General features: G+C 34.3%; 4 protein-coding genes, 1 non-coding gene and 1 pseudogene across 6 annotated transcripts; 3 read left to right on the top strand and 3 right to left on the bottom strand.

Moving 5' to 3' along the window:
• Nucleotides 1–1920: 1920 nt before the first annotated feature.
• Nucleotides 1921–3809, top strand: LOC17883667 (basic leucine zipper 63). 2 transcript variants are annotated; one of them, XM_006288150.2, is made up of 6 exons: nucleotides 1921–2300; nucleotides 2611–2689; nucleotides 2800–2911; nucleotides 2983–3058; nucleotides 3132–3257; nucleotides 3340–3809. In XM_006288150.2, the coding sequence occupies exons 1-6, from the start codon at nucleotides 2004–2006 to the stop codon at nucleotides 3610–3612; spliced, it is 963 nt and encodes a 320-aa protein (XP_006288212.1). In that variant the 5' UTR covers nucleotides 1921–2003; the 3' UTR covers nucleotides 3613–3809. The 2 variants fall into 2 exon arrangements, with proteins under 2 accessions (XP_006288212.1, XP_023636533.1); XM_023780765.1 differs by having other exon boundaries at nucleotides 1922–2300; nucleotides 2590–2689.
• Nucleotides 3810–18301: 14492 nt separating this feature from the next.
• On the bottom strand, nucleotides 18302–18976 carry LOC17883351 (putative defensin-like protein 234). Its single transcript, XM_006289073.2, has 2 exons — nucleotides 18764–18976; nucleotides 18302–18616 (listed from the first exon to the last, which is right to left on the bottom strand). The coding sequence occupies exons 1-2, from the start codon at nucleotides 18828–18830 to the stop codon at nucleotides 18462–18464; spliced, it is 222 nt and encodes a 73-aa protein (XP_006289135.1). The 5' UTR covers nucleotides 18831–18976; the 3' UTR covers nucleotides 18302–18461.
• Nucleotides 18977–22862: 3886 nt separating this feature from the next.
• LOC111830281 lies at nucleotides 22863–22969 on the top strand. The gene has a single exon (XR_002833665.1). It is a non-coding gene; the product is annotated as a small nucleolar RNA R71 (small nucleolar RNA).
• Nucleotides 22970–30836: 7867 nt separating this feature from the next.
• Nucleotides 30837–32539, bottom strand: LOC17883637 (annotated as a pseudogene).
• Nucleotides 32540–37086: 4547 nt separating this feature from the next.
• LOC17881191 (sec-independent protein translocase protein TATA, chloroplastic) lies at nucleotides 37087–38736 on the top strand. Its single transcript, XM_006288792.2, has 2 exons — nucleotides 37087–37428; nucleotides 38464–38736. Exons 1-2 carry the CDS (start codon nucleotides 37123–37125, stop codon nucleotides 38596–38598), a joined length of 441 nt encoding a protein of 146 aa, XP_006288854.1. The 5' UTR covers nucleotides 37087–37122; the 3' UTR covers nucleotides 38599–38736.
• Nucleotides 38737–38755: 19 nt separating this feature from the next.
• On the bottom strand, nucleotides 38756–42182 carry LOC17883101 (pre-mRNA-splicing factor SYF1). Its single transcript, XM_023780113.1, has 4 exons — nucleotides 42067–42182; nucleotides 40120–41977; nucleotides 39487–39939; nucleotides 38756–39371 (listed from the first exon to the last, which is right to left on the bottom strand). Exons 2-4 carry the CDS (start codon nucleotides 41968–41970, stop codon nucleotides 38919–38921), a joined length of 2757 nt encoding a protein of 918 aa, XP_023635881.1. The 5' UTR covers nucleotides 41971–41977; nucleotides 42067–42182; the 3' UTR covers nucleotides 38756–38918.
• Nucleotides 42183–72089: the final 29907 nt, after the last annotated feature.

The raw sequence follows: 72089 nt of genomic DNA, 5'->3' as shown, positions 1-72089 counted from the left end.
TACATAATTAAACCAAGGCCATTTAATTAAATAATAAAAGTTTAGAGTAAATTTTGTAATTAAATCATAATAAAATTACAAAATTAGAAATTAGTATTTATTACATTTAACAAAATTTCCTAAAATATCTCCCTAATAAACTGAAAATTTCTTAAATATCTTTAAATGATCTTAGTTGTTTTTAAAATTTATATTCTTACATATAACATATGTATCATAATAATACAAATTGTTTTTCCGCAGATGTTGAAATATGAACTTTTGAAAACAAATGTATATTAATCGATACAGAAAATGTATCTATTAAAGTATTATTGGTAATTGTGTAGTACGGATCATGTGATAGAACAAGTTATAAATTACATAATTATGATTATGGATAATTATGATTATGGATATTTTTACGGGTTGTCTACTATAGTATAACCAACAAATATTTTAATAAGAAACTATACTATTTAAACGAAAATGTTATGTCAACATCATTTCATTATTTTAAATATTATACTTATTTAATTAAGATGATCAAATTATGATTATATAAAAGATAAATTATCATACAATATTTTACGGGTTATATGAAAGAATTAACAATCAAAATACAGTAATACACTCTTATATATCAAACAATATTAATAAAAATACAGTTCAGAATATTGTCCCGCGGTGTACTACGGGTTAAAATCTAGTTTTCCTTAAAAAAGCTAACCGATAAAACAAAATACAATGTGTTTACGTATCTATCTTGTGCATACATAGTATCATTTTGTGCTAGTGTTAGAGTTTTACATTATGTGCATTAGGTAATATCTTACAAATAGTTGACGGTCATAATAGTTATAAATCAGTAAATCACACAAGTGGTAGAAATCAACAATACCATAAACAGTAGTAATAAACTGTAGTATACCGAGAAGACTAAGATGATGTGTAGAGTGATGTTTGGATCATGTATCGTCTTCCGGAGACCCTTAATGTTGTCCAAATCAAGGGGGCTTATAAGGATTCAGTTTTCGTACTTATTGTTATGGATGGTTGTGAAGGTGGTGAGATTTTATGCTCGGATTTTTTCTAAGGGAATTTTAGTGAGCGTGAGGCTGTAGTTGTAGATCATTTATATTCTTGTGGTGTTTAAAACCGATCCCCCGTATGTATGCACATTCCATATAATCATATTTGGCAAATATACCTACAAAGCCAAAATCAAAATGTAATTAACAAAAATTGTTGCTCCTTTGTGCTTCAGGTTCTCAATCAAGATGAGACACCTATGCTTTACAGTCTTTTGTTCGGAAAAGGCGTTGTGAACAATAATACTACATCTGTTGTGCTCTTCAATGCAATTCAAAGCTTTGACCTCACCATGAAGCAGCTTTTAAATTGCAAATTTCTTGTATCTGTTTCACTTGAGCACCTTGCTTGGACTTCTTTGATATGTTTCTCTTGAGCACCTTGCTTGGTGTCACACTTAGCCCAGTTTCTTTTCTATATTACTATTTCTTTTCGGTATTACATTTTGTTAAAGTAATTTTGTATAGCATTTTTTTTTGTGTTTTTCTATCCATGCCATAAATTATCAAATATGTGATTTTTAAGAATCTCTAACAAAGTTCTACTATTGGGATAAAATTAAGAACTTCTAATAAGTTTTTAAATTTTTGAATTTGTAAAATTTAAATTATAAGACGGTAATAAAATAGAGAAAAGTACGTATGACCTAAACAGAATAAATCAAAAACTTTTGGTCTGAATGGGAACACACTATTCTTGTCGGGGCCATTGTGTGTAATAACCTGATAATTAAATATCTAAAAGAAATATTAAAAAGAACATATTTTTTTTTTTTGACCATATTAAAAGAAATATTAAAAGAAATATTAAAAAGAACATATTATTATAGGAAAAAGACTGCCCAATCGGATAAGAAGAAACTGTAATGTGAAGTTGAAACCCAAAAAAAGAAAAAAAAGCTAAATAAAGAAAAGACAACAAACTCCAAAAACATGGAAAAAGTTTTCTCCGGCGAAGACATCTCCGGTAACATTAACTGGTCGGCGGTAGATGGAACTACGACGACGGCGATGAATCGCAGTGCCTCTGAATGGGCATTCCATCGTTTCATTCAAGAAACCTCCGCCGCCGCCGCAGACGACGACGCTAATGCCGGAGACTCCACGACCACGACGGTTTGTGGTGTTTCAGTCTCTTCTCCTCCGAATGTTCCGGTAGATTCAGAGGAATACAGAGCTTTTCTGAAAAGTAAACTCAATCTTGCTTGTGCTGCTGTCGCCATGAAAAGGGTACAATAAACTATACTCTCTCTGCTTAAAGAACTCAAACTTTTATAATTTGTAGATTCTGAAAAATCAAATCTTTTTGTTTTGTAGATTATAAAAATCAAACCTTTTTGATCTTTAGATTTGACCTATTAAGTTTATGAGTCTTTGAAACTGAGAACTAAACTTGTTTTGTCCTTTTTGAGTTTGTGAATCTTATTATAGGATATAACATTATCTTGTTTAGGATTATACTTTTTAATAGTTGCTTAGTTGAATTGATTTTGTGGTGTTAATATTGAAAACTTGATAGGGATCTTTCATCAAACCTCAGGATACTTCTGGTAGATCTGACAATGGAGGAGTATATACAACTAATACATCAGAACAAGGCTCTCTAGCTTCTTCCAAAGGTCTTTACTTATGCTCTTGATGGTTTTTGTATTTTTAGAAGATGTTAAGTGTGTTGTGTTTGTTTCCAAGATTCTTGTAGCTCATGCTAGTTGACCGTTCTTTTGTCTAGCTTCACCAATGATGAGCAGTGCTATAACAAGTGGGTCTGAGCTCTCTGGTGATGAAGAAGAAGCTGATGGTGAAACTAATATGAACCCAACTAATGTCAAACGCGTTAAAAGGTAATAAAATATACTCTGACAAGACAAAATCTTGATTTGAAAAATGAACATGAATATGTGTTTTGTTACAGGATGCTTTCTAATAGAGAATCAGCTAGAAGGTCTAGAAGAAGAAAGCAAGCACACTTGAGTGAGCTAGAGACACAAGTATGTTGATCGCGCCGCATTCTTATCCTTTCTCCTTTATCTTTCTTTAGCTCACTTGTTACAATCTCCATAGGTTTCACAGCTGCGTGTAGAGAATTCAAAGCTCATGAAAGGTCTCACTGATGTAACTCAAACATTCAATGACGCAGCTGTAGAAAACAGAGTTTTGAAAGCCAATATCGAGACCTTACGAGCAAAGGTAGCATTCGTTTTCTTCTCTCTACTGAAACTTCGGTTAGCAAAGCGATATAAGGCTTTTGAAAACATGTTTATTTTCTTAGGTGAAAATGGCTGAGGAGACAGTGAAGAGACTCACAGGTTTCAACCCAATGTTCCACACTATTCCTCAAATTGGTACAACTGTTTCTCTTCCTACAGAGACATCAAATTCTCTAGACACAACAAGCAGCCATGTGACCACACCAGAGCCAGTCAGCTCTGGCAACAAAAGCAAGGGCTTGATTGGTTGCAAGATGAACAGAACAGCTTCGATGCGTAGAGTTGAGAGCTTGGAACATCTGCAGAAACGTATTCGAAGCGTTGGTGATCAGTAGCTAGCTGCTAAGAAGAATCTTGATTTGTAACATTATCAAGAGAGACGTTGAGACAAAATGTCATGTTGTATGTTTTGTAAAGAATTGTTTTTCAGATTATTTAACTTTCATGTTTTAACCAATTTCTTCTTTGATTGTTTGTGTTGAAACTTCTAATTTTCATTCATATCCAACGCTTGCAAGTGGTTTACTTTGTATATATCTTTGTAAATTTAAGAAGCTCTTTTAATTTTCTGTACAATCTTAAAACAGAAAAATATATTTCAATAATCTCTATAAGTTCTGCAAAACTGTTGACATTTAAATTGCATTAACAAAACTTTCAAACTTAATCGGAAAATCTTCACCCAAAAAACAAAAAAAAATAAATTGTGATCACAACCCGTAATTTCTTTTAAGCTCAAACAAATTAACAATCTGAAACAGCGAAATCTATTTGATTTGATAATGGTAGATTAGTTTCAGAAAATGGATGAAAATATTTTCTTCATAACTAATAAATAATACTCCCTCCATTTTTATATTATACTAGGGAGAGTCCCACGCGATGCGTGGGTGAAATTTAAGATTATAAATTATGCAATCTTTTATGATTAGATATACATTAAAAATGACAAACTACTTTTAAAATAAATGTAAAATGTTACCTAAGACCATTTTTTTGTAAAAAATGATGATTATAAGAGATAGACAAAAGATATATGAATAGTGATATGTATTTATAATTAGAGAATTTTTGATAAATACCCTTTGTCTATCCATTTTCAAAAATACCATTTTTTGTCTATCCATATTTTTGATAAATATTCTTTGTCTATCCATTTTCAAAAATACCATTTTTTAAATATGAAAAATATAAAGAGTTATATGGTTTATAAGGTACTTTTAGATAATAACTACTACTGAGAGATTCTATCCAAATAATTTATAAGGTTTTAAATCGTTTTTACAAAGTTTTTAAAGGGTTTGCAGGGTTTTTAAAGGGTTTTTAAAGGGTTTTCTATAAGGTATTTATGAAATATACAAAAATATTACACTCATATAAAAGTTATTCGTGTATATATTTATAAGATTATACACATATTTGGATAAATTTGAATATTTTGGTGGCTTTTTGATAAAGTTTGAAAGAAGGGGTATTTTTGAAAATTGGTACTTGCAATGGGGTATTTTTGAAATTCCTTATAACTATGTCACTTTCTTTTGTGTTATAAGCATAGTGGCTAATTCTAAGACAATATAAGACACCTTTCTTAATTTTTCTTAATTCTAAGACAATTGATATTGTATAAGTTGGAAGAAATGTTACAAAACAAAGTTGAATGGAAGAAGTAGAAAGTCATTTATATTGATAATAAATTTAAATTGGAAATGTTTGACATATTACAAAACAAAACTGAATAGTGAGGAATATGAAGTCTAAATGTTAAATTCATGACACACATGTTGTGAATTATTATTGTTATCCTTTAATACAATTTAATTTTTGTTAAAAGAAAAGATGTCAATTGGACCAATTAAAGGAGAGTTAAATTCCTATATATGTTATGCAAATGGGTTGTTGAATAAATAGGAAGGAAGACACTTACAAATAAATTTTCAAATAACACTATATAGTTGATGCTCTCCACCACACAAATATTATAATATCTTAATTCTCCATCACAAAAATAATTATATAAAAATATCTTACTAGCCTAGGTTAATATCATTTCATAACCATAATAATACTTTGATATGCTCCACCACTCGCATTTATTAAAATGCTCTAACATAGCTAAATTCACTTACAAACATATATATAATTAAATCATTTAATTAAACTGATTATAAGTGTTGATAATTTGAAATGCTTCACTATTTCCACTATTGAATTCTTGCATTAAATAAATATGTAAATAAGATTAAGATTTTAATTAGGAAGATGTGTAGTGGCCTAGAAAACATAAAAAATGAAATTCAAATTTGACATAATAATATATATTGTACTGAAATTTAGTTAACTCATTTCTAAACTAAAAAACTTTAGTATTGAATGTTATAATTTTTATATTGAAACCATATAACAAACTCCATTCAATTATACAATTGTTTTTATAAAACTCTTCACATACTGAAATTGTGAAATCAAAATAGTATATAATCATTTCTAATAATGTAATAATCCTATAAAAACTAAAATAATAGAAAATAAGACAACTAAATTATGTATAAATAAATAATTATATATATATATATATATATACGAATTGAATGGACATATTATGAATGTAACAACATATGTATTAAATTTAAATAAGGTTTGAAAACCTACAAAGTTGAAAATATATATTTTTAAATATATTATTATACGTATGTATTATACATTTAAAAATATAAGAAAAAGAAAAAATAAATTGGAAAAGTAAGATGTATTTAAACCAAATATATAATCAAGCCCTTACAATGATATCTTAATTGAGTTTTTAACCCATGCAAAAAAATTAAAAAACAAAGAATTTATTTAGGACATGAGATATGGTGGAGAATGTGAGAATGATTATTTATAGGATAAGAAGTGATGCAAGTTACATTTCTAAAATAATTAAATTAGAGGAGTTATAATTGGAATTTTATAATGTGTTAAATGGAAATTGAATGGAGAAAACAAATATTCAAATTTTTAATTTATGTAATTTCAGTTTACATAAGAAAGGGTAAATATATGTCATATCATACCTTATGAATGCTATGTTATACTAAATTAGTAAAATGTGTGTTATTTATATGTAATCAATTAAATAGTGTTTATGTAATTTCAGTTACTTTAGTAGTAAAGTATAGACTTAAAGTATGAATTAATGTATATGATTAAATGTGTTACATTTTTTTTTGTCAACTACATTTTTTGTTTTTTTTATAAATAAATATTATATTTAAAAAAAAATACCAAATGGACCAAAAATTAAATACTTTTATATATATATATATGATTTCAAACAATATAGTTTTCATATACATAATTAAAATATTAGAAAAATAAGACAACTAAAAAGTATGAAATTAAATATGCTATTTTATTTATCGAATAGACCAAAACATAAGAAAGGGTAAATATATGTCTTATCATACCTTATGAATGCTAAGAGAAAATTGTTCTTTATGCCATGTACAGTGTCAAAACTCTTAAGGAATGCCATTTACAAAAACCTCTTCTCCCGCCTGCCACAAGAGACATGTAAAAAGACCAATGTACCCCTAAACGAATTGGCTTCTCTGTTTTTGTGTCGTGACTTTTTTTTTTTGCATTATCTCTTTCTCTTCTTCATCTTCTTTTTCTTCTTCCAACAACAAACAATTTCAGCAGACCAGATCCAACGGACGAACTCCGGCGGACCAAATCCTGCGGACAAACTTCGACGGTCCAGATCCGACAGACCAGATCCGGCGGACCATAGTCAATTCTGGTCCAAATTTGGGAGACCAGAATCAACGGACCAGATTCGACGGACCAGTTCCGACAGATCATAACTCCAGCGGACGAGTTCTGGCAGACCACAGTCAGTTCTGGCAGACCACAGTCAGTTCTGATGAACTATAACCAGTTCAAGCAGACCATATTCGGCGGACCAGTTTCGACCAACCAGAAATACGAGTTCCGATAGAACAGATCTGGCGGACGAGTTCAGGCGGACCATAGTCAGTTCCTACGAACTTAAACCAGCTCCGGCAGAGCAGATTCAGCGAACCAGATAGACCAATTACGATAGACTAGTTGTGGCAAACCAGATCCGGCAAATATGTGGCAGGCGGACAAAAACTAGTTATGATAGACTTGTTCTAGGTGACAAAAACCGGCGGACCAGTTCTGGTGACATGATTTGGTGGACCAACCAGACGATGAAACAAGTGATGCGGTTATTACACTATAGACAATACATTTTTCTGTAGATGGACAAGATTCGGCGAACCAATGTAGTGGACCAGATCTTGTTGTGGCGGCTCAGATGTAGTGGACCAGATCTCTTCTTGTGGACGAGATCTCTTTTTTTGTTTTTTGATTTTGTCTATCGTTTTTTTGTCTCTGCTCTTTCACCACCCACAATTTCCACAAAATCTCTCTACTTATTCTCCATTAGCAGCCTCCAATTTATACAGATCTGGTTTACATTGTGCCCCTAAATAAATCAAAACTTTATTTGTGTCCTTCTATAGAACGTTTGTGGTGGAGGACCAAACTCCTGGTCTTGGTACCCAAACAAGAGTTGTCTCTCAAAACTTCTCAATTTAAGTTTTGATAGACCAGATCTACTGCATCCAATATGTCCATCAACACAGTTGTCCATATTTTCTTCTAACTCATATTTTTGTGTTTGTCTTTCACCGGTTTAAGAAAGCATAGACAAACCTTGTTGGACTACAAATTTTACTAACGACATGTCAGAGGACACACATCGGAGTTGTCTCTTGAAATCTGTCAAGTGAGTTTTCGATGGACCACATCTACTTTATATATTTTGTCCATCATATATTACTTACTCGTCCGCTATTTTTGACATATATGGTCTATTATCCACAAGATATTAGGTTACATCCCAGCAATTAATGGCTACTGCTGCCAACAGAAAAAACAAAATTTCTCTCTCCAATGTCCAGGGCAAAATCGTCCAAGTTTTATGCTTTGTGGCATGATTTGAAAGACATTTTCAATAATGGCAGTTTCACAAAATTGAGTTTCCAAAATGGCATACCCAATAAATTTCCCTTATACTAAATTAGTAAAATGTGTGTTATTTATATGTAATCAATTAAATAGTGTTTAATGGTTAAGTAATTCATTGTAAAGTCTATTAATTTTTTGAACTTATAAAAATAGATGTTGAAATATTTGATTTTAAAAGAGATGACACATGTCACAAGTAGAGATGACACGTGTCAGCTCCTTAAAGCATGAGTTTGGAGGAACCCTACTTTATTATATAAGATTAGGATTTACCACGTGTCCATTTTCTTTTAGTTTTTATATGTAATATTTGTGGTTTTGTGTTAAAAAATAATTGAGTTTCTTTAGTGATTAATATAAATGTTATAGTGTTATAATACGAAGGCTCCTACTGGTAACCTATGGAGGAATAAAAAGAATGAAGAGAAACAAGAAAAAAAAGGAACATAAGAAAAAAAAAGGAACAAAAAAAAAAGGAATGGACGCAGGGAAAAAATAGAACAAATGATATGGTAAATGTTAACCAAAAAACAGAACAAACTATACCAACTTGAAAGACCCCCACCCTAGATGTCTCGACATCCGACAATCAAGGGTACCGGTTCCGCCTCATTTCCGGCCGAAGAACCAAGATTTGTCTTGTTTACTTAAGTTCGGCTCACGGCCTTGCTTTGTAAACCCATGTACGCAGCGGAATAGTTTACCTTGACCCATCTCTTGTGACTTAGCCATACAACCAACCAACCCCATTGGCTTAGTACACATTAGAGACGGGAACTTATAGCTCCCACCGATGCACGGTGATAGTCTATCATTCCCTCCTTCGACTTATCGGACTTGGTATAGAATGATTACATCGATAGATTAGATCCCCCTATCAAAGCATCGATCATCCAATGACCCAATCGATACAACAACGATTCATTAATCTCACGATCGATTGATCTGGCCTACCGACCCAATCATCGGTCATTCTTTCCTTAAGGTCGAACTATCGACCATCTTCCAACCGGTCCAATCTATGATCACAAACCGTCGATCATTTCCTCGCACCGTCGATAGAGAGGTAGCGTGCGTATCAGTTCGGTCGAGTCTCTTGTACTCACCGAGCCGCACCCCCTTTTCTACTTAGGTGTTGATGGAAAAATGATGATCCCCAAGTGTGTGGGCGTTCATCCTTTATATAGGATGCCAATGGGTGTTCCATAAAAGGACACGCCCATTCTTTGCACTTTTCCGAAAGGTTGCATCCCTTCGGAGAGCTGCACCCCTTCCGATCACAACCCTACATGCTACCGAGCTACCACAGTTTACCAGCTCGACTGTCAGTTGCCCAGTCCATCCAGCTGGGTCAGTACTCAATCAGCTCACTGAGCTCGGTTGAGCTATCGGCCAGCTCACGCAGCTGAGCTAGCTAGTCCTCCAGCTAGTGTAACTCACCTCAGCTGACCTAGCTGGCTTATCGTGCTTCCTAGCTCGGTTAACTTGCCTTCTAGCTGTTTGAGCTAGTAGTTTAGCTACTTAAATAAAAAAACTTATTTAAAAGAGTCTACGTTATCAACAACTTTTGCATGATTTTGTTTTTTTTTTTTAATTTGTTATCCTATTTGTTCCACATCAAATTTGAAGAGGAACAATTTTCTTCTATGATTCCTAAAAAAAACAGGAACGTATAAGAATAGTCTGGGGTCCATGTGTCAAAATTTGGAATATATATTACTGCTAAATGGTAAATAAAATGAGGAAAAAGGAGGAATAACTTATTCTTTTTCATTCCTTATAAAAAAATTGGTCACCAGTTGGACCCTTAGTAAAAAATCATTTTTAGAAACGAAAAAAGGAAGAAAAATAATTTCAACTAATATTTTATATATCGTTTACTAACGGATTTTAGATAAAAAGAATAATAAATTTAAGTTTGGTAAGCATTTAATTAATTGAAACTAAATTTTTAAATTTTAAAATAGCATTATTTTGAAAGATATTCGGGTCATCTCTTAAAACAGGTCTTTTAATCAGGTCCTGCAATTAAATCTTATTTTCTAATATCTAAAAGATTTTAGGAGGAATTTCAAAAATACCCCTTTTCATATACCTCTTTTTAAAAATACTCTCTTTTCAAACTTTATCAAAAAACGATTAAAAATGTTGACATTTATCCAAATATGTATGTAAGCTTATAAAGATATACACAAATTACCTTTATATGTGTATAAAAATTTATATAACTTTCATATATAGCAGGAAAATAAATTATAAAAACCATATAAAAACCTTATAAAAACTGTATAAACCCTTTTAAAAACCTTATAAAACTTATAAAAACGATTTAAAACTATTTAAAACATTTTTAAATATTTTTATCGAATCTCCTAGTAGTAGTTATTATATAGAAGTACCTTATAAACTATATAAAACTTTATAATTTTTTATATTTAAATAAGGGTATTTTTGAAAATGGATAGATAAAGGTGGCATTTTTAAAAAGGGGTACACCAAAAGGGGTATTTCTCAAAAATTCTCAAGATTTTATAGTTATTATAATTTTCAGTTAAGGAAATATTTTAGGTGAAAAATCTCAGTATATTATACTTTTAATTAATATTCCTAAATTAAATATTTCCTACATTATTAAACTTAAAACATTTAATTTACCTTATTTTAAACTAGATTAAAGATTTAATTTTATATTAAAATTGTTTACAATTACAATATTTATCACATTTTTCTTTCAAGTTTACATTTTAGCAGATTACTTTATCATATATTTTTGCCAATAATTAAATTCTATTCACAAGGAATTCATAAATAGATTATCCAAATTTATGAAATTGTTATATATCACTTATGTTATCTTTTAACCAATATACAATTTCAGTAAACTATATTAAAAGATTGCATTTTCTTATACATTGTTGAGGTAATGTCTGTGATCGAAAAATTTAACAGTTTTACGGAAAATACAATATATGCGTGCTTATATAAAAACCAGACCTAATTACTACTGTACATGCTATTTACTTTCTATACAATTTAAATATACAAATCAACACACGATTTCACTCTATAGAATTAAAATTAAAATATACAAGACTATTCCGTTTATCATATACTATTGAATACCAAATATTAATACAAACCCAATTATTTTTTTAGTTTAAAAAATATCATCCGTGCGGAAGCACGGGCTATCCTCTAGTTTTCAATATAATGAACCTCAAAATTTTCTCTAAAAAAATGAATACATTTTTATTTGTACATTTTAATTGAATATATTTCATTTAAATTTGAAATAAATGTAAGTATTTGGATTTTTATATAAAGTTAGCATTGATGGTATAAAAAAATTAAAAAAAAGATGATTCAACCAGAGATCTATGATCTTTCAAACTTACCCTAATAATATGTCCCACCATATTACCCCATTCTATGATAGTTTAAACTTTTTATACACATAATTATTTTTTAATGTTTAAGGTAAGTCAGTTTCTTTGATTTTTTATTTAAATGTTACAGTAGTACAATGATTTAAATTATAAAGAACCCAAAAGTAAGGGTTATTTATGTTCATATTAACAGTATATATGTGCATGGACGGTAAGTATGTATATATTCTAGTATCTATATTATTATTATTTAGGCCAGTTTTATGAAAAATTAATATATTTAAAATACATATTTTAAGTTACTACCCTACACTACAAATAACAATAAGATTTTTTTTAACTAAGTGTTTTCACTAATTACCCCATATGTGGTATCATTACTAAATTTGAAGGTTTATATTACGGGAAATAACTCACAAAAATTTTAAATTCCCAACCTAAACTATATAAAACTAGCCAAAATCAACATATACCAAAACGGTGTCAGTTAACAGCGATGAGTCAGCCGAGACCGTGATAATGACGGGACATCAAAGTTGAGTAAAACGACGTCATTTCGTGAGTTTAGGGTTCTCAAATTGAAGATTCGATGAGTGTTTGCTTTAGCAATTCTTTGATTAGGGAACCTTAAAACTCACGAAACGACGCCATATTACTCAACTGTGATGTTCCGTCATTTCCACTTCTCAATCTACGCTTCCTAATCAGTTTTGTAATAACATAACACAATATCAAATGTCTGGAGAACAATTACAGTTAAGATAATCTATATTATTAAAGCTGAAGTACCCATCAAATTTACACTAAAGTTTTCAATTGAAATAAAATACACATAATTAGTTATATCGTTTTTGGATTTTTGGGTATGGATAATGAATCGGATATTTCTCCAACAGATTATATCATTTCTATATTTAGTTTTGATTTTCCTAAAATATCTCTTCCTATTTAATATAATATATATAAAATAATTATTATTCTCCTTTCACATTCTTATGATCATGTTTATATTTTATTTATTTTATTACATTAAAAAGATGAATAAATAAAAATAGAAAATATTTTCCGCATATGTTGTAATTTGAATTATTTAAAACGGACATATAAATCTCAATCGATAAAACAAAAGGTTATGTAAAACGTCCCACATCGGCTAGAAAATTTTAGAAAATGGTTCACAATCATGATAAATAGGATTGATATATTCAACCTACAAATAAACCAGAAGTTTGATTTCTCAACTGTCCAAAATTTAAAAATTTTATTCGGTTTAATTCGGTTCTTTATTTGAGCAAATTAAAACTTTCAAAAAGTTTCAAAATATTGTAATACTTAATTTTTTAAAAATTTCAAAGTATTATAAATATTGAAACTTTAGAGTATTTAGATTTAAATATTTTAGGTGAAATATCAAATAATATTCTACTAAATTTTTTAGAAGATATTTGTTTTTTAAAAAAGTTTATTCAATTACGCAATAACATACAAACAAATTATACCTGTCAAATTCAGAAACATATATGTAATGCTTTTGAACTCAAATAGGATTTTAAACCGGATTACCTACCGGGTCATCGGGTCACTAGGCTAACCGAATTGCACCAAAGTCAATTGATTAAAAGTTTTATTTTTATTTTTATATAGATTATGCAGTTTTATAAATAGAAAAATAAAAATAACTATATCATGTTAAAAAAAATATGTAGTCTAACAATAATAATAAATTTCTGAAATTTTTAAAATTCAAATAAAACCAAAAGAACACCAATAATACATCAAGAGTTTACGGTAACCAATTTTAATCGTATGTATTATCGTTTGAGAAAGAATAAAAATATTATAACTTATAAAATATGGCCGGTACAATTGGTTCATATAGTCGTGGGTTAACGACAATGTTTATGGTTTTTTCAGTCATAAGATTACTGGTTATTTGCACTAGACTGAAAACGGAAAAATATCCAGTTTCTGGGTCACAGATTAACCAGTCAAACCGGCCAGTACAGTTCGAAACTGAAAACATCTGATTTATCAAACACTTACAATATAAAAAATAAACACAATCTAAGATAAATATATATTTTTAAAATAAATATAATTATAATTTATATATTAACTTTTCGAACAGATGTCATCCGTTCAGTAGCACGGGTTATACTCTAGTTAATGAATTACTAGATTTTAACCCGCGGTACACCGCGGGATAAACATTTTTTTGTAATTCATATTTTTAAAATTCGATAGGTTTAGTTGGAGTTGGTTTTATATTTATCAAGATTGCATAATATCAAACTTATATATATATATATATATAATAATATCATACTTTACTAAATCAGTTTTATTATACATGTTTTATATCGGTGTTGTTAAAAAAAAGTAAAATGACCCGTATTGAAATATGAGATTAATAATATTATATTTTTTAGTAATATCAACTTAAAATTGTTGCGTCTTACAGCTCGTCCCGTCATATAATCTGTTGGAAGCATATTACAACCTTTTCCGTGTACACTCCGGTATGTCATATAATCGCCAAAAAATTAATCCATGTTTAAAACAAATGGTAAAATCAATAATATTTTAGTATAAACTTGGTGTAGGACTAAAATATTAATATTAATAACACTCCGGTATGTCATATAATCGTCATATTTTAAATTTTATATGTAATTATAACAGTCATTTCCATCTTACAACCCGTCCCATCATATATTCCCCAAAAAAATTAAACCCATGTTTATAGTCCTGTCATTCATAATTGGAAGGTTATAATCTTATTTATAAAAGTTCCGAACCATTATCTAAAACACCAATGAGTGCCTATATTATCCTCCTCTCCTCGCCATGATTACACGGATCACACTTTTCTTTTACCTGTATCAAAGAAAGAGATGCATAAGTATTTCATAAATACTTAGTGAGGGCGATCCTCCCATCTACGAGCTATACACACAAGCAATGAGATAACACCCACATATATAACAAAAATAAACCATCCAGCAAACTAAACATCCAATAACACATCCATTTCACCTACAAATCATCACACAACAAGTCACTCAATCCCAATCTCTTAGATAAACTCATAGTCACGCACTCAACTTAACAAGGTGATTTGAATTACAAAAACAACCAGGAAATACTCTCTCCGTGACTGCAACAGCCAAACAACGCCCTACAACAAACCACACAAACACAAATCTCTAAGAACCAAAAGGACAGAAACATCATAAAAACTACAGCCGCAGAAACGAAGCCCTATAACATAAACTAACCGTTAACTCCTTAATCCCTACAGTGAAAAGCAATATTTTGACTTCACGAAGCTCCCCACAAAATTTGGTGCCGATCAGAATAACGATGAAACCACGATTGCACTTACAAACTCCGCTGATCCCAGTTCGCAACAGAGAAAACGCGTCTCACCAAACTGCATATAACTCACTGAGTATTAATCCGAATTCACTTCTGTAAAATGGAGAATCAACGTACACGCCTTAAGAACAAACCTACCAAAATTCATTACCTTTCGATAAGATTTGATACGTCGTAACTCTATTCTACCAGAACGTGACGAATCTGCTTCTCTTGCCTTAAACACCAAAGCAAAGCTAACACTCTCCTTTTCACAAGTAAACTTCTTCTTCTCCTTTTTTCAACTCAACTCTCACAAACAACAGCTACAAAACAAAAGAGAGAAGAAGCGTTCTTTATAAAACTAGAGTTTTTGGTTTAATTCTGATTAAACCAGAATTTACCTAAACCGACTTTAATTAAAACTCCTTTGGTTCAATTAAACAAATCGACTATTTTAGGAAATCAACCGTAATTAAACCGACTCCAACCTAATTCTTATACCCATTCAAGTATCGTATTAATTTAAAGAACACGGGCATTACACAAAAAAATGTTATAATAGATAAACCACATGGGACAAAAAAATATCGATTTTTATATAAAATGACCATTATTTTATAATTAATCATTTTTTTAGTAAACTGTTTATATAATTGAGCTAGACTAATCTAAAGCCATAATCAGTAAAAGCTTGTAACGGCCTACCTATACTTTGTCTTGTAGTAGTATTTTATTTTTTCACATTAGTCGTAAGAAAATAAAATTATTGGCAGAACCGCAGAAGTATATCTCGAGATCGATCGTGGTTGGTGATGTAAGTCAAAACTAGATTCGGACCCGCACGTACGTGCGGGATTGATTTCAAATCCAAAATTTGGTATTAAATTTTGATATATATTACGTACATACAAGATTATGTTTGTAAACGTAACTTTTAGAAATGTTATTAACATTTATAATCAAACCCGTACCAATTCAATATATTTTTATTAGGTTAAAAGAAAAAGTGATACGGTTTGGTTTAATTAAAGACAGCTGTACCTTAAAACAAATAGTAAAAGAAATGTGGTTTGTCAATTTCGGGACCAAAACCTTCTCTCGTGCATCCTAAAAATATTATATTTTCCATCTCATAACCATTTTAATTATTTACCCATTTGAGAGTGTATATTTTAGTTAAACATATAAGAAAATAGGTCAACGATTTAGACTTACACATAAATATAAAATTTTGTTTTTAGATATATATATTCTATATATCATTTATAACATAAACTAATATTAGTTTACTTTCATAAAGTTTGTGAATGTCGGGTCGACATGATAACAGACCCAGATTGAGTGTGAACCGTGAGCTATCAAACATAATAAAAACAATAATAATAAAAAAAAACAATTGATCCTGGATGGACTAAATATATTTGTCAACTGGATCAAACACGTCCGCTATGCATGTTCCACACTCAAAAATATTTTTAACCCAATACAGATTAAAATATTTTGACCCGCAAAAAATACATTTCCTTTAATCCACATTATTAAATAGTATGTCCGCATATGTTCTTCTTAAATTCACGTTACCCAAAATTTGTGTCGCATATTCTATCAGGAATAGTTTAGATGATATTTTTTATGTTTTAAATTACCCGTACATGTTATTTCATATTCCAATATTTGGAATAAAGTTGAATAATTAAAACTAATATAAAAATTCAAATTTCTTGTTCATGTATCATACATGTTATTTGATATTTGAAAATTGAAATTGAATTTATTTTCTTGATTTTATGATCTCCTCTCGTTACTTTTATTTCTCATCATGCTTTTTATGAGAAATAGTTTGGATAATATTTTATTTTTTTCAAATTATCCGCTTCCGTCTGGTAGCCATTATTTCCAATACAATTAGATTTTCTTTATAAATAACACCATTTACATGCTATAAAAAAAATATACTTGAAAATTTTAAAATAATCGTCCCAAAGTTGACTTTTACCAAATTAGTGAATTTTTATAGTTAAATTATAACTACCAATGTTTTTGCTTATAAGTGTAAAACCATATATTATTTGTGAGGTAAAACTAATAACGATTATGGACTACCTTAACAATGTTTTTAATTGCATTCGTAATTGCTTTTTTTTGTTCCTATAATTACGTTATTTTTTTAATTAGAAATATCTATATTTTAGGTGATGGTAATTATTATTGTGCGCACATTTGATAAGTAGACATGGTTAATTAATTTTTATATAAACAATTAAAAATATGGTTAGTACATTGAAACTTGTATATAAGATTCATATTCTGAAGTTTTGTATTGCTAAATATTTAAACAATCTCAAATATAGTTAGTATTTTATTGATTGAGTTGTTATATAGTATGTTCTAATTAATGAAGATTAAGATTTTTTTAAAAAAAAAATTATTTATATTGATTATTTTTTAAAAATAACCTGCAGAAAATTAGTTGGGAAGATTTAAACAAAAGATTTTTACAATTTAAAAATCCGAATTTCTTAAAAACAATATTGGATAGATATGTTTTAAGGGTATTTGACTACAAATTTGGGTTTACATAAAATGCAATTAGTATTTAAGATTATATAACTTTTAAGTTTACATAAAATGTAATTATTTTCTAAAATTACGTATCTCTTTTTTTTTTTTTTCCTAAAATATCATTTTTCTAAAATATATGAAATTTTACAATCATAATTTTTTTTTGAAAATATCACAAAAATATATAATTTAGATGAAATATGTTTAATTTCGAATTTAATTGTCTAATTTTATTATTATTATTATTATTTTTTAATTATTTTTTTGCTGTTTTTAATTATGTTTGGCTACATGGTTGAGATTACATTTTATTTCATTTCTTATTTTTAATTCTGCTTGGCAACACTTACAAAAAGTTCTCCCCTTTTACTAGTATAGATTAGGCCAGCTAAGAAATATTTTCTATTTAAATCTTGATTCTATCTAACTAACGTATTAATAAATTTAGTTGAACTTAGAGATATTCTGAGATAATGTTTACACGACCAGGATGGCAGGACATATACACACAATGACGAATCATGAACGTTCTTAAACGTATAAATCAAAATTAGTCTTAATCTTTAAATTCATTCTGAAACAAATATTGTAACAACGTTTATATAATTTATGATGTTAAAATCTAAGAAGTGACTATGAAATGGATGCAGAGAGTCTTAAGGAAAACAAAACTTTTAAGTAATCCAAGTCTATCTTCTTTATGATTTTTCCAACATTGAAAAAAATTCAGAATTTCATATCATAATAAAACCAGTTTCCTTATTATGTATTAGATTATTCATAGTAAATTATATTTGTAGGACTACAACAAATTCAAAAGAAAAAACTAGCAAGAAACATTACATGATACATCGACATAAATGTTCGTCGCCAAAGTCATCACACTCGCAACTCTTAGGCTTACTGGCTCCTTTCTTAACAAAGTCGTCTATGCATGTTTTGTTTCCGTCCTTGCCGCATCCTCCCAAGAATATATCCTTCTGAGCTTCCACTTCTGTTAATTTTTTATATATCAACAACAACATAAATCAGATATTAATTATTGAGAATGACTAAAACACCATGGCGTAGAAACCCTTTGTTTTTGAAAAAAAAAACATATATTGTAGTTGACAAAAGATTAGGGGTTTTTGGATTATACCTTTGACATGTCCCAAAATGAAAGACAGAAGAACGCAAGAAACCAACAACAAAGCAACAGATCTCATGATTCTTTTGGTATGTATTTTATATTTTTCACTCTTATTTGTGCTAATTTTAACTATCTTTTTCACTCTTGTTGCTCTTTCCTCGTTTCAATGGATGAATACACATTGTTTGTTCCTCAATGTATATATATACACCTGCTCCAAAAAAAAAACGTAAATATACACAAACATGGTCAACAAAAAGTTTTGGTAACATATATAGCATAAATTACTTAATCCTTTCTTGGTCAACATATCAATAAATTTTGGGAGGTAATCTTTAGTATTTTAATATGGGATATCTTAAATTAGTTTGGAAAGCAATCTTTAATTTAAGTGTTTGAAATCTTTTTTTTCGGTTCAAAGTGTAATTAAATAATTCAAATATTTTTTTGATGGGTTAGATATACTATACAAAATTTGTTTGTAAATTGTTATAGTTTCAAAATCTAAAAGGTTTTGGAAATCCATAGATTTGTAATTAACTTTTTATATTTAATAAAAGAAATAGAATATTTAAATGGCTTATTTATTTCTTTGATGGGTATGCTAATTAAGAGCTATGGATGTTTTTTTGTATAATTAAAAATTCAAAAATAATTATAGTATTTAGTTTTTTTAACACAGAAAAAAAATTATAAAAAAAAAATTTTGGATTATTTTTTTTGGTCAAAAACGGTCAACGCCAGAGTCAGTTGACCGGTGTACTTTAAAATAACATTTTTTAATTTGATATGATTTGTTTTATCATAGATATTAATTAATTAACTTAAAGATATTATATACATATGTTTTGTGAATAAATATTTTGGTTGTGTAAATATAATCTTCGTAATAATGTATTATATTTTAAGATAAGAAGATGTAAGACATATTTTTCAGTGTGTGTTAGGTATGTGTAGTTTGCGTATTGTATCACTTATTATTAATTAGTATACTTTTAATTTGGTTTTTCTAAAGTCTAAAAAGAGTTGTATATTATAACCTTTGTAATTTAATATAATTTTGTTTTGTATATGTAAATTTGTAGTTAAATACAAATGACTCTGGCGTTGACCGTTTTTGACCGAAAAAAATAATCCAATTTTTTTGTTTTTTATAATTTTATTTCTGTGTTAAAAAAACTAAAAAATATAATTATTTTTGAATTTTTAGTTATACAAAAAAACATCCATAGCTCTTAATTAGCATACCCATTAAAGAAATAAATACGCCATTCAAATATTCTATTTGTTTCATTAAATATAAAAAGTTAATTACAAATCTATAGATTTCCAAAACCTTTTAGATTTTGAAACTATAACAATTTACAAAAAAAATTTGTATAGTATATCTAACCCATCAAAAAATATTTGAATCATTTAATTACACTTTGAACCGAAAAAAAAGATTTCAAATACTTAAATTAAAGATTCTTTCCAAACTAATTTAAGATATCCCATATTAAAATACTAAAGATTACCTCCCAAAATTTATTGATATGTTGACCAAGAAAGGATTAAGTAATCACACAATAACCTACTTTGTGTGAACTTGTTTACAAGAAAACACACTTTCAAGGGAAGGTGTACTTCTTCCCTTCTTTTGTATTGAGGTGTCATTTTTTCAGACGAAAATACCATTGTATTTTTATGTTTATGTTTTATTATATTTGTATTTATAATTACTATGTGTTTAGTAATATAAAAACATACTAAAACCTATTTCATGAAAATTTTGTGATTTGGTAAAAAAATCATAAATAAGTATCAAACAAACATCTTAACCCCTAAACCTTAAACCGTTTACCATAACCCGTAAACCAAATCGAGTCTTTCTTCCTTCTTTTCTTATCTTGACCCAATAACACCTTTCTTCACTCACAATCAAACCTGAAAACACATCAAACTAAAACGAACATCAAATTATAAAAACTTAAAGAAATATGTACATGGATACCATTGGGACTTCCTCTCAAGTGAGCTTATTTATAGTCACTAAGCTTGACTTGGTATAGTCCTCACGAAGCAGTTGAACAATGGAGAGAATCGACAATTCTCTCCAAGGCTAGTGACCAATGTATCTGATACCTATTATTTGCAGCATATCTCTTCTTGAAAGTAAGTACCCTCTTTGCTTTCCTAGAAGTCAACATGTTGTTCCTCTTCTTTAACACCACAGTCTCCTCGGTTAACCCATGAATAGTAGTTGCTAGCCGCAGTAGGTCTTTCTTGAGAGTCTTGATCACTTGGAGTTCAACGCAAGTTGGAGAAGAGGTCGAGGTTTCTTCTGTTCTGAACGTTGTGCTTTGGTATGGATACGCCATATTGATCTTCATCTTCGTTCCTCTAGCAAGATCAAAGGTCATGATTCCCTTTCTCATATCAATAACTGCACCCGCTCAGGCTAGAAATGGTCTTCCGAGAATTAATTGATACTGCGGTTCTCTTTCCATCTCTAGAATCTGGAAATCCGTGGGAATCTGTACTCCTCCAACTTCGACAAGGAGATCCTCCAGTACTCCTACGGGTTGTCTTGAGCTTATGTCCGCCATCACAATCGTCAGGCTGCATGGTGTAAATGTTGTATAGCCCATCTGCTGAGCTATTGAGAGGGGCATCAAGCTAATCGAAGCGCCTGAGTCGCATAGACACCCATTAAAGATCGTTGAATTGATTGAGCATGGGAGTTTGAAAGCTCCAGGATCCCCCATCTTCTTGGAGAAACCAGAATCTTGAGAGGGTGGAGTCCAACTCTTCCTCTGCTGCATCCTTTCCAGTAGAACTTCTTTGAGAATCTCCCTTTAGGAGGGAATGTTTGCGAAAGCATCAACTAGAGCCTTCATCTGATCATTCCCTGATAGAGAATCGAGAATGTGGTTATACTCTTCCTTGATTTCCGTTTAGATTCTTCTGGGTAAAGTAGTGGTCTTCGGTTCGAGGGCTTGGAGCTGGTAGTTCTGATCGGGCGAAGAGGCTCGTCGGAACTTAATTCACACAGCCGGTTAGACAAGCAGCGTACACGATATCGGGCCCGATCGGATCCGTGGTACCCTTGATTGGACCGATCGGATCTGTGGTAGACTCGATCGGGTTCGATGTTGGCACGGTCGTGTCTGCTGTACACTCGATCGGGTTCACCGTGTAAGACACAAGTTTGGGCTGAATCCTCCCCCTATTGAACCTCACTGTCCTCAGTGATAGTTGGGTATGGATTTCCCAGTGTAATCGCATGAGCAGTAGCAAACTCTTTGGGATTCATGAAAGACTTTCCTGGGAGCTGGCCGGAAGAAGTGGAGGTTTGGTTGCCTTCCAAGAGAGCTACCTTATTGCTTAAAACATCGAACTTCTAGTTCAGCTCGTGTATAGATGCATTCATATGATTTCGAAGCTTGGCTAACTACTTGGCTTGATCAAGGTGGCTGTGGGACTGTGCTTGGAGAAGTTGATTAAGTGTTGTTCGAACATCTTGTTCTGGGGGTGCATGAGTAGGGTGATGTTGGAACCCTGGAGGATGTGCCACAGGTTGTTGATAAGAACCTTGGTACTGTTTTTGAGGTTGAAAAGCTTGTTTTTGATTAAAGCCAACAAATGGCTTGTTCTGGAACTGTTGTTGTTGAGGCGGATAGACTTGATTTTGAGGGTTTGCGACGTTGGTGCTTCAATAAGAGTGATTTGGGTTGGGTTTATAGTTGTTGTAACCCTTTTGGTAACCTCCTTGATTCTGGATATACCTCACCTCCTCAGTATTGTCACAATCACCATCATTAGGTTGGAAGGTCTCCTCCTCTTGAACAAAGTGAACATTCTTCTGCTGGTTCATCAAAAACTTATCGAGCTTGTCGTTAAGTGCCTTCATATCCTTCTTATACTTGTCCTCTTGGTCTGTGTTGCCCGAACGGTTCTGTCATAATCCTCGTTGTACGTTCCATCAGACTGAGCTAGATTCTCCACAAGTTCCCAACCAGCTTCAACATCCTTGTTTAAAAAATTACCATTGTTAGCAGTATTGAAAAGTAGGCGAAACTTAGGTAGTATCCCTCGATAGAGAGTACTAAGCAGCGACTCGTTGCTGAAACCGTGGTGAGGACACTGTGACTGATAGCTTTTGAATCTCTCCCATGCTTCATAAAAGGTTTCATTGTTGCGCTGAGCGAAGCTAGAGATGTCGTTCCTCAATCTGGCGGTTTGTGCATTGGAGAAGAATTTGGATAGGAATGCTTTCTTACACTCCTCCCAGGTCGTGAATGATCCAGCTGGCAAGGACTTCTCCCATTGATGAGCCTTGTCGCCTAAGGAGAAAGGGAACAATCTCAGCTTGAACCCGTCTTCGCTCACCCCGTTGATTTTTGTTAAGCCACACATTCGATCGAACTCATCGAGGTGATCGAGATCCATGGAATTTATTTCCTTGTATCATTGAAATGAGGCTGCTTTTTATTTCGAAGTTGTTGTTTTGTACTGCTGGCGGAACTATCCCTTGTCGAGTGGTGTGGTTTCGTGGGGCATCACCAGCTCCAATTAGGGTAAGTGCACGTGGTGGAGGCTCCAATTCCACTGGCTGAGTGTTGATGTCTGATGCTTGAACGCGTTGCTTTCCAAGTTATCTAGGCAAGCAGTCAATGTTATTGAGGTAATTGACTAGGTGCTGGTTGCCCTTGGATCTAGTGTGCATGCAAGGTTGCTTGATCAGAAACACGTGGTTAGGCTCGATCGGATCTGCAGGTGGCTCGATCGAATGCAGATTGTAGCTCGGTCGAGTGCAGAGTGTAGCTCGGTCGAGTGCATAGTGTAGCTCGGTCGAGTGCATAGTGTAGCTCGGTCGAGTGCAGAGTGTAGCTTGGTCGAGTGTACCTGAAATGCAAGATAGACAAGTAGCAAAGGTAGAAATCAGTGATCGAATAGAAACAAAAGTAAAAGAACTAGTTTTGAGTTTCTCATTCCCAGGAAACAAAGATGTCTTCAAGGATTCCTCAACCCAGAAGGAAGAGCCTCTCAAGAGCACAACGAGAAGCTCATCACAGCCAATCCGCTGAGGAAATTGCAAGAATTTTTTTAACAGTCCAAGCCACTGGAGTCGGACTCGATCGGGTCAGAAGTGGGAGAAGAGAAGCCCAAGCACGAACCCGATCACCCGATCGGGCCAGTCGGTAGGGTCAGACCCTCCCGATATTCAGAGAAGAAGTTTTGTTGGGGAAGAGACATGCAGAAGAAGATGTAGATGAACCAATGGTTGATGTGGAGCCTAGGAGGGTAGTGGCACCAAGGAAGACCAAGAACCTACCCCCTCCAGAAGAGTTATACGCAATCTTTAGGCGCCAAAAGTTCGTTGGAACTCGCTATCCTCATCGGCAAACGATGAAGGAGCTGGGCATTGCACGAGATGTGGAGTTTCTGTTCGAGAGAAGCAGGCTTGGTTCATTCATGACCAGGAATCTAGAGGCCTACGACGAGGAGACGTGCAACGTGTTAGCTTCACTCCAGCTCCATTTCTACGAGGATGAATCCGAGTTTCACTCGGATCTGTCTTGGATACATCACCTTCAGCGTGAGAGGTACTACCTATTCTCTCACGTTTAAGGAAGTCGAGAAGCTCTATGGGTTTTTGCAAGCAAGCGAAATGAGTTAAGATGTGCTAAAGGAGGAGATCAAATCTGTTTGGAAAACCATTGGAGATGGGAAAGAATACACTTCTTCGAAATCCAAGAGTGCTCGAATCCGAAGTCCAGTTGTGAGGTATTTCCATAAGTCCTTGGCTAATACGATTTTTGGTAGAAAGGAAACCGGGAATGTGAATGAGAGTGAGATTCAGCTCATAGACATAGCATTGAGTGGTGTATTGCCAAGTACTAGGGATGGTAGAGAACTGGTAGGAGATAGAACGGATGGTAGCATGGTCTCGGTTATGTTAGACCAGTTGATGTATTGCAAGGATTGGGTAATTAAGGCTGTTAGGAGAGGTGTGCAAGGAGAGCTCAGTATTGGTGGATTAGTCACCCCCTTATTAGTAGCTTGTGATGTTGAATTGTGGGGGAAAGTCTATAACGCTTGCTGAATTGACATTGAGACCTTGACGAGGACGCACTTCCTTGATAGCGAGCGTCCCAACGGGTTTTACCTATATAAGTTCACTCACCCTTCACTTGGAGCAGCAAGAATGTGTTGCCAAACACCGAGCTTACAAAGATCAGATTGGGTGCTAATATCGAATTTTGGCCACCTGTCTCGAAACTATATGACCCGAACTCAGTCCAAGACCAAGTTCCTACCTTCGAGCCAGCCCAACAAACCTATGCACCTGAAATCAGAAAAGAAGAACCTGATAGGAAAGAGCAGGAAGAGGACTTCTATTTTGATGAGTGGGAAGAGTCCTCTAGGCAATCAAGGAGGGGGGGGGGGTAAAGGAAGCTCATAAAAAGATTAGCATCCTTCAGAAGTGGAACAAGTTCCAAATCAAGACTATCAAGGCATTGAAGAACACTGTGAAAGATCTTGCTGGTACAGTTAAGGATATGGGGGAGCAGATTAAGGAGCTTCAGAACAAGGTTGGATGCTCAACCTCGTCAACAGCCATGCCTAGTGGCTTGGGTAGGAGTGCATTAGTCAGGACACCTACCAAGTCCAACCTACCAGTTAGCCCGCCCAGAGCCTCATTTGATCCAAGGAGAAGTCTGTTAAGAAACAGAAGAGAACCGGGAGCTGACACGAGTGCCTCACCTGATCGTACACCCGATCGGGCCAGCTCATCACGCCCGGTCGGGTCAACCTATCACCTCGCAGTCGACGCTGATAATGTCCAAGACGAGCATGTAGCGGAGAACCTCGACTTCATGATCTCATGGTTTGGACCACCCAAAAGGTAATTCTATTACCCTCACCTTTGTAAATACCGCTTTGCATTTTTATATTTTCATTTTGATCCTAAGTCTTCCTTCAGATTTTTATTACACAAGGGACTGTGTAATTTAAGTTTGGGAGGAGAGCTTAGGATAGCATTTGACATGTTTTCTATTTTCTTATTTCGAATTTTTAGCATCTAGTCTTGCATTCATCTATGTGCATCAAAAACCCCTAAAAATTTGAAAAATTTCAGAAAATCCTATAAAAAACAGAGTGTTCATATAGTTGTATTTGCATATTAGTCTTGCTTTAAGATTGTTGCATTTAGGATCATTGCATTAGCATATGGGATTATGATGACTATAACCAAAGAATTTGCTGTTTCATTAGATTTAAGACCAATGCCCTCGTTCATAGTTTTTTAATGCTTTCATTTGAGCTTGAAATGAGACCGCACCATTCTTTGATTGCATGATTTGAATTCTAGTCTAAACTGAAGCTTGCTTTGATATGATGCCATCCTTTACTTTTAAGAACCTTAACTTGAATTGATAATTATCTGGTTGTAATTTGTTTTAAACTCATGGATATCTTGTATACATACTTGGATCTTCTTTCCCTCTTTTTATCACTCTCTTGTTGATCCAAGTACCTGGTCATAACCTTGACTAGTTAACCACACCCTAAAACCCTTAACCTTTCCTTCAAGCCTTTGTTTTAATTCTGAGTGGAAGGCCTATTTTTCGGGATTGAGCTTTAAGAGAACGTGTTAGGTTTGTGCCGACAGGAATAGGGTCTTGAGTAGTTCTGATTTGCATTTTTTTGGATCAGATAGGAGTAGGATGGATTCTACTTGGGTATTGGGATTTGTTGGGATTGTGAAAAGAAAAGAAAAGAAAAAGGGAATGAGTTGAGTCTTTAGGAGAGTAAAAGTTTCAGAAAAGTTCAAGGTTCTAGTGAAAGATAAGTGAGGAATGCAAAGTATAGAAAATAAATGGTTCTGGATTTTAAAAGAAAGAGAGAAAAGTGTGAAGATAGCAAAACACTTCTATTTTTTAAGTATTAAGAAGAAAGAGAACCATAGTGTTTATAAAAGAACCCCCTATCCACTAGTTTATCATAAGAAACTCTCCTTAGACTTAGAACAAAGAGGGAAATTGGGATGAAAAGAGTTAAAGGGTAGAATATGATCATATGGGTTTAGACAATTAGGATATCACTTGGGTACTTTGGGTAGTTAAGATGTTATTCCTGTATACATTTGTTGGTCCTTACCTTTAGCATTTTCTCAAAAGCTCAATCTTGTTCATAGAGAGATCCCAGAAATTAAATGATTACACCCTCACCAAAAAGAGACTCTCTTTATCTCTTAAACCTTTTACTTGCCTAGCCAAATGAGTTTAAATTCAAATTCACATCTGGATTCACTATTACTACTTAATGAACGTTAAAAAAGATGGCTGACTTGATTGCTTGTCTAGGTTATGTGGCTGATGACATCTTATGTTGAAATAGGAATGGCTAAAGTCTTAATAGTACAGCCTTTGAATTGCATTGTAGAATTACGAACTAGGACATTGATGTTAAACTCTTTTGCAGCAAGTTTTGGTTCTGAGTCCCCACCTTCAAACCTCTTTCCCTACTTTGAATTTGCTTGAGGCCAAGCAAAGAATAAGTTTGGGAGAGTTGATAACCCTATATTTTTATACTCTTAAGCATATGTTTTGTGCATTATTTGCATATCTAGATCTCTACTTCTTAGGATTTCTAGTCTCTTTGCATTATATTTCGCATATAGGATCTTTAGCATAGGGATTTTTATATCATCTGAATTTTAGAGCAAAAACAGGCACACTCGGACACTGCAAAGTATGGACCCGATCGAGTGTGTCCAACCCGACTAAACGAGCACGATCAAACACCCGGACTCAGAGGAGGAAGCTGGACACGGACGAGCCGAGAGAGGACCCGAACGAGCCCGACATAAACCCGACCGAGATCTCTTCAAACCAACTTTGTAATTTGTCTTTTTGTGTTTTAGGGCTTCCTGCCTTTAGTATAAATAGACCTCTGAGGTCATTAAGCAAAAAAGGGAGTTCTAATTAGGGTTTTTCTCTGTAGCCACCAAACATTTACAAACACTTGTAATCTTTATATCTTTTGATCTATTGATTATTTGTAGTTGCTTCTTTATATTATTTTGCTCCTTAGATCATTATCTATCTAGTTATGCAAGATTCAATGATTTCTAGGTTAATGTTCTTCATGATGAACTCCAGATCTGAGTAGTTTTCTGGGTTTAGAGGATGGGTTACGTGATGAGGAATCTTAGTGTCTAGGGATGCTTGATATATCATGGTTTTACGGGTTTTTGGTCATGATATAAGTCTTATTTATAGAGCTTTTCTAGTGTTTTCGAGTCTTTTTGAGTCATTTCAGGATTAGGAACTATTTGACATGGATTGGAGCTTTTTGGAGCATTTTGGAGCATTTGGAGAAGATGTGTCGAAGGAATGTATTAGGAAAGCATATTTGGTGTGAGTGTCGAGCGTCACAACTTCCGGTGTCGATCGACACCAATATCTGACGGCAATTGAATTTCTCGCTTAATTGAAGTTCAGAAGATTTGCAGATTCGGCCCAGAAGTTTTCCTTATTTGCAATTAAGCCCAGTTCGTGGTTAAGACATATATATGGAGTTTTTAGGGTTTTGTTAAGACTTAAGCTTTATTTTGGAGAGAGAGAGAGATTTGTAGAGAGTCAGGAGAGAAGAATCAAAACCTCCTTCAGAAAAGATTCAGAACTCCTTTATTTCTTCTATTACTTTCTTTTATGATATCTATTTTATTCATGATGTTTGTTTCATTCACCATGTCTGAGTAGATCTCTTGTTAGGTTTAGGGTTTTCAAAGGAATTCATGAATTGTTAGGTTGTTAGATTGTTCGGATTGAATCAATAGAGTTCTTCATCTAGATTGTGGTTAATTTGTTCTAGAGTAGTGAAAGCAACCTAGAATCTGATCTTAGGTTAATTGGTAGACACGAAAGTGTTATTGATTTCCTGAAAATAATCTAGATGAGCAAAATACCTATTCGCAAAGAGATTTGGTTTAGGGATTTTGTGAACTTATCAAACCTGAATTAAATGCATGTCTTAAACTTATAAATTTGCAAAGAGATTTGGAATTTAGGGTTCTAGACATAGATAGTCTTTGCAACGAAAGTTGACTGATTATATTTTTGTGATTTGAGTTCAAGAACGGTGCTTTATAAATCCTGACAATTATGTATTTGCAATTCTGAATTTCCTGAGAATATCCCTATGCCTAGTGTTTCCTCATTACTGTTTAAAAACCAATCTTTATTTTAATTTGCTGTTTTTATTTGATTTAAAACCTGCTTGCTTAGCTTAATTTTAATACCGAATATTTACTCTGTAATCTTTGAGTCTCTGTGGATTCGATCCCTAAGTACTACAGTGATCTCTTAATTGAGAGAGTAGCTCAGGGCAAATTTGAGCAGATCAATGCTTAAGTATAGATTTAGGTAGATACCTTATGGATTAGGAGATCTTAATGCTAATCTTAGCATTAACCATGTAGGATTAGATCTTAGACATTCCAGCACTCAAAAAGTATTCAAATGTAATGTCTGATCAACTAATGCCAGAGATCTATTAGCTTACCCAAGAGATTGGTTGTTAAGGAGTAGACTGACATTAATGAGCTTGTTCTTTATGCCTATTTATAGTATGTTTCATCAATGAAAGTTGAAATTAGGAAGTGCTATAGACCCCTGTTTATATAATTGATTATCTGCTTCTACTTTCTGCTTTCATTATTGTCTCTGTAGTTAAGTTTTATGCATTAGAGTTCTTTAAACCAACCCTTCAGTTACTTGGCTTGACTTGATTAGTGCTGCCATATCCTGATTGCTTACAATACATCCATTTCGACCGATAACCTCTTATGCTACATCGCATTGGGGAATTGAACTCAAAGAGCACACAAAAAGCCTTTTTCAAACCCCTTTCTCACTCGCATATGGCATGGAAGCACTCGCGCCAGCCGAAGTAGGAATGCCAACACTTTGCTGCTTATTGCTTGTGCACGACCACGCACTGAACAACTCAATGTTGCGTGACAGCCTCGATTGCCTCGAGGAAGAAAGAGATAAGGCACTCCTCCGCATCTAGAATAACCAACAGGCTGCAGCAAAATTTTAAAACAAGAAGGTCAAGTCCCGTCACTTCAACAAAGGCGATTTAGTTAAACGCAAGGTCTTTAAGAACATGGCCAAACTTAATGTCGGCAAACTTGGCGCACACTGGGAAGGACCTTACCTTATCTCTAAAGTCGTCAAACCCGGAGTTTACGAACTCCTAATAATGGATGGCACGCCAGTTCGTCGATTGTGGAACTCCGGCAACCTCAAACGCTACGCGCCACAACGATGAACTACGAACAGCTTGATCCCTTCGCAAGGGTACGTAGGCAGCCTTTAACAAGGAACATTTATAACTTAAACAAAAAACAAAAGAAGAGCGCTTCAACAAGCAATGCTCAACGATCTCTTTCGGATGTGTCCACCTCAATCGATCGACAAGCTCAAACATCGTCTCCCTAGCCAGGAGCTCGATTACCAAACGCGTTTCACATAGATGCAGTGGTGAAATAATCCACATCTTTAGTTCGGTAAAGATAAAGCTGAGCCTAGTCTCGCACACCAGCCCCGGCTCGCACGCTCTCGGCGACATCAAGCAACAACCAGGATAAGCCAGACACCGGAGTCGCATCCAAACAATACGACGAGTCCGCCTCGTCTTCTCCTTCAGCTTAGCGTTCTGAGGAGCACGTAACAGGATAAGCCGAGGGACGTCTCGTTCCGCAGAATACATCCTAGAACCAAGCAAAACAGCTAAAGATCTCTCGCCCAAAACTAAGCCGAGGCGTCCCTACATAACCTGTTGCATCACAACATCACAAGAAAATCTACGACAAGTATAGCCAACACAGAACAAACAAGCAAAACTTTGGAAATTCAACGTTTATCAAATTCAACCAAAGAAACAACAACATAAGTTTAAGTCCATAAGATCCAACAGAGGATCACGAATACCAACACTGATCTGACAAGGCACAACAGGCTAAAAAGTTGGACAAAAACTACAATACCGAAATAAGAAAAATACGATAAAAACAACAACAACCTCAATCATGACCGCCTTCTACACCTTCAGCACCATCTGCTTCCTCCGCACCTTGCCCCTCATCACGCGGCGGCATCCTTGAAGGATCAGGAGTAAACCCTGGGAAGAAGTCGAGATCGCCTTCGAGAATACCAGAAACTACGATCCCATCAATAATGGACTGCCACTTAGCACGATCTGTTGCCAGCTTTCCCATCTTGTCTAACAGAGAAGTGCCTTCAGTAATAAGCCTTTGTAGGCACTCTTGGGTTCCTTTCACTTGACTGAGAATTAGAAGAGGATCCTTTTGAGCTCGAAGACCAACGACGTGCCTGCTCACGAGTCCTCCTTCGTTTGGCCGTCTTGGAGGCAAGCGTTCCCTTGGTCTCTCTGAGGTGTTCCAAGAGCATCGCAGACTTCCTCTTCTTCGAACCAATCTTTCTCAAATGACATTGGTTAGACCTCTTTCTGGCTTCCAGGGAGGCCTTAGTCAAGTCTACCTCTCTCATTGCTGTCCTCGACTTCTCCTCATAAAAGCCAACAAGGTGATTCGTCCTGCTTATGTTCTGGAAAAAAAATCAAGGATAAGAATAATACCATCACCAAAAACAATACGAAGTACGAACACGTATCTTGAATTTTTCACAAGCCCGATCCTCGTAGAGTTTTTGCCCGAGAAGAGACCCGACGAGAGGAAGCTGAGGAAAATCCCCATGGATCTTGCTGGTAAGACAGGCACATGCAACTCTATTGGTACAAAGCTTTTGGTCTCTAACGCCGTAACTGTAAGAGAAGGAATGATCGACACTTTCAGCAACCTCTCGAAAAGGCACCTCACGAACGTCTCCCCGAGGAGCATTCAACGGACTCCCACGAGAACTCCTCTTTCGCAAACGACTGGATGAGGGAGGCACACTGCCACTCGCCGACCTTGAAACTTTCTTTTTTTAGCGCGAGCAGCATTGATGTCAGCTGATATGGCTTGACGCGAGTCACCGATTGGTTCGACGACATAAACGTCAAGGTCGGAATCCACGGATTGACGTAGAAGAGGCTCGTCAGCCAACTCCCTCAGCCCAAGCTTAATCTGAGGATTGTTGCGTGGTCCATCATGCTCTCCGAACTCATCAGCATAACTCAGAATCTAACAGCTACCCATCTTGAGGCACTCCGCCAAACCTACAAAACACGTATAAAAAGTGCAAGATAAATAAGAGAGAATGGCGGGCCACGATTAAGTTCCTTTCGCGAAGATCTTTCAGAGATTCGGAGAAAACTTCTTCGAACGCTTACGAGACCGCTTCACCAGAACTGCAAGCAGAAAGGGAAAATCAAAACACTTCGTCAAAACACTTCATAATTCCCAAATCACACAAAATCTACCAGGAGACAAATCGAGTCTTTGGCAACTTTCAAATAGAAGTACATCCAACGCCAATCGCCGACCTTGCTCTTCACTTTATCGCAAATCTTATGGACAGATACCACATTCGTGCTACACAAACCCGGGTTGTCTTTAGAACTTGCCATAATAGTCGCCTCCTCGAAAAGGACAACATAAACAATAACGTTGCAAGAGGCCTCCAAAATCACCAAAACCACCGCATTACGAGTTGAAGCAATAGTAAGCTGCGACATGGCTATGCCACGTCTCGTGCAATAACTTGTAACAAACTCGTGAATCAGAAACCACAACACATCTTCGGTATGCGCATATGTAGCCATCCAGCGGAGTCCATGGTCGCTCGTGAGATTTTGGTTTCTTTACCTCCACGTCACCCGGAATGTCACATGCGTCAAACATAGACCTCTACGAGTCCGGGGTGCACAACGATGGTCTATAGTCAACAGGGGAAGAAGATTTTGCGACCCAAACGCTAATAAAGATCTGTTTGCAGCACCAAGTCTAAGAAGAACTGATCGATGAGGAGCTTCTCCAGAAGTATCCACAACAGCTTCTGAATTTATGAGACGGTTCATAGACTTCCCAATGTCGTGTCTTGAGACGGGAACCATCGTTTCGAGAAACTCATCCAATTCTCCGGAAGGTTCGTCTTCGATATCACCTGAAACCTCAGCAATGTCTCAACCGCAAAACGTCGACAAGCTTCAATCCCTCGTGTTGTTGTTGAAATTCCTTTAACGACGCGTTTGAGTAAAGATGATGTCCCCAAGGTATGTTTAGACCACCAAACCAAACACGATACGTGAACGTATAGCAAGCCACTCTCCTCGCCGAACCAGCTTCTCGTCAAACCAGCTCCTTTTCGAACCAGAGACGCTGGCCGAACCAATGTCACACTCATCGTCCACCTGCCGAGCCAACGAATCGGCCGAGCCAGCTGCCGAAATCAAGTCACGTCGGCGAATTGGGGTCTCCCTTTTCGAACTCACGAACCAAAATCAAATTCCTTGAGAACTCGTCTCACCTCGCCGAACCAACTCTTCCCTCGCGCGAGCCAACACCCACTCGCCGAATCAACCCCTCGTCGACGAACCAAAAATCTCTGCCGAATCAATTACTCTCCCGCCGAACCAGCTTCTCGCCCGTAAACCAGCTCGATCTTATCGTCGTAGCAGGTCTGCCGAACCAACGAGTCTGCCGAGCCAACGGGTCATGACTCACGCCGAATTAATAAGGTTGTCGAGCCAAGCCTTGTCGCCGAATAGTTAAAAATATAAAAGAAGTTAAAAAAAAAGAGGATCAATAATTAAAAATTTAGTTTTCTCTCTTGAATGCTTGCAAAGTTACAAGCAAGTCCCTAACTCTATAGGTTGGCTATAGGAAGCTACAATTGCTCTGAGCAAATATCTGACTATATCTTAATTGCGCTGACATTTGGAAGGGGGAGGGTTCTTATGCACATGGTAAGATAGTTATTATACGGATAATGATGTGTTTGAATTTTACTCATTTTAACACTAGTTTTATGCATTGTTTTTGTCATTTTAGGTCTCACTCTTTGATCATTTATACATATTTACCTTGTTTTGCTTCACTTATAGTATCTAAGCCTTGCATTGCATGCATTGTAGTTTTTGTGCATAAACAGGTGTTTACCAGAAGGAAAAGGAGCAAAACAAGCTTAATCGACCAAGTGTAGATGATGCATCAGATCGAGCATGAGGATCCGAGCAGTGGAAACGATCGAGTGCCCAAGTGAACCAGAGCAGCAATCGACCACCCATCCGATCGAGCCATCCGACCAGACCGATCGAGTGCTCGACCGAGCAGACCGATCGAGCACCTTTAAACCGACTTTCTATTTTGTCTGTTAGTGTTTTAGCGCTACCTAATCTCACTATAAAAAGGCTCTTTGCCTAATGACTTGATATATCGAGTTGTATTAGGGTTTATCTTTATTTTGCTTTAGAATTTCCAGAATCTTGCAACTTTCATAACTTTTGATCTATTGAGTATTTTGTGTTGCTTCATTGAATTATTTTGCTTATCTCTCTTAGATATATCTACTTATGCATGATTTAGAGATTTCTAGGTTTGTGTTCTTGATGATGAATCTCAAATCTGAGTAGATTCATTAGGTTTTGGGGATGAGCTAGATGTAGGTGGAGAACTTTAGGTAGCTTGGTTGCCCATAGGTAGAAATGTTTAGATTTCCTTCTGGATTAGTGTATATAACACTAATCCCATTCTGATCAAGTGGTGATTAGCTTTCAGGCTTCCACGCCTGAGAGGTGTTCGATGGAATGCCGGATAATCTAATGCCAGAGAATTTCATGTCTAGCCCAAGAGATTAGTTGTCTAGAGTGTTATTTTACATTAATGCGTTGATTCTTAATGTCTATTCATTTCATGTTTCATCAACCAGAAGTTGAGATTAGGAAGTGATTTGAGTTTGATAGCCTTTGTCAAGAGATTGAACTGGTTAGCTTATGAGCTTGTTGTCTAGGGAACATCACTGTTAGTGTTTGATTGATTTAGAAACCTAGTGAACTTAAAGGTCTCCACTGAAGTCACCATCTCATCCCCGGAACCTCCCTTTAATTGATTGATTACCTTGCTTAATTTATGTTTATGCATTTCTAGTTTATTGCATGTTTTTGCTTTTGTAGTTTCATTTATGTTCTAATGTTGTGTCTTGCTTAGTTCTTACTTGTTTTCAATTCAGTAGTTGGTAGTCTAAAACTTTTTCTGCTTGGCTTAACTTGTTAATCAGTGAGTGCATCTAAACTGCTTGCATGCGTCCTTATGGATCAATAAAGCCCTTTATACTACAATTATACTGGGTGATTGATACCATTAGCAAAAATCTTGTTATCAGATAATAATATTTATATTAACATGCTAAGTTGGTATGTTAAGTTATTCAATATTCTGTAAATTAAAATTTTAGCATGCTAACTTATTCAATATCCGATAAATTGAAATTTCGAATATTCGATCATTTAACAATTATCTACTATCTACAGGTTATCGGGTGGAGTAACCGAAGTTTTGTCTCTGACCACCGGATGATTCTTCCTCTGGCATAACATATTAAATATCTTAATAATCACCAAGTGCTAATAGCTCAATTGGTAAAGATCTCTGGCAAAAGCTCAGAGGTCGCCGGTTCCAGTAGCGCTTGGGACGAAACCATATAACGTGCTCTGGTTTCGGGCCTTAGAGGATGTATGGGCTTCGGCCCAGAACCTCTTTGATTATTCAAAAAAAAAGAAATCTTAATAATCTCATATATAATAGTTGTTATACAAATAATATTTATATTAACAGGATAAGCTAATATGCTATATTCGATAAATTGAAATTTATAAAGCTAAGTTATTCAATTTTGACTAACTTATTCAATACAGAAATGGAGGGGTGGCAGTCGCAGGAGCTGTTGATCCCTCATGCGAATTCACTGTAGCGGACGAGTTCTCCTCGGAGGCCAATGAGACAAACAATTTGAGAATCAAGGAAGCAGTTGAAGTGAGGAACGGTGAGAGAAAAATAGAACGGCGAGAGAAAGCGGCTCGGGTTGGAAGATCGGAATCAGAAAGAACAATGATGGATAGAGAATTATTCTTCTCATTAGTGAGTTTGATCGGAAAATGAAAGCCACGGAAATGGCGACGGTGCAGACGAGGGAGGAGCAAGGGTAGTGAAATAATGGTTGAGAAACGAAGAGATCATTTATTGTGAGCTTCATTTTCATAGAAGAGCAGAGAGCTCCGTTTGTACACGTCAGCTTTATCACACACACAACATCACGTGCGCCGATACAAATTATAAGAGAGGAGCTTGAAATTTATTTTATTCACTGTTAAAAACAATAACTTAGTCTTTAGGGGGAGTTTTAGGGTTAGAAGGGTCTTGAACAAAGGTAGCAAATGATCACAACATCGGAGACATATTTTTAACTAAACGGTCAACTAAGCCTATGAAGTATAAATTCCCATATGCCTATTAAAACCTTTGTATTTATTCCGCAACATGTATCTCTCGTAAAACACTTTGAGTGTAGAGTTTTTGGCTGAAAATTATCTCAAAAGAAAAAAAAATATTTGATGCTATTTTTTGCATATATTTGTGAGACTAAAAAAAATTAGTAAGGATGTAGATTTGCATCAAATAATAGTGAACCTAATTCCAAATTTGAAAACCGATCTCCTTTTTTAATTACTTAAAGGTACGTTAAAAAGAATAGTATGGTTGACGGGTTCATATATTTTACTTGTATAAATCTACTGAAATGATATTGTAGCAACAATGCAAAAATATAATTTTCATTAATAAAATTAAAATTACAAGTTTAATCTAAAAGTAAGTTAACTAAGGGTGTAGATTTTACAGAATTTTGACTGTTTTTTTTGTACAATTTTGGTTTTAGGTTGGGTTTGGTGTATTTTTAAAGGTTTTTAAAATGAAAAAACATTATGGAACTTAGTAGAAGTAAGCTTTCCAATCCTGATTTTCAATTTTGGTTCACATTTTTAGGTTTACAAATGATAGTAATGAAAGTTAAGCTTAATTATGATTTTTTTTGTTCATATTTGGACTTTTTTTTTCAAAACAAAAATGAATCGATTTAATACATCAGTTTTCTTTTTTATATTCGTATTTAATTTTCTTATAAAAAAAACTGATTCTATTTAAACATTATTTGTTCCAAAAAAAAAACCTAAGTAAAATTTGATATGGGTTTTCATTTTAATTATTTACAAAAGATTTTCAATACAATTTTTGTATATATTATAGTAGCTAAAATATATATTATTTTATTTTAGATGAGAATCATGATTTATTTTGGATAAAACCCAAGAAAAAATAAAACACATAACATTAGAACCAGAAGTAAGCAGCAATGGCGACATCTGTTGCGACTCTATCTTCTCCTCCACCAGTATCTCTACCTCTCTCATCATCTCGCTCTTCCTTCTTCTCCAATTGCTTCACAGTACCAACCCGACAAAACTACCGTTCTTTGGTAGCGATTCGACCAAAAATCCGACCGGAACAGACGAGAAAGCCACTCACTTGTAATGCCCTGTTTGGTCTCGGTGTGCCTGAACTCGCTGTGATTGCTGGCGTCGCTGCGTTGCTTTTTGGACCTAAGAAGCTTCCTGAGATTGGGAAAAGTATTGGGAAAACTGTTAAAAGCTTTCAACAGGTTTGTTTGATAAAAAAAGTTTGGAACTTTATATGCAATTTCAGTGATTGTTGTTGAATTATGTGTTTTTGGGAAATTTCTACTATAAGTTCTTAGTTTCGTATGAGTTGTGTCTGAATTAGCTTTCAATAGGTTTGTTTGATAGAAATTGGAAAAAAAATTGGGAACTTTATATGCAATTCTGGAGTTTTCTTGTTGATTGTTGTTGAAATTGATGTAAAGGGCTTAGTTATTGTCTCTGGATTTATGAGGAATTGATAAGAAGACTCAAAAAAGTTATGCAATTATGGAGATTTCTTGTGCTAAGTTATGTGAAAAGCTTGTTTGTTGTTGGTACTGATGTAAAAGGTCTTAGTTTTGTGTAGATATGTGTGGAGATTATAAGAATACTAAGAAAGATTGGAAATTTAGTGGCTATAACTTTGCACTGTATATTTGTATAGATCAAGAAATGAAACATTCATTTGCTTATACACATTGAGTTATATGCTCTGGAGTTTTCTTATGCCAAGTTATGTGAAAAAGCTTGTTGGAGTTCATGATTAGAAGGTCTTAAGAAGGTCTTAGTAACTGCTTAGTTCTGTGTGGAATTGATAAGAACACTAAGAAAGATTGGAAACTGAGTAGGTAACTTTGCTATATAGAACATTGATTTGCTTCTAAACAGTAAGTTTATTGATAACTTTGTTGTATAGTATAGATGAATACATGTTGTTATGTTTGGTTAATCTCTTTCCAAAAACCCAATCGCACGGGCTGCTTGTCATTTGGTTATGGCTAATATGATTGTCTGGAATATATATAGCTTCTTGTTGTATGTTTTTCGTGTTCCTTTTATCGGTTTACTTGCATTGATAAAGCATTGTGCATGTTTGGTATAATGCAGGCAGCAAAAGAGTTTTGAGTCTGAGCTTTGATTTGGTTATGGCTAATTTGGTTGTCTGCGATATATAGTTTCTTGTCATATGTTTTTTGTGTTCCTTTTATCGGTTTACTTGTTTTGTTGAAGCATTGTGTGTGTTTGGCATCATGCAGGCTGCAAAAGAGTTTGAGTCTGAGCTTAAGACGGAACCTGAAGACTCTGTTACTGACTCATCGCCAGTAGCAATGAGTAACAAAGAAGAGGAGAAAAAAAATGAGGTTTCTTCAAGCTCAAAAGAGAATGTATGAAGATGAGACTTTAGTGTTTGCTTTTTCCTTGTAGCTACAACAATTTTATGTGATGATGAGTTTTAGATGAAATACTCACTTTGGAAGAAAACGAAATTATAGCCTTCCAATGAAAGTATAATCAGTTTGTGTTTTAAATCCATAAAACTCTCTTACGTGAAAGGAAATGATTCGCAGAAAACTATTTGAGAATGCACAATCAAAATTCAAGACAGTGTCGAAATAAGACAAAACAGAATACAAAGTTCCTCCCTAAGTTCTTGTTTCTGGATTTTACAATTAAGTTTAGAACCAGAATCACAAGCACAACACTAATGTGTTCACTGAGTAAGCTTCTGTCTCTTCATCCTCTCTAGAGCACCTAGTTTCTGGGCTGGACCGTCTTGACCATTTTCTTCGACGTCTTCGTCTCTCTTTCGGGCAAGTCCTCCGAAAACAGCAGCAGGGACTTCTTTCTGAGCGATCTCTACTTGGTCTTCCCCATCAGACTCATCATCACTTTCATCGGGAAGTTCGATGTCTTCTCCGTTCCCTGTGACTGGTTTCCCCGCATTCTCGCCAGACTGTGAGATGACTCCTGCGCTTACAAACCCAAGTCTTCTTACACCATCCTTCATTGCATCTGTGTTCGTAGTTGTTGTAGTCAAAAGCTGCCTCTCTAGAGCAGCCATCTCGTCTTCTTGTAAGCCTGCTTTCTTCAGCTCATCTTTTGCCTCATCCACATCTACCATCTTGTCCTTTTGCATCATGTTCTCTGGTAGAATGAAATGAGTCTGAAACAAAACAATCGAATATAATCAGTTCCCAACTCTTAGTAAATGAATTCTCAGAATTGACGAAAAAAAATTGCTTCTCTGAGAGCTGAAAACAATGGAGACTGATACTAACCTGACTGTAGCTTGCAGAAACACTTCGCTTGATACGGAGCATTTCTCTGTAGGTATCCTCATTTCCGTGTTGGACTTCGAACTCATGCCACTTGTTCCAGAACTCAGGGTCGGACCTTGGGTCTGCAAACTGAGAGGCATACTTGTAGAGTGCACGAGCACGATCAATTTCTCCCAAGCTTCTCTCCAGCTCTGCAAATTTTATGCACATGATCTTCACATCCTTGTGTGGAAGCCCAGATTCAATTGCTTGCTCATATATCTCCCTTGTTCTGGGAACACCAAATATCTCTGCTGCACGGGAAATGTATATCTCATACATCTCAAGCTTCTGAACTTCTGGAACTTTTTTGGTTGCTTCCTCATAAACCTTCATGGCTCGCTTGGCCAAACCATAATCCTCTTCTAGCTTAGCATACTGAAGGTATAAGGTCCTGACAACATCAGATGGAGCCTGAAAGAAAGATAAATCACAGGTTACATCACACACAATATCACAACATCAACAGACAAGTTCTCTACGCAGCTATATATTTAAAAGCAGTTAACTTAGGTGCTTATTTGATCAGATCTGTGGCAGGAAAAACAAAAACAGCGATTTGACCAGCATGGGTAAACGGACAGATGAGCTTACCATTGAAACAGCATGCTCAAACAGCTCTCTTGCCCGCTCCAGCTTTGTCTTCCCGTATCTTTTCACAAACTTTGTAAGATAAGTTACCCATATGTCTTTCACATGAGGATACTTGAATATCTTGACACCTCTTTCATACACCTTGAACGCATCTTCAAAGTACTTATTTTCCTCAAGAAGGAAAGCATAATTCAATATAATCTGAGGTGTAGCTATTCTCAAATCCAATATTTTCTCATAGACTGCTCTTGTCGATTCTAAAGTCCCCAGACTTTCCTCTAAATCAACATAAAAGGACCAAAGCCGCAACGCTCTATGTAGCTTCATCTGGACAGGTTCATTGCCATCAGCAGCGACTCTCCGTCTGACTTCTACAGTCGGTACAGCTGTAGCACGCCTCATCAGCTCTAATGCTCCTTTGAAATTCTTGTGTCTCAGCTCCATCTCAGCCCACTCACACCACACACTGGCTAGATGATCTACGGTTTTGTAGTTTACCTGGACTGCTTTGTCAAAAATCACTCTTGTATTGACCAGGTCTTTATGGTTTTCATACAACTTGGCAAAAGCAACCCACAATGTGTGAGGCTTCCCAACAGCTTTCATAGGATCCACAGTCCTCACTGCTTCTGTGTATGTGAGAATCTGCTTTGCTGCGTTTCCCTCAAATAATTTGACTCTGCGATGCCACTGTTCAACATTGTGCGGATTTTGCCTAAGGAGCACACTGTTTGCCAGTGCAGGCCTTCTTTCCATCAGTTCTTCCAAGCGAGCCAATCTCAGATCAACATCATTATCATCATTCAACCAAAACCCATTCAGTATCTTCCTCTGCAGCTCTTTAACCGACAGATTAAAATTGAGACGGACATCCTCATCATCGTCCTCTACACCATTCTCTTCATTCTCATCTTCTTCATCACTTGAACTCATCATCTCCATCCTTTTCGCAACAGTACTTTCCTCAAATCGTGAGTAAACATCAAATATAACACTGAAATCTCTCACAGTAACCACTTTCATCATACCCTCCTCATAGATATCCCTAGCTTTCTCCAGCAAATTCTTCCTGATATAATAATCCGCAAGAGAAGTCCACAGCATTCCCACTTCATCTGTAAACTTCCTAATACCACCTCTGATAATAGCATCAACATTAAGACCCGAAATAACATTGGCATGGTGAACAAGAAGCTCACACAACTCCATCCACAGTTTATGCTTCGTCTTCCCTTTAATAGAATAAAACTTATCATCATTCAACACAGAAGCCAATCTCTCAGCAGACTCTTGCCAACGCTCTGACTTCACAAGAAACTCAATAAACTCCTCAATATGACTAGGATCATACATAAGATACCTCCTATAAACCCTAAGTGAAGTCTCAATAGGAATCCCATCCTGACTCACAAACACAAGATACGGTTCCCAAATCCTATCATGTTGAGTAACCGGCAAAGCACAAAGCGCACGGTCAAAATTTCTCCTAGTCCGAGTAACCAATCTCTGAACCGTAAGAGTCTGAAGATACATAACCCAAATCCTAGGCATCTTATGCATAGTAACTAAAGCTCTCTCAAAAGTATTGTTGAGAGAATCATACTGAGGATGAGTAACTGGTAAATTCCTAACGATATCAAGCCGTTCTCTAAGATAAGCATACCACAATTTATAACTCCCAGGAAGAGCTTTCAAAGCTCTCTCGTAGATAACGAAACGTTTCTTGAACGGCGACTCAGCTTTCGCAATGAGGTACCTCCACCATAGCTTCAAACTAAACGGATTCCTCAATATCTCTTCTTCGTAAAGAAGATCTTCCTGAGAAGGATAGAGATCTTTGGAAATCGCCATTTGAGATCTACAAAAAAGAGTATGAGGGATTTGAGAGCTTTGTTCAATGAAACTACAGTTGAGTTGCGAAAGCTTGATTAGACTGAGAAGCTTTACCTGCGGCACTGTGAGGAAGTAATCACCGGCGATTTGCTGACTCGCAGCGACGATGAAGGGTTTGTTTCACCGGCGTGAAGGTATTTTAGGTTTGGGGAAAGAACGATAAGTGTTTTTTTGTTTTTTTTTTCAACTACCTAAGTGTTTTATAGCTTATAAGTATATTTCTGATATTACAAAATTATCCTTACTCTGATTCATTAGTATAACTAGAGGGAAAATTACCAAATAAATAAAAATGTGTAACTTAATAAATATATAAAAATATTGTTATTTACATGTCTATGTAACAAACAAAAAAATCTGAGACTTCAAATGGTTGCACAATTTAAAAGGTCGAAGAAGTTGAAAAATAATATTCAGTCAAATTTCACCATTTGAGTTGAAAAAGTTGAAAAAGTTATTTAGTTCATTCAACCTAAAAATTTGAAAAATTGAACAATTTACAAAGGAAAAATGTTCAACTTGTTCATCCACAATTCTGGAGATGAATGAGTTGAATGATATTCAATCCAATTTTATTTAACTTAATATTTCCAACCTATTAAATTTTGTGCAACCATTTGTAGCCTGATTTTTCCATTATGCTTTCTTAATTATTACTAGACGATGACTCGATGTGCGGGTGTATTTTAAAAGCATAAATTGTTGATTTAGTTATCTTAAATATTGTATTGTGATTTGGTTATTTAATAAGTTTATATTATTTCATATAGTTGAAGAAATAATGACTGCATTTTTTAAAATGGAGTAGTAGTATATAAAATGTTGAATTCGAAAAGTATTAATGAGCGGCCTATGACTGTAACACCCGTGTCTGAAATTTTGGTGGTGTCGATCGACACCAGTGTGGGGTGTCGATCGACACCAACAAAATTGGGTTAGACGGTTTAGCTTTTAAACTGTCGGTTTAATTGGAATTGATTGGAGAAATCCTAGGCACGACTTTAAACTCGTGGAAGCAGCATTTCTTTCTTACTTTTGGCTTTTGTCGCTTCTTGAAAACAAAAGAGAGAGAGCACTACAAGAATATAGGTTTTTCTTAGCATCTGAATAACGCTATCTTACTATAGTATAGCGTTTTTACAAGCGCTAGATCTGCGCCCATCATCATAGATCAGACACTTTAGATAGCGGTTTTTCTCTATCCTATTGTATAGTAATATATAATAGCACTTATTTGTCAGCAATTAAATAATTTATCATAGCGTGTTTCTTTTGTCATTATTTACCTTTTTAACAACGGTTTTAATTTGTTATTTAAATTATATCTATAGCGTTTATAAAAAATGTAATCATCGCAACGTATTATATATTAAATATATATATTAATTTATATTTATATTTAATCGATTACTCATATGAAAAATACTTCATTATCACCAACCAAAACATAAACATAAGTTTTACATAACAAACACAAAGATTAGAAATTCAAAGTACTACATCAACCTCAAATGTTTCACTAGGTACTATTGTTTCAGATATATATCATCTTATCATCAGGCCAAGCCATTGTGGTTCCTACTGCATCAGCTATGAATTCAACTTCAAAATTTTGTCTCCACACTTTTGCAGTGTCAACCTTGGAAAAATGCAAGGTTAGGAGGTATATAGAGGAAGAAAAATGAAGTTGTAATATACCTCTGAGTCAACAGTGTTAGGAGGTTGGGTTAACTCTTCTTCATCGTCCAAAATTATCTTGTCAGAGGGCCAAGCGATTTTACTTCCAATAGCTTGACTAAGTGAGACAATGGATTGGGTAGGTCTCCAGACTTATGCTTCAAGGTTTGATGCAGAGTTCACAATTACAGCAGCTGCATTAGGACCTAATGGAATTCGACCAATCTTATATGTTGGTTCACTTGAGCAGAATTCTCCTTCACCAACAACCACCTCATCACTTGAATACCAATCCAATAGCTGGCACCTAATTCCTCCTTTTCTACCATCACTTAAGTCAGATTTGGAAACATGAACATTTTGTCTCTGCAAAGACAACAAGACCAACACATAAATTCCAGACAAATTGAATATAAAAGTTCACAGTGTTCAAAAATAAGTGTGGAAATTTACCTTATAACCAACTAAGTCACTAACCACGTTCTGCAAATCTTTAAGCTTACTAAGTAATTCTGTTTGGGTAGCTTCAAGCTTTTGGACATGTGAGCCTCTAGTCTGTAGGGATGCCAACTTGGTAATAGTAGCACCTTTTTGGTTTGTCTTTTCCTATTACTTGACTCACAACATCTTCCCTTACATTATATGTGGATGTGGAGCTCATTTCACTATCAATTGTCTTGATCTTTTCCTAAAATCAAAGAGTAAAATACTTTTAAAATACTTTAAAAATACCAGAAGAACATACATTTATAAGATTTAAATTGATTCTTACAATTGTTTCTGCAAATTCTTCCCTCACTGGTCTCCCATCCCAATGTGTATGTCCTGCGACCCACACCTTACTTCTAGTAACTTTCCTTGGATCATAACTTTTTTTTTCTACAAGTTCATGCAAATGATTATCATAACATCATTCAATATAAAATTCGCACATAACCAATTCACTATAGCATACATACCATATCATGAGCTATTTGAGTCATTCCTTTGCGGCTGGTAGTGTGAGGAATTGGACCCTTCCTGAGTTGCCTGTATTTTTCACTTTGTTCCTAATGACAGAAAAAGTTAGTTTAGCATAGTTAATATCCAAAATAGATTACTAATAAGCAATATACATTTACTAATAACCTTAAAAGCTTGGCTATTCTTCTCCTTCACCCAACTGTTCCAAGCAGATGCACATTGGATGTTGCTAGGCTTTAGTTGCTGTAGTTCAAGCTTGCTTTTAGTAGCTCTAACTTTGGTAACAAGCTTAAATTTAGAAGCCCTCCACAAAGCACCCATCTGCCTAAAGACTACATCTTTTTGCCAATCTTCTTTTAAATTGAACCTCCCCTGTCAAACATCCATAAGTTAAACATAGAACATATATAGAAACAGTGTAGGCAGACATACATATTTATTCAAGTATAAGAGAAAATAACCTGAAATTTCAGGGATTGATGAAGTTTCCGATGTATAAGAGAAAATAACCTGAAATTTCAGGGACTGATGAAATTTCCCCATCGGAAACTTGTGCAACCCTATAAATGTCACATTAACCATGAATATGTTTGGGCTCGATGCATAGAAGGAAAACAAATGATTTCCCAACTAAAGCTTTGATCGGATCTGGCAAATTTGTAAGATCTTCAAACTATATAATCATTGAGTTAGTAAAGTATTTTGATGAAATTTTTATTTAGTATAATGTTAATACATAATATATTAGATCCAATGACCCTTTAGGTATGATTTCAGTTGCAGCCGTCCCAACGATTTCTTCAGCAAAATTGTCAAAGATCATAATTCTTGTCTCACCAGTATGGTCCATGACATTAATGTGAATCCAGAACCTTATTATATGATAATGACAACACATATCAATATCAATACTAAATAAAATGACTCAACTTTCATCATATTATGAAAAGATTTTGTTTCAAAAAAACTCACTTTGGAGTTACGCCTTTAGCGTAATTTTTACAGACCTCACACCAGAATTTTGATATAGGGTTTTGTTTTAACATCTTCCAGCTTAATGACGTCCTCCTTAATGGTTTTTTGTTGCATTTTTGACATGCATAATAGAACCAAGAATAGTCGGTATCATTTTCTTTAACCGTACAAAGAGTGCGACACGATCCTACCTAAAATCTTGTAAATGGACATGTGAGTAGAATGGATTGTAAGATAAAACATCTTCTTAAAATAATTAAACGAAAATATGAAACCACCTCAGTTGCTTGCAGCAGTTCCTCAATAGTCATGATAGGATACTCATCCATGTCTTCTTTTTTAGTACGACCAAAGAAGACAGTTGTTTGTAAGTTACCCACGACCTTCGATTCCGAACCATCACTGGTAAGGCTGTTTACATAATATTAAAATAAAATGATATTAGTTATAACATTTATAGAGTAGATAATTACTAATATTAATCTTTTTCGGAAACATACATTTTCTTAATGTCTATAAACATAGGTATGGCCATATTAGTAAGCAATTGTCATGAGTCATAAGAATTAGAAACACTCCAAACATCTGAATTAGTGAATAAATATATATGCTTGTAATTGCGAAAGTCTTTTAGTCTGTATACAAGATATATTTTGATGTAAAACCATATGTCACGTAAATTGACTTTGGCAAATCGTATCAAACAAAATACATTACCATCCGTCGATTCTTGACATGCTTGACTTAGTGATTCAGCAAATTTTTCCCATAGTGTACATAACACCCGAGTACCCCTAGTATAGCAAATAATTAATATTTGAAAATAATAGAAATATGTCCTACCAAGTATTTTTATGAATTGCTAATTTAAACTTGAAAATTTGTAAGCTTACTCGTTGTTTCTCAAGTGAAAGTCAATCTTCTTGGTACGCTTAGTAGAAGTAGGAATATCTTGAATCTCACCACAATCATCGACTTGGTCCAAAAAGTCTGTAATGTGAAAAGTAAGAAAAAATATTTATAGATTTTAACTAAACATTTAATTTAATTTCAAACTAATAAAAACATAACTAACCGAATAAATAACTCTTGTTTTGTTTCCCATTAAGAACGTCATCATAACTGGCCAATTGAAGAAACATATCGTCGGAAATGTTTTTACGAATGCAATGTAAAACATATCGTCGGAATTGAATGAAATGTTTTTAGGAAAAAACTAAAATTACGAATGCAATTACAGAACACCGTTAAAGGTAGTTCATAATCGTAATTAGTTTTACCTCAAAAATAATATATGGTTTTACACTTATAAGCAAAAAAATTGGTAGTAATATTAGTTTATGTTATAAATGCTATAGCGAATAAATATATCTACAAATACAATCCTACATTTATGTGTAAGTCTAAATCGTTGACCTATTTTCTTATCTGTTTGACTAAAATATACAGTCTCAAATGGGTAATTAATTAAAATGTTTATGAGATGGAAAAACATGACATATTAAGACGCACGGGACAAGATTTATGTCCAAAAATTGAAATTATAGATCTTTTACTATTTTTAAGGTACACCTGTCTTTAATAAAACCAAATCGTATCGTTCTTTTTGTTTAACCTAATTTTAAAACAAATCAAATATTGAATTGGTGCTGGTTTAGATTATAAATGTTAATAACATTCCTAAAATTTACGTTTACAAACATAATCCCGTACATACATAATATATTTCAAAATTTAATAAAAAATTTTGTTTTTGAAATCAATCCTGCACGTACGTGCGGGTCCAAGTCTAGTATAGATTATAATGAATAAAGTTTTTTATTTAATAACTACCAAACAATAAAACATGCCATATGCTTAAAACTTCTAAATCCATATCTAGGATTTAACACATGGTACACCAAGGAAACTTCTTTTCGTTGGAATTGTTATTCTCTCCTTGTTGGTAAGTTGCTAACTTGTAAGGTTCACAACAATCACTCTCTCTTTTTCTCATCACTATACAGAAAAGTATAGATTACTTCACTATCTATCTTAACATTTTTGAAGTACATTTTGTACTAAAATCTAATTTAGGTTATAACCTTTATTTTGTAATATTTGCATAATCAAACCCTTGCCATTTGAATAAATAACAAAATTTAAAGTAAATTTTGTAATTAAATCACAAGCAAATCTCAAAATTGGAAATAAATATTTATTACATCAAAAAAATTTCCTAAAATATCTCTCTAATAATTTGAATCTCTCTCCAATATATTTATATAATCTTATTTATATTCCATTTATATTATTATATAAAAAATTATAATAAAAATACAAAAAAATTTCACACATTTTGTAATTGAAATTTTTGAAAACGGACGTATATAACTCAATTGATAAAGGGAAAATGTTTATATAAGAGTTCAAAACCATTATAAATATGACTAATATGTTTCCAACTACAAATGAGCATGAAATTTGGTTTCTTAGGCATCCAAATTAAAAAATTTATTCTGTTTAATCCGGTTATATATTTAAGAAAAATAATTTTTTTAAAAGTTTCAAAATATTATAAATTTTACTTTCTTAGAAAGGTTTAAAATATTATAGAAACTCTTACTAATGCCGTAATATTCTAACATTTAATTGAAAGTATTATTAATATTTTAACTCTAATTTTTTAAAAATATTATAATATTGTACATAAATATGATTGGACGTATTTGAGTTTACATAAATAGGATTATATTTTTCTTATGGGTTGTGTATAATAAAATATTTTTACGGGTTAAGTTAAAATATAATTTGTTTTACAACAAAATTATTCTGTGGTGTACTGCGGGTTAACCACATATATCTATGAATCTATTTATAATACAAATTCATAAAACTATGTAAAATGAAATGAAATAAACACGTATAAAACTAGACTATATCAATCAACTACAAAAATGATCAACCAAACAAATATATTAAATTATGGATCCATGGTGTATCACGGGGTAAATCCTAGTTATACAATGAAAAGAAGTCTATATTATAAATATTTAAGTATTAAACTATATAACTTTTAACTTCTTAATGTGAAACCTTTGTTGGCTTGTTGTTCAGCACATGCATTAGCATCTCTCATATCTACACGGAAAAAAAGAATTTAGTTTATAGTATAGCATAAATAACAGTCTACATATATTACCAATTTAGTTTATAGTATAGCATAAATAACAGTCTACATATATTACCATTGTAGAAGACAATACGATTTGGTGCATTTTGGGTCTTCTATTCACAAGTTATTTATAGAGTTCTTTGGTGATTATGAATTATGTGTGATATCAAATCAATTATTTAGCACCTAGTTAAGGAATTTCCCATTAAAGAATATTCTAGTATTTTCGAAAGGTAAGTACTGGTAATGTGACAATGTAATTGATTTTGTTTGTAGTTATTGATCAGCTAAAATTTAGGAAATATATATGTCAAATAAGAAAGATTTGATACAGTTTACTAAAACATTGTAACAATCTATCGTAACAATAATTCTAACAATAACTCTAACAATTGAATAATAATAATCAATGCGTTAAGGTCCGAGCGAACATTTAAGATAGTCAATATGTTAGTCAACTATTAGGATAGATGCATGATCCATAATTTGCAATCGGGTTGAAATAGAATGTTTTAAACCGACCCGATATGGTTAGTTACAAATGTAACCTTCATTAATCTCATCGAAATATATGTTTAGTTAAACATTAAGGGTAATCCATGGGATAAAAAAAATGAAACCAAGGTAGTCAAAAAAGTGGATGCAAAAATTATAATATAGATTAGATTTTACCCGTGGTGTACCACGGGTCAATCATTTAACGTGTTTCACTTATATAGAATTTTAATCGGTTATAGTTTAACCTGTTCTAATAAGAGTTTGTTTAGCATATTATTCGAAGTTCAGCAGAAATAATGTATCGTTTGCGGTATATATATTTCAGGTTTTGTATTTATAAATGAGAATTTATCCCGTGGTACATGACCACGAGATTATTTTATGTTTTTATATATTTTTTTATGATTTTTATTATAAACAGATTGACTTTTTTTTTTAACTCTTAATACAATTGAGGCAGGCTATATATTTTTTTGTGTATTTGCAGTAAAACTTGTATTTTTATTGCATTTAATATTTGTTGGATTTGAAAAAGCCAGAGTTTTGTATGTGTAATACTATATTAATATAATGAACCTAAAATTAATACTCAGCGTTTTGTGATACATGACACGTGGAACGAAATGATACGTGAAAATTAATCATATAAATATTTTATAACTAATTATTTAAATTTTTTAAGTTATATTTGTTTGTTTGTAGTAATGTTTGTTTTGTATAGTGTTTAAAATTTTATATTTTTGTTTGTAAAATATCTTATACGGCAAGATTACATGTTTTACATAACATTAATGTAACGCCCGTATTCTGGAAATTAATAGAAGACTTGAATGTGTATAAGAATTAGGGTGGAGTCGGTTTAATTCCGGTGGATTTCCTAAACTGGTCGATTTGTTTAATTGAATTAAAGAAGGTTTAATTTATGTCGGTTTAGGTAAACCCTGGTTTAATCAAAATTAAACCAAAAACCCTAGTTTTATAAAGAATGCTTCATTCTCTCTTTTGTTTTGTCGCTGTTGTTTCTGAGAGTTGAGTTGAGAAAAGGAGAAGGAGAAGTTCACTTGTGAGAAGGAGAGGGTTAGCTTTGCTTTGGTGTTTAATGCAAGAGAAGCAGATTCGTCACGTACTGGTAGAATAGAGTTACGACGTATCAAATATTATCGAAAGATAATGAATTTTGGTAGGTTAGTTCTTAAGGCGTGTATGTTGATTCTACTTTTTACTGAAGTTAATTCAGATTAATACTCAGTGAGTTATATGCAGTTTGGTGAGACGCGTTTTCTCTGTTGCAAACTGGGATCAGCGGAGTTTGTAAGTGCGATCGTGATTTCATCGATTCTCTGATCCGCACCAATTTTTGTGGGCAGCTTTTTCACGTCTGGATCTTGCTTTTCACCGTAGGGATTAAGAAGTTAACAGTTGGTTTATGTTTTAGGGCTTCATTTCTACGGCTGTAGTTTTTCTGTTGTTTCTGTCCTTTTGGTTCTTAGAGATTTTTGTTTGTTTGGTTTATTGTAGGGCGTTGTTTGGCTGTTGCAGTCGTGAGGAGAGTCTTTCCTGGTTTTCTTTAATTCAAATCACCTTGTTAAGGTGAGTGCGTGACCATGAGCTTATATAAGCGATTGGGATCGAGTGACTTGTTTTGTGATGATTTGTAGGTAAATTGGATGTGTTATTGGATGTTTAGCTTGCTGGATGGTTTGCTTTTGTTATATATGTGGGTGTTATCTCATTGCTTGTGTGTATAGCTCGTAGATGGGAGGATCACCCTCACTAAGTATTTATGAAATACTTATGCATCTCTTTCTTTGATGCATGTAAAAGCAAAGTGTGATCCGTGGAATCATGGCGAGTAGAGGAAGATGATCTAGGCGCTCATTGGTGTTTTAGATTATTGTTGGATTTGTTGGGGTGTTAGAATGGAATTTAGAAACATGTTAGGATGATCATGTTTTGGAATAATGTTTGGTTGAACTTGTTGGTTTATGGAATTGTTTTATTGGATTTTTGGTTAAGTCTTCCGCTGGTTAATATTCTTGGTTTACTTTAATGAGATTGTTTGGTTTAATCGATTTAAATTATTATGGCCGGTTGAGCTGGTTTGAATTAATTGGGTTAATCCGGTTTGCATGTTTAAAAGAAAAAAAATGGGATGGGTTCTTTCAATTTGGTATCAGAGCATTTACGGTTCTAGAACGATATTTAATTGTTAAAAATTGTGATGTGATGTGTGAATTTCATTGATGAGGAATGATGATGTGGATTGCATGCTGATTGATTGTGTGTTTAATCAATTGTGTGAACATGGAGACCTAGATCATCCTCTCGAGCCTTTAATGAGATTCCACGGTAAGTTGTGTGGTTTGGTGATTTGTTTGGTGTTCTTAGCCTTCTGTTGTGTTGCAGATGGTTAGAGGTGGAGCTGTCTGTCGTGGTCGTGGTCGCAGTAGGGGGCGTGGTGTTGCCTCAGGTAGCGACACGAGTGTGGGCCGGAGTGCTACGCCCGATTTTGTTAGTGAGTCCCAGTCGCATCAGGAGGGGCCCGTGGGTGGTGAGAGTGTGAGTGCTGTGGGAGCCAGTTCGTCCGGGAACGGTACTAGTGTTGTTGGAAACCCGGTTGGGGGTGTTCCAACAGGTGGAGCCCAGGGTCAGAATAATCGGCTTGCGGATTTGCTGACGCAGCTCTTGGAGCGGTTACCGGGTGCGGTACCACCAGTGTAGGCTCCTGTTGGGCCTGAGTTGCAGGGTCTTGTTGGGTCTGAGGTGCATCCTGTTGGGTCTGGTGTGCATCCTGTTGTTGGGGTTGTACAGCTTGAAGGGGTAGGTGCGGTGGTCGAGCAGCCGTACTACCTGTGTATGTTGGAGCAGCTGCAGCGGTTCGGGATGTCTTTGTTATTCGGAGGTTCCGACCCGGCTGTAGCGGATGAGTAACGAGTGCGATTGGAGCGGTATTTCCAGTCGATGAGGTGCACGGAGGCGTATCGGGTAGACTTAGCGGCCCACTACTTGGCCGGTGCTGCACATTTGTGGTGGCGGAGTGTGCTGGCTAAGAGGGGGCAGGGATTGGCGGTTTGGGGAGATTTCTTGGCAGAGTTTAATGCCAAGTATTTCCCAGCGGAGGCACTTGACCGGATGGAGTCGCAGTTCTTGGCGTTGACTTAGGGCGAGCGGTCGGTGCGGGAGTACGAATCGGAGTTCAGCCGACTCCTGGTGTACTCAGGGTGTGCGGAAGATCCTGAGCAGATGCAGGTGCGTCGTTTCATGAAGGGTCTCAGTTCTGACATGAGGGTGCGGTGCAAGGTGCGGGCCTATGCATCGTGTGTGGAGCTGGTTGAGGTGGCGGCAGGGATCGAGGACAAGTTGAGGAGTCAAGGGGTGATTTCTATTCCGTTGGTGCAGCCGAAGAAGAGCCAGCCGTAGTCGGTTCTGAGCAGAGGTGGCAAACCTGCTCAGGGACAGAAGAGGAAGTTGGATGACACTTCCAGAGTGAGTCAGGGTGATCGGGGGTGCTTCAGGTGTGGGAGCACGGATCACAGGGTGGCGAGCTGCCCGAAGAAGGGCGAATCGTGGGTAGATACCCGTGTCTGTTATCACTGTAGAGAGACGGGACACATCAAGACGAGGTGTCCTAAGTTACAGTAGATGGCGGTAGCAGCGGTGCAGCCGGTGACGCAGTCAGTGGTGCAGCAGTAGGTGCAGCCAGTATTGCAGCTGGGAGGGCAGTTTTTGGCTAAGCTGGGAGCACCGCCAGTGGCACAGATCGAGGGATCACAGGGGTACTCGACCGTGGAGACAGGAGAGCCAAGCACTGGACGGCCGATCACATGTTTAATTCTAAGACTCAGTCTGGTTTCTTAGTAACTTGTTTTGTGATGATTTGTAGGTGAATTGAATGTGTTATTAGATGTTTAGCTTACTGGATGGTGTTATCTCATTGCTTGTGTGTATAGCTCGTAGATGGGAGGATCGCCCTAACTAAGTATTTATGAAATACTTATGCATATCTTTCTTTGATGCAGGTAAAAGCAAAGTGTGATACGTGGAATCATGGCGAGGAGAGGTGGATGATCTAAGCTCTCATTGGTGTTTTAGATTATTGTTGGATTTGTTAGGGTGTTAGAATGAAATTTAGAAACATGTTAGGATGATCATGTTTTGGAATAATGTTTGGTTGAACTTGTTGGTTTAATGGAATTGTTTTATTGGATTTTTGGTTAAGTTTTCCGCTGGTTAATATTCTTGGTTTACTTTAATGAGATTGCTTGGTTTAATTGATTTAAATTATTATGGCTGGTTTGAATTAATTGGGTTAATACGGTTTGCATGTTTAAAAGAAAAAAATGGGATGGTTCTTTCAATTAATTTAATGAACTTATTAGATAAGTCTAATATTCTAATATTGATGGTGTTAGCAGAATAATAAATATTTAACCAGTATTCGTGGGAATAATGAGTAAATCATCATACCTTATATCATATTCTGTAATATATCCCCGTTTTATGATATTTCTAACCTTTATAATTTAAATATTCATTATATTTTAATACATTTAATAATTATATTTTAACGGTGTTATATATATGTTGTTTTTATTTACCAAATTTATACTATGGTGAATTTCTTGTTTTTAATATAGATGTTACAGTAAAATTTGTCATCTTGTATGAAATTTTAATATTTTTAATATATTGTCAAATAGGAAGTATGACTAATTTTAGATATAGAAGAGTAATGGGAATGAATCAAGATTTATACTAAAATGCAAAAAGAGTGATTTACAAAATTATAGTAAATTTTCAATTTTAATGTTTGAGAAATGGCTTAGTGAAAAATAAGAATACTTAAGTTATTCTTTCTTTAAATATTGATCATGTTAATAAAATAATAAAATGACTATTTATCCATATTTCTATATTATTTTATATTTATTGTTATAACCCGTTAGGTGACTCTCCAAAAAAAGTAATAACACGTCCTACTATATAACCCCGTTATATGATAAGTTAAACTTTATATATGTTTAAATATTTATAATATCTTAAAATTTTAATTCAGTTTAAATTTATTAGTTAAAATATTATAGTTATAATAATTAAAAACATAAAATTTTATTAAATCATATGAACCTTTACATATACGTAATATGATTAATATGATTACTGTTTATATTTTCAGGGAATAATAATAATAATATGGAACTGATTGTTTGATTACCAAAAACGGATTTATAGCTTGGAACCGATATAATTAGTTCCCTTATTTTTAGGATTTAAAATTTGATTAGTAGTTAATGTGGCTAGTTTTTTTGAAACTTTGATAGCATATTAATTCGTATTTATTATGTTTACTACAATAATGACAACTTCGATTTTTCTTAAATAAAAGACTAAGATCCATCATTTGCAATCGAGTCAAAAATTGAAATGAAAAACCGACCCGTTAATTAATATTACACAAATAACCTTAATGAGCTTTTTAAAAATGATTTGTAGTAAGGGTAATTAGTGGAAATTGATTTTTTAAAAGGGTGATAAAAAAAGGGTTGCAAAAATAATAAGATAGATTCTTCACCTGATCGTGATAATGGCGATGGTTGGGAATCAAATGAATTTCCGGAAACCCAACAGAATGAAGAAACATATCATGTGAACATTTATGATGATTCACAACCATCATATGAATTCACATGTGAGGCTCCAGAATCATAGTCACCAATCCAGGTACATGATCCTATTGGAGGACACCATTCAAGAGTTGGTCCATCAGCTATTCGAAGAACTGAGTCAAGGGGTGTAGATTTTAGAAGCATTTATAAGGACTTATTAGGTTTTGTAAAGGATAATAAAGAGAATAGAAGAATAGAGAATAGAGAGAAACTGTATATCATTTCCCTTGAATCTGAATTTACAACATAGAAACAAATATATAGAAAGAATAATAAATAAACTAGCTGTTATAAATGGCTTGCATGAAGGAGAGAGACAAGACATTAATGATGATGATTTCCAATATGATGCTTTCCAACATTCCCCCTCAAGCTTGGCATAAGGAGATCATGCCTAGAATGGAGTTGCCTTGTTAAAAACCTTACTAGGAAAACCCAATGGGAAAAACCATGGATAAGGGAAAAGAGCACAACAATCACATTTTAGGTTTGTGAATATCAACTAAGCCAAGCTTACTTAGAATGAATTTGCACACCCTTGAATTTGCTACCTTGGTGAAGATATCTGCATGTTGATCCGAACTTTGAGTGTAGACGGGAGAGATGATCCCAAGTTCAATCTTCTCACGAATATGGAGACAGTCCACTTCTATGTGTTTGGTACGCTCATGAAACACATAATTAGAAGCAATGTGAATAGCCGCCTGATTGTCGCAATGCATGATAATAGGTTTAGATATCTTCACACTGAGATCCACTAGCAACGCCTTAAGCCAAACCAACTCATCTGTAGTATCAGCCATGGAACGATACTCAAATTCAGCATTTGACCTGGATACCACCTTATGCTTCTTGCTTTTCCAAGTGACCAAGTTACCACCAACAAACATGCAGTAGCTTCCAGTTGCTTTCCTATCAGACTTGTCTCCAGCATAATCCGAGTCACAATAGCCAACAATCTTAGTGTGGCCATTCTTTTGCATCCAAACGCCTTTGCTTGGAGATCCTTTCAAGTAACTGAGGATTCTTTCTACCATGTTCCAGTGGTAGATGGTAGGAGCTTTCATATGTTGGCTAACCTGATTCACAGCAAAACACAAATCAAGACGAGTAATTGTGAGATAAATGAGCTTACCACAATTCTATGGTATTGTCCAATGTTGTCATAAGGTTCCCCTCAGGTTCCCCCTTACGAGAGTCTTTGTATTTTTCTTCAATAGGAGTCTTCACCGGTTTGGCTCCAAGCTTTCCTGTATCACTAAGAAGATCAAGTGTGTACTTTCTTTGAGATAGAAATAATCCTTCCTTAAAACGGCATACTTTTATGCCAAGAAAGTACTTTAGTTCACCTAAGTCTTTGATATCAAATGAGGACTTAAGAAGGTATTTTGAATACCTTCTTTATCATTACCTGAGATAATAATATCATCAACATAGATGAGCACAACCACAATACATGTTTCCCCCTTAATTGTGAAAAGCGAATGATCGGCTAGGGACTTTGAAAATCCACTACCAAGAACGTCTTACTTAGTTTGTGATACCAAGCACGTGCGATTGCTTAAGACCATACATAGCTTTCTTCAATTTTAAGACTTTGCCTTCTTCAATGTCAATACCTGGAGGTGGCAACATATAGACTTCTCCTTGAAGAAACGCTTTTTTTAACATGGAGTTTGGCAACATGGATCCATGTTAAAAAAGCGTCTTTATAGTCTTCTCCGTATGTTTGAGTAAAGCCTTTACCCACTAAGCGAGGTTTGTGTGTTTCTATTTTACCATTATTATGGTATTTGATTGAGAAAATCCATTTGGATCCAACTGTTTTCTTTCCTTGAGGAAGATCCACCACATCCCATGTGTGGTTCTTTGTCATGGCTCCATGTTCTTCATCAACAGAATTTAACCACACTTTACTATCATTTGCTTCTTCCTACGTGTTTGGTATAGTTTCCTGGTCAATTTTGCGAAGAAAAACTTGATGATCATTAGGAAAGTTAGCTAAAGAACAAAAACCTTGAATAGGATGAGCACTAGAAGAATTATAACAAAACAGTTTTTTCAGCAAAAGAGCAGGGTCAGTCCTTAGTCGAGTACTTCTTCGGAGAGGCAAAGGAGAATCGTCTTTATGAATGGCTATTTCAGGATTGTGAGCATCAGAATCAACGTTGGTTGTTTGAGCCTCAGTTGAAGTTGTAGGATTTGTAGAAGAGACATCATGAGGACATGGAGTCTGCAGCAGGTTTTCAGAAATCTGTTGTAGGTTTTTAGAAGGCTATTCTGGTTTTCAGAAGTCTGTTGGCGGTTTTTAGTAGTCTGCTGCGGGTTTGCAGAAGTCGGCTGCAGGTTTTCAGAAAGCTGCTGCAGGCTTTCAGAAGTCGTTTTCAGAATTTCAGAAGTCGTTTGCAGAATTTCAGAAGTCTGTTGAATTTGTATATCTCCTTCCTTATTGTTGTTTAAAGAATTGAGGGTTTCCAAGAGAAACTTGAGGCTTTGAGCACGATCAGTTTCTGAATTTTGTCAAGTCCTTCAATTTGTTCCAATCTTTTTCTGCAAAGAAGCACTTTTCTTCATCAAATTCACATCACGAGAAACATATGTCCTTCTTGTTCCTAGGTGGTAGCAGTTATACCCTTTTTGAGTAGAAGAATATACGATAAACATGCATTTGATGCTTTTTGGTTGGAGCTTGTTTCTTTGATCATATGGAACATACACATAACAAACACAACCAAAAATTCTTACAAAATCAACAGATGGTTTAGTTTTATTCAGTACCTCACATGGAGAAATGTCATTGAGACATTTAGTGGGGAGTCTATTAATGAGATAACATGCTGTCACGACTGCATCACCCCAATAGTGTTTTGGAACGTTCATATAAGACATCATGGTTCCTGCTACTTCCATAAGGTGACGATTTTTACGGTCAGAGACACCATTTTGTTGAGAGGTATAAGGACATGTTGTTTGATGAACAATCCCATGCTTAGACGTGAAGGCCTTGAATTCATTGCTAGTTTATTCTTCACCATTATCAGTCCTTAATCTTTTTATCTTGGCATTGAATTGAGTGGAAACATAACTGTGAAAGTCTAAAAAAAGCTTCACAAACACGGCCTTGTGAAGGTAAAAGGGTTAGCTACGTATATTTAGATTTTTCATCAATATATAAAAGTAACAAAATATTTATTGTTATCTCTTGAAGCACAAGGAGCAGACCAAACATCATAATGAACAAGTTCAAAACAATTTTGATAAGCAGTATTAGAATTTTGGAAAAACATTCTTACAATGCTTTCCTAAAATACAAACCTCACACTTCTCATGATCAAAAGAAATATTAGGAAGTAACATCTTAAGAGCCTTAGTATGAAGATGACCAAGTCTAGTATGCCAAACAAAATTATTAGCAAAAACAGAAATAGGGTTAAGATCTTCAATAACATAGAGACCATTCTTTGTTGATCCTTCTCCAATAGTGTTTCCGGTCTTAATATCCTGAAATCAAATCTCATTAGGGCTGAAAATAGCAAAACAAATTAGATTGTTTGTTTCCTTTTTTACAGACAAAAGGTTTGGTGTAAATTCAGGAATATAAAGCTTGAGAATCTTTGTTAAACAATTTTAGATTTCATGTTCCTTTAACAGGAATACCATGACCATTAGTAATGATAACATTTGCAGTTGCAGGCTTAACATTATCAATAAGGCTAACATCACTGATCATATGATGAGAAGCACCATAAACCAACAATAATTGGTTTATGAGGTTTAAGAGTAAGTAAAGCATTACCAGATTCTTTTAGAGAAGCAATGCTTTTGATCAGGGCATCAAGGTCAGATTTTCTAACCATGTCGTCATCTACAGCAGAAGCAGACATTGCCTTCCTGGAGTCATTCATTTTAGCATCCAACATTTATCTTTGGTGTGACCCTTTCTTTTGTAGTGATCACACAAGAACTTGTTGTAATCACCCTTTTTGTAAGCACCTTTGTTAACTATAGCAAGATCACTTTTCTGGCTAAAAAAGCTAGTGGATCCATCCTCCTTTTGAATTGCATACAAACCTCATTCAAGTTTGGTAGCTTGTCCGATATGAGGAGATGATGGATGAGACCATTGAAGGAAGAGTTGACAGTAAGAAGGAGACCAAAAACTTGATCTTGTTCACGTCTTTCATTAATCATCTCCCGATTTGTTGTTGGAGGGCGAAGAGTCTCCAATTCAGCCCAAAGAGATCCGAACTCTCCAAAATGTTGGTTGAATGGAGTGTCCGCTTGAGAGAGATTTGAAACATTGCCATAAATACCTTTTAGGGTATCCCACAATTCTTTTGTTGTCTCACAATAGGAATAGGCAATCAGGATAGACTGCTCAAGAGAGCTTTGGAGAATGGCGAGAACCATTTGGTCTTCCTGAAACCATTTGGTGTCGTCAAGGCTGGTAGCTTCAGAAGTGCCAAAAGGATTATCTTCACCCTTTTCTCCTTCATATTCTGGAATACCAACAATCACCGCTTAAAATATGATATCACAGACCACGACTGCAAAGAGCAGTTTTGGTAGTCCTAGACCACAAAATATAATTATCTCCTTTACATATAACTGTTTTGAGTATTCCATAGCCAAAGAAAAAAATATATTAAGAATAGACAAAGAGAATAAGATCTTAGAGCTCTGATACAATGTAGATTATAGAAGGATTTATAAGGACTTATCTATATATACATTTTTGAAGTACATTTGGTACTAAAATCTATTTAGGTTTATAACCTTTTATTTTATAATATTTTCATAATCAAATCCTTGCCAATTGAATAAATAACAAAACTTAAAAGTAAATTTTGTAATTAAATCACAAGCAAATCCTAAAATTGGAAACAAATATTTATTACATCAAAAAGATTTCCTAATATGTCTTTCTCTAATAAATCGAATCTCTCTCCAATATATTTATGTAATCTTTTTTTTTTTAATTTATATTATACATAAAATATATTTATAATAAAAAAAATCACACATTTTGTAATTTAAATTTTTGAAAACGGACGTATATAACTCAAACTATAAAGGAAAAAATATATGTACAACGTCTATAAGGTAAACCAAATTTAGATAATAGTTCACAACCATTATAAATAGTACTAATATGTTCACAACTATAAATGAACATGAACTTAAAATTTCTCATGTATCCAAATTAAAATTTTAAAGTTTTATAGAATATTTAAAATGTTAAAAATATTTAAACTCTACAAAAAATTAAAATATTATTAATATTTTAACTCTAAAAATATTTAAAATATAATAATATTATAAATAAATATGATTGAACGGTTTTGAGTTTATATAAATATGATTATATGTTTCTTACGGGTTGTCTATACTAAAATTGTTTTACGGGTTAAGTTAAAATATAAATTTTGATTTACAACAAATCGTCCCGCGGTGTACCGCATGTTTTTATTGGTGGGAAGTGTATAGCGGATTGACTACATATATCTACGAGTCTGCTTATTATACAAATTCATAAAATTATATAAAATTAAAATTATATAAACAAGTATAAAACTAAATTATACAAACCAACAACGAAAATGATAAATCAAACAAATATATTAAAATTATGGACCTGTGGTGTACCACGTGATAAATCCTATTAAGGATTTATAAGAACTTATAAGGTTTTGTAAAGGAGAATAAAGAGAATAGAAGAATAGGAATAGAGAAATACTGTATATCATTTCCCTTGAATCTGAATTTACAACATAGAAACAATTATATAGAAAGAGAATAAATAAACTAGCTTTTACAAATGGCTTGCATGAAGGAGAGAGACAAGACATTAGTGATGATGATTTCCAATATGATGATTTCCAATATGATGCTTTCCAACAAGGGGCTCCTCTGTTTAAAAAATCCCCGCCTAGGTCCGGTTACTCCCCGTGTAATTGCTAGGCCCACCCTATCCGCTTCGACTAATGACTAATCCCTGCTTCTATTTACAATAATTTATGTTCAAAATTTTAATAAAAAGATAAATTTGGCTTTAAAATTATGTTTTTGATATATATTTACTACATTTTTGTTACCAATATTATAGTTTTGTATGTTATACTGTGTTTTTTCATTACCAGAAGTCGAACTATGCATATAATTAACACCATATATTTATTATTTTTATTTATTTAATAAAATAACCCTAAAAGTAGTCCCCGATTAATCCTCGTTTAATCCCCGATTTTCTTGCCAGGCGCTAGGTCCACCTCGGCACCCCGACTAACGCCTAAAAATTATACGGTTGGTTACTAAGTTGAAATAGCCATTCAATTTTTTTTTCTCCCCTGCCTTCTCTCTTATTCTATTTTTTAACATTACATTTTATTGTCATTTTAACTAATTTAAGATAAAAAAATTATATATATTTTTGAAAAATATGTTATGATATTTTGTTCTCTACATTTTAAGATGCATTTTGATATACTTTAGGTAAAAATATTATATTTAATAATGTCCATTTGTAGTTGTACATAGGTTAAAACGTCGTGTTCATTTAGTAAATATTGATGTCCATTAAGCATCAACCATTATCAAGCATCCCTTACAAAAAGTTCCATTATGAAGAATTCATTCCGTTTTGGGAAGTATTATATGGACATATCCTCGTGGAAAAACTTAAAAACAAAGTGAACAACAAACTCTTCTTTTATTATTCTCGCAATGTGAAAATAAAAAATGTGATTTATAAAAAACAATTCAAAAAGAAAACAACAACTACACTAATAAGAATGAGAGAAAGATATGAAAAAGAATGGCACATTATCTATATATATAAAGTTAACTTTTTCTCTCTTCTCCTTAAGCCACATCATCATCCACCTCATTTTATTATTTAATTTTTAAAATTAATTATACCATTTTATCATTTAATTTTAATATTTAAACCTATGTAAATAAGTTTTTCAAAAATGAATATGAAAGGTCTTTTTTATATTATACATTATAAAACTAAAAAAAATATTTGATTAAAAGTTAAAAAACTTACTAATTATCGATTATACTAACAAATATATAAATAATAGATTATAGTTTTTAGTGAATGTTTAATATATATATATGATTATATTTACACAATGTAAACCTAAATATAATGGGATTTAACGGGAATAGAGCAAAAAGTAAGAAATTTTGAGAATATAAATCTGTTTAATTTATGTCTCAAAACATTTTCTAACATAAATGAGATAGGTCGGACCGAAACATGAATTCTCATTTTTTATAAACATATAAAAAGGTAAAAATAAAAATAATATTTCTTTAAAAGTTTCCAATATGAATTTAACTATTTTTTCCAATACAACACATATGTTAAACTAATAAACAAAAAAAAAAATAACTATATTTCATAAAATTGAAAATTAAAATAAAAAAAGAGAATATTATTAAATGAAACAAACTAAATATAAAGTAAATTATACTAATATGTTAAATTTAAAAATTGTTCCATATGAAAAAACAAAAAATATATAAAACATAAAATCAGAAAAATATATATAATAGTATATAAATGATCATTACGAGATATAAAGTACGACAAATCCAAAAAAAAAAAACGTAAAACAAAAAATAATAAATTATGACAATATATAAAGAGATAATGTAAACAATTAAAAATATAACAATACGCCCGAAACCCACAAATCATGTTCAAATTTCATGCCAACATATAAAAGGGCCCAAAATATTAACATCTAGATCTATATTTGGTAAAAACCCTAATAGCTAAAACTCACTTAATTTCTCAACAACTAATGAAGCTAAAACTCAATAGTTTTTCTATACAAACACAATTTAAGTTTTAAAAAGTAAAGTATGGTATAGTGAAAAAATAAATAGAAAATAAAATACGAACTAATTACTCATAAACAACATAATAAACTCCCGCGCGTAGCGCGGGCAACCGACTAGTTTTCTCTATATAATAGGGAAAAGAAGAAGTTCCTTCCTTCGTTAATACTTTTTGAAAAGTGATTTACTATGCTATTATCTCTTGTGATTTACCGAAAGAGTCACTTTCTAAGTTTTTTATATACAAAAAGTAGCAATATAAGCATAGCCAAGTTTTTTAACTGTTTTGACAGAAAATGACCAAAATGCCCCAATAAAGTAACACAACATTCAAACGAAAAAAAAGATGCATGCTTTATTTTTGGGAATTTTAGCTGGCATACCATCTTCTGAAAAAATGTTTTTCAAAATACCATTTTCCTCTGGGTCTTAGCCCAACTACCATTTTCTATTTATTTTGGACGTTTTTACCCTCTACTCCACTACCTGCAAATAACCCAGACGTGTGACCGTGGACAGGAAATTTATTCGAAAAAATGTTAAAATAAAGAGATTATTCGAAAATATCAGCTCCAATTAAATAGAAAGAGAAAAATGGAAAAATGGTAATTTCGATTATATGGAAAAATACAAAACCTTTCCTCTTCCTTTTTACCCTACCCACCCGTAACTATCTACACTTTTCCTCTAACACCATTCATTTCCTTTCTTTTCTTTTATTTTCTTGTTCACAACCTCCTCGAAAGCGACCGAAGTGGTAACGTTTCTATGATTCTCTAGTACAATCTTGTTCAAAGTTTTTGCCTTATCTAAATAGATGATGTCCATAATAACCGATCTATTGTCTACACATATAGGTTCAGACATGGACGATTCTGAACAAACTGACCAGTCAACCCGTTCGACTGGCCTCCTCCGCATGTCTACGAGCTCCCTCCATACTACTCGGCAAACGGTGGGTGATTGTTACATTTAACAGATTTTGGTTTTTGGTTTACAAAGCCGGAAATCAGATCTACGATCGCTAAGCATTTTTTCTTCTTTTTTCAGCCCTCGGTCAACCCAAGAGGTCAATCCTCCAACCCATCTTTGGGTGATGCTAAGAAGACCAACCGTCGACAATCGGTTAGTTCTATTATTGTTTCGAATCTTTTCTCCACCTGTATCAACCAAATCAATCCAAAAATACTTTAATCTTTCGCAATTACAGCCACGTCTAAGGCAAGCCAGCCAAACTGCAAACCAAACTCCCCTGCAAAGAAGTTCAAAAGCGGTGAACATCAGTTCCACACCCGAGCAGGTTCTTTTCCTGTCCACGGGCCAATTGGACCAAAAATTAGTCCACAATTTTGGTCGCTTTTTGTCCATTTACCTAATGTTATGTCCATATTTTTTTGTAGCGGTTACCTACTGTGCAGGAAGAACCCTCCTCTACGACTCTCCATCCATGCAGTGCCCCTGCAGTGGTACCTGAATTGCTCCCAGAAAGGGTTTTCGCTACGGACTGGTACCCTCAGAAGGGTCGGATCAATTCTTACTCAAAACCAGAGTATCTCCTGGACATTGTCGATGTCCTTGATGGTACGCCGGAGCTAAAAGCAATACGAGAATCTCCATTTGGTCCTTTATTGGACTATCCGGTCCGCAAGTCGTCTCTTTCTGGTAAACTTGTCCACAATATATTATGTCGTTCTCTGCATACTAGTAGATAAGCTAATGCGCTCTCACACTGCAACACACGGGTTCATTTTGGCACTCCAACTTTTTGCACTACACTCAATCCCGTTGCTCGAGAAATGCATGCCAGATGGTTATGACAACCAAACCTTCAATGACCGGTCAATAGTGCAACTTTCCAAGCTCAAATCATTCCACAATGATACCATTCTCGAAATAGAAAACGATCCACAAGTATGGTCTTTATCTTCTGTAACTCGTTTACATTTTATGATCTATCATACTAGATGTTTGTCCACCGGAAATGTATGGACAAAGGCATTATTGGAATGGTCTACTTATGTTTACCTTGGTTTGTCCACAGCTAAAGATAGTTCCTGTTTCATCCGACCCAACCGATGAGCATACTGAACATAGTTTCCTTTGGGATGATGAGGTGGATGACGCTTCTGTATCTTACCTCACCAGTCCTATAAATCAGAAAGCAACCTTCTCAAAGGATGTGTGGACAGGTGGTTACGCAGGTTTTCCACTATTAACTATCCCAGTCGCCACAAAAAAAAGAAAAAGAAAAAGGGAAGTCCAAAGCTCCAATCAGTGCGACTAAAGATGTGTTGGTCCAGGTGGATGCGAAACTAGTTGAACACGACGCGCATATTACAGATATGTTGCGCCAAGTCAAAGTAGCTTCTAAAGTTGAAATAATGTCTGAAATTGCTGGCTATATCGGGGACAAAATCAAAGAGGAGAGGGCCCAGCTGAAATATGAGTTATTGGATGAGTTGCAGTTATGCTACACTAATCCAACTACCAACCCGTATAACCAATCTGTTCACAATGACTCATTCGTTTTCAAGAGTTCAAGATCAACACAACCCAACCAATTGCATCCGTCACATTCTGGACTACCTGCAACTTCGGATCATGCCCAAGTGTTCTCCAACCCTAGGTGGGAGGATTATGCAGCAATCCCCAACATCATCTCAAGCATTAATACCCGTTTAAATGCGAATCAAGGCGACCTACCATATTTCAAGAAGGTGAGTGGTCTATTTTCTGTCTCTGCTATCACCCATATGTTCTTACTACATTCATTTACCTAAAATTACTTTCCTTTGCTAGGATCAAGCATTCCCAAAAGAACTGTATATGTCAGGATTTGAGTTGCACCAACAAGAGCCACAAGAACGGGACGTTTCTCTGGGGACCAACTCTGCAACAGTGGATGTAAATGATATGTTCAGTGGACCAAATCAAGAACACTTCCTGTCATCTACCCTAAACTAGACAATACTTGAACCCCTACGTGGGGAGGATGTTCAACCATCTAAGGCAGAGAAAGACGATGGTGGTACTGCGGAAGAGGAAGACGAGGAAGGATCTCAAGAAGAGGAAGGATCTGAAGAAGAGGAAGGATCTGAAGAAGAGGAAGGATCTGAAAACGAGGAAGCATCTGAAGACGAAGCAGACAACGAGGAAGGATCCGGTGAAGAAGACGATGAAGAAGGTGAAGAACATTACCATCATCTTCCACGTTAAATGCATTTTCTTCCACGTTATATGTTGTCTACGAGTTCAGATAACAATGTCCACCATCATCTGAACTCTTCGAATATTTATCTGCCATGTGGATAAAGACCCCACTCTAGAAATGGAAGAAAATGCATTTCATTCCCCCCATACTATACCCCTTCTTATTGGATTTCACCACATTTAATTATTTTCTTAACCAAGTCACCTCTTGTAGGAGGATGGTGAGGTACCCCATAACGTATCAGGTAGGTCAGCTTCACAGGATTACGAGGAGTATTTGTCAATTGAAGAGGTTGGAAAGAGGGTTATGCAGACAGTCATTGTCAGAGAGAAGGTAAGTGTTCTCCTCATTGCCTTTTACTTTATAATCTAATATATGGTAATTTTTTAATTTTTGTTCCCAACCTTTCCAGCCACTAACCCCAGAGGTACCTACACGTGGTTTAAAACGTGTAGTCATGTCATCAACTTCGTTAGACTTGAATCATGAACTAACTTTACCATCAAAATGATTAAGAGGGTCCCAATCAAATTTAGAAGTACTCCAAACGAAAAGAGCAAAGGGCCTGAAACTGTCCACGACGTATACAGTCCTTTTCAAAAGGTTGAAGTCGCTAGAAGGAAAAAGTTCCCCGAAAAACTGATATATCATGGTTTTACGTGTTTTTGGCCATGATATAAGTCTTATTTATAGAGCTTTTCTAGTGTTTTTGAGTCTTTTTGAGTCATTTCAGGTTTAGGAGATATTTTGCGTGGATTGGAGCTTTTTAAAGCATTTGGGAGCATTTGGAGAAGATGTGCCGAAAGAACGTACCGGGAGAGCATGTTTGGTGTAAGTGTCGAGCGTCACAACCTCTGGTGTCGATCGACACCAATATCTGGCGGCAATTGAATTTCACGCTTAATTGAAGTTCAGAAGATTTGCAGATTCGGCCCAGAAGTTTCCCTTATTTGCAATTAAGCCCAGTTCGTGGTTAAGACATATATATTGAGTTCTTAGGGTTTTATTAAGACTGAAGCTTTATTTTGGAGAGAGAGATTTGTAGAGAGGCAGGAGAGAAGAATCAAAACCTCCTTAAGAGAAGATTCAGAACTCTTTTACTTCTGCTATTACTCTCTTTTATGATATCTATTTTATTCATGATGTTTGTTTCATTCACCATGTCTGAGTAGATTTCTTGTTAGGTTTAGGATTTTCAAAGGAATTCATGAATTGTTAGGTTGTTAGATTGTTAGGATTGAATCAATAGAGTTCTTCATCTAGATTGTGGTTAATTTGTTCTAGAGTAGTGAAAGCAACCTAGAATCTGATCTTAGGTTAATTGGTAGACACGAAAGTGTTATTGATTTCCTGAAAATAATCTAGATGAGCAAAATACCTATTCCCAAAGAGATTTGGTTTAGGGATTCTGTGAACTTATCAAACCTGAATTAAATGCATGTCTTAAACTTATAAATTTGCAAAGAGATTTGGAATTTAGGGTTCTAGACATAGATAGTCTTTGCAACGAAAGTTGATTGATTATAATTTTGTGATTTGAGTTCAAGAACGGTGCTTTATAAATGCTGACATTTACTTATTTGTAATTCTGAATTTCCTGAGAATATCCCTAGGCCTAGCGTTTCCTCATTATTGTTTTAAAACCAATCGTTAATTTAATTTGTTGTTTTATCTAATTTAAAAACATGCTTGATTAGCTTAATTTAATACCGAATATTTATTGTGTAATCTTTGAGTATCTGTGGATTCGATCCCTAAGTACTACAGTAATCTCTTAATTGAAAGAGTAGCTCAGGGCAAATTTGAGCCGATCAAAAACTTGAGTCTTACCGCGGGAAGTAAGTGTACATATTTACATAAAAGAAATTGTTATTAATTCGTACATAAAATAACTTGTATTAATTCATTATAACCTTTTTCATGCTAATAACAGGGAGTACTGTATTGATAGACATCCAGTGAATAAGAGCTTCTTTGCTGAGATATATACTCCACATAATTGGGTAGAAACTCCGGTAAGTTTATGGGAATTGTTTTTCTTTTGAACAAATCTGTTATTTTTTTTCCTTTCCTAATACTCATTTACTAATTTTGATAGCACATGGAAGCTATGCTAACTCTAGTTTGGTCAAAGCTCGGTCAATCATTCATGGACATGAGGGTGGCCGTCTTGGATACATACTTCTATAGTATGTTATGCAATGAGTACAACGGATTCAAAAAACGTGACAAGAGAGCTCCTTACAGGTGGAATAGTGTCTGCAAGAATTATGTTAGGGGGATTGTTCCAAGCCGGTCTGATCACTTAATGTGTTTTGATAAGGTGGACAAAGTATACATACCTATGAACTGGGGGAAGAGACATTGGGTTACTCTCGTCATTCATCTTTACCAGGGTAAAATTGAGATTTTGGATCCTCTAATTGTGAACAACGACCAGAAAAGGATGACCAGGTTCATGAAGCCAATAGAGGAGATGCTCCCAGTCTTTATAAAAGACATCTTTGGGGATTGTGGACAGTTTGATCTGCCGGAGTCTTTCACTTATGAAAGGGTGGCGAATGTTGCCCAAAATGACCGTACTGGTGATTGTGGTCCATTTTCGGTCAAGTTCATTGTAATACATGCACAGGGTCTGCAAATGGATGATATAACAGAGGAGATGGTGGACAACTTCAGGATGAAGTACGCCATTGATGTCTACGACAGATTTGTTTGCTGAAACTGTGTCTCTCTCATCATCCCAAACTTGTTGCCTATCGTGTTGCGTTAAAAACATATTTTATGTCAACTTTTGACATCTTTTTCCCTATGGTTGTGGTTTTTCCATGAATACTTAAGGTATACTGTCCAGGGCTTGTTAAACATCTTCTGTTCTGGATGGTTGTTGTTTGTCCACTTGCTTTATAATATTTGCTGTCCTTTTATTGCTATATGTTTTGTATTGTTTGATTTCCTCTAAATGATTGTCTCAATTGGTTTACGTTAATTATTTTAGATCGTTAAACATGAACTTTGGGTATAGTAAATCACAAAAAAAAAACAAACCAATTCTACAAAAAAAATTAAAACACCCACATTCTGTGTAGATTTAGATTGGGTTGATAAACATGTACTTAGGATATAGTAATTCTCACAAAAACACCCACATTCTAAAAAAAATTAAAAAACACCCACATTCTTTTTAGATTTAGATTGGGTTGATAAATATGTACTTAGGGTATAGTAATGAACACAAAAAACAAACCAAATGTAAAAGAAATTTCAACAAGCCCCACATTTTTTAAAGAACCAGATTGGATTGATAAACATGTACTTAGGGTATAGTAATGAACACAAAAAACAACCAAATCTTAAAAAATTTATCAAAAGCCACATTCTTTATATAGTTAGCTTGGGTTGATAAACTTGTACTTAAGGTCTACTAATTAACACAAAAAAAACAAAAGCAAATGGACAAGAATTTTCAACAAGACCCACATTCTTTATATATTTAGCTTGGGTTGATAAACATGTACTTATGGTATAGTAATGAACACAAAAAACAAACCAATTGTAAAAGAAATTTCAACAAGCCCCACATTCTTTAAAGAATCAGATTGGGTTGATAAACATGTACTTAGGGTATAGTAATCCACACAATAAAAAACCAAATGGACAAGAATTTTCAACAAGACCCACATTCTTTATATTGTTAGCTTGGGTTGATAGACATGTACTTAGGGTATAGTAATGAACACAAAAAAACAAACCAATTGTAAAAGAAATTTCAACAAGCCCCACATTCTTTAAAGAACCAGATTGGATTGATAAACATGTACTTAGGGTATAGTAATGAACACAAAAAACAACCAAATCTTAAAAAATTTATCAAAAGCCACATTCTTTATATAGTTAGCTTGGGTTGATAAACTTGTACTTAAGGTCTACTAATTAACACAAAAAAACAAAAGCAAATGGACAAGAATTTTCAACAAGACCCACATTCTTTATATATTTAGCTTGGGTTGATAAACATGTACTTATGGTATAGTAATGAACACAAAAAACAAACCAATTGTAAAAGAAATTTCAACAAGCCCCACATTCTTTAAAGAATCAGATTGGGTTGATAAACATGTACTTAGGGTATAGTAATCCACACAATAAAAAACCAAATGGACAAGAATTTTCAACAAGACCCACATTCTTTATATTGTTAGCTTGGGTTGATAGACATGTACTTAGGGTATAGTAATGAACACAAAAAAACAAACCAATTGTAAAAGAAATTTCAACAAGCCCCACATTCTTTAAAGAACCAGATTGGATTGATAAACATGTACTTAGGGTATAGTAATGAACACAAAAAACAACCAAATCTTAAAAAATTTATCAAAAGCCACATTCTTTATATAGTTAGCTTGGGTTGATAAACTTGTACTTAAGGTCTACTAATTAACACAAAAAAAACAAAAGCAAATGGACAAGAATTTTCAACAAGACCCACATTCTTTATATATTTAGCTTGGGTTGATAAACATGTACTTAGGGTATAGTAATGAACACAAAAAACAAACCAATTGTAAAAGAAATTTCAACAAGCCTCACATTCTTTAAAGAACCAGATTGGGTTGATAAACATGTACTTAGGGTATAGTAATCCACACAATAAAAAACCAAATGGACAAGAATTTTCAACAAGACCCACATTCTTTATATTGTTAGCTTGGGTTGATAGACATGTACTTAGGGTATAGTAATGAACACAAAAAAACAAACCAATTGTAAAAGAAATTTCAACAAGCCCCACATTCTTTAAAGAACCAGATTGGGTTGATAAACATGTACTTAGGGTATAGTAATCCACACAAAAAACAAACCAAATGGACAAGAATTTTCAACAAGACCCACATTCTTTATATATTTAGCTTGGGTTGATAAACATGTACTTAGGGTATAGTAATGAACACAAAAAACAACCAAATGTTAAATAATTGATCAAAAGCCACATTCTTTATATAGTTAGCTTGGGTTGATAAACTTGTACTTAGGGTCTACTAATTAACACAAAAAACAAACCAAATCTTAAATAATTTATCAATAGCCACATTCTTTATTGGGTTTTAATACCTTAGGTAACTGTTAACTTAAATTTTTATTTTTCTCAAACTTGATAACTAACTATATCGACATTTTTTCAATATCAACGTCTACGACCATATTTTTCAAAAAAATCTATATCGACATTTTTTAATATCAACGTCTACGACCATATTTTGTAGTTGGTGACCCAAATAAGGAATTTTATAATTTTATAAGGCTCCATAGTAATCTATCCACAAAAATTCAGAATAGTCCTGGTTCGTAAGGATTTTATTTGGCGGAATTTAGTTGTATTTGGGGTTTCTGAGAAAGTCAAATACACTCAATGTCTAGGGAAAGATGATAAAAGCGTCGACATGTCTTTTTGGTACTATGGAAAGCTTGAAAAAGTCTACGTCCGCAATTTTATTCTAACCTTCTTTTTCTGAGTTTGCAGCTTTACGAAATAGTACAAAAAAATGTATTTTAAACTACCATATTAAGTGTTGGGAGAATATTTGGCTATGATCTCACTCATTTCACATAAACAAGTATGGGGCGATACAATTACAGTTAGCCATCCTCTTCCTCTGCCGATTCGATTAGATATGTTGACCAGAACATGGAAACCCACGGGATCCCGAAGCGGTGTATTTGTGACGGCCGTAATGTCCTCCAGACGACCCTCCCTGACGCCGCTACTCCAAATCGTCTCTACTACAGCTGCGAGAACTATGATGTCTGTTTTTTTTAATTTGATTTATCTATGGATCTGTTTTATTTGGTGTTTGCTACCCAAATCTATGGCTATACGCTTTTACAGGACGACGAGTATCATACTTTCAAGTGGTGGGACGAAGCTATGACGGACGAGCTGACAGATGTCCAGAAACTGGTATCTACTAACGAAGAACTCATCGAAGGTATGAACCGAAATGACAAGAACTGTGAGTAAATTGCTTCCCAACAAACAACAACCCAATAATTAATGAACTTTCATTCGAATATCCATATTTAT

Source organism: Capsella rubella, unplaced genomic scaffold (assembly GCF_000375325.1).
Source record: "Capsella rubella cultivar Monte Gargano unplaced genomic scaffold, Caprub1_0 scaffold_6, whole genome shotgun sequence".
Taxonomy (NCBI): domain Eukaryota; kingdom Viridiplantae; phylum Streptophyta; class Magnoliopsida; order Brassicales; family Brassicaceae; genus Capsella; species Capsella rubella.
Note: the sequence above shows the minus strand (reverse complement) of the source record. Positions and strands in the feature narration are given on the sequence as shown.

Bases quoted from the DNA above. Each gene is read 5' to 3' on its own strand.
- LOC17883351 (XM_006289073.2), bottom strand. From the start codon at position 18,830: ATGAGATCTGTTGCTTTGTTGTTGGTTTCTTGCGTTCTTCTGTCTTTC. The intron at 18,617-18,763 runs GTATAATCCAAA...AAAAATTAACAG, and splicing joins CATTTTGGGACATGTCAAAG to AAGTGGAAGCTCAGAAGGAT.
- LOC17883101 (XM_023780113.1), bottom strand. From the start codon at position 41,970: ATGGCGATTTCCAAAGATCTCTATCCTTCTCAGGAAGATCTTCTTTAC. The intron at 39,940-40,119 runs GTAAGCTCATCT...TCTTTCTTTCAG, and splicing joins TTGAGCATGCTGTTTCAATG to GCTCCATCTGATGTTGTCAG. The intron at 39,372-39,486 runs GTTAGTATCAGT...GTTTTGTTTCAG, and splicing joins TTTCTGCAAGCTACAGTCAG to ACTCATTTCATTCTACCAGA.
- LOC17881191 (XM_006288792.2), top strand. From the start codon at position 37,123: ATGGCGACATCTGTTGCGACTCTATCTTCTCCTCCACCAGTATCTCTA. The intron at 37,429-38,463 runs GTTTGTTTGATA...GGCATCATGCAG, and splicing joins CTGTTAAAAGCTTTCAACAG to GCTGCAAAAGAGTTTGAGTC.
- LOC17883667 (XM_023780765.1), top strand. From the start codon at position 2,004: ATGGAAAAAGTTTTCTCCGGCGAAGACATCTCCGGTAACATTAACTGG. The intron at 2,301-2,589 runs GTACAATAAACT...AAAACTTGATAG, and splicing joins CTGCTGTCGCCATGAAAAGG to GGATCTTTCATCAAACCTCA. The intron at 3,059-3,131 runs GTATGTTGATCG...CAATCTCCATAG, and splicing joins TGAGTGAGCTAGAGACACAA to GTTTCACAGCTGCGTGTAGA.